Here is a 69697-nt window from a genome sequence, read left to right as displayed (position 1 = left end):
ACGTGCCCCCTAGGCCCCGAGCAGCAGATGCCCAAGCCCCAGCAGGAGCAGCGAGGTGACGAGGGCAGCCGCGAGCCCCAACCTGGTCCTGGATGGCTCATGGCTGGATCTCCACCACGCCCAGCCTGACCACGCCAACGTCCAGGCGCTGCCCCGAGCGGCGGGTGCCCCGTGCCCGTGCAGCACTGCGGGTCTGCGGCAGGGCGTGACGGCGCTTGAGCCCCGCCGTGGAGCATCCTCGACGCGGCAACGCCCCCTGCCCCCGACCGGCCGCAGCAATCGGCACCGCCGCCCCCGCCCCGTCAGTCTCTGCGTCCCCTCGCCCCCGGCCCCGCCGCGCCGCTGCCGCCGCCAGTCTCTGTGCCGCAGCGCTTCCTCGCCCCCGCACTCGTCGCACCGCCGACGCCCCTGCCTCCTGCCGCGCGGGGCGCCTTGATGGATCCACCGCCACCGCTCTTGCTGCAGGCTGCAACGCTCCGGCTTGAAATCGGGTAGTTCGGGGTTACCCGAACCCGAATTTTCGGGTACCCGAAATGTCAGGTTTCTATTTTTTCGGGCAAATTTTTGGTATCAATTCTCAAAAACCTAAATTTCGAAAACCCGAAAAACCCGGCCCGAAATTTTTGGGTTACTCGAATGCCCACCCATAATCTCAATATACTTAACCGCTGAAGTGGAAGTCTATATCTGAGTGACTAAAATTTAGAAGTGGACTTTTAAATGGACATTGCTCACCCAAATTTAGAAGCCACATTGGAGTTGCTCTAATTAACCATGGCGGCCAGTGGCTTCTCCCCGCGGTCGAGCGGCGACGACGACTGGTGGCTGATTCCTCCAAACGGTTGAGCAGCGACCCAATGGGTGGCCCTTCCCCCGTGGTCGAGGGGCGGCGGCTAGTGGCTCCTCCCCGCGGTCGAGTGGCGGTGCCGACTAGCGGCCCCTCCCTCGTGGTCAAGCGGCAGCGGCCGGTGGTCCTCCCTTCGATCGAGCAGCGGCACTGACTGATGGCCCCCTTTCCCGTGGTTGAGAGGCAGCAGCACTCAAGACTCTTCCCCATGGTTGAGCGGCGGCGCTCGATGCCCTCTCCCCGGCCCACTCGAGGCCTCCGCTTCCATGGGCCGAGAGTGGATGAACCTGAGGCCTCCTCCTCCATGGGTTGGTGGTGGCGCTCGAGGTCTCCACATGGTTCACCAAACCGGTGGGTTACCGGTCAAACCGGTTCGGCCCGGTTCTGGTTTGGGCCGGTACCAAACCGGCACAAATTCAAAATTTGAATTTGAATTTAAAAAAATAAAAAATTCTCAAAAAAATTTTAAAAATACTTCAAGGTGCGACGAATCTAACGGTGTCAAATTTTCTCAAAAAATCATTTATTTAGTATAGTTTGCGGGGATTTGAAGTTAAAAAAACGTGCATACAAAAGTATATAAATACAATGTAAAAGTAGTACAAAAGAGAGTTGGAGGGTTCATTTAGGCTAAAATATGTTATATAAATATTTATTTAGTATACTTTACGGGCATTTGAATTTAAACAAAAAAATGAATTTGGCCGGTCACCAATCAAACCGATCAGTAAGCCGGTCGGAACCGATTGAACATGCAATTTTGAATTTGACCGGTTTCCGGTCAAACCGGTCCGGTAAACTGCTACCGGACCGCGCCGATTTGACTGGACCAGTCGGTTTATTTAACCCTGGGTCTCCTCCACATCGGGCCGACAACGGCCATTAAGGCGAGGCTACGACCTCGCCCATGCAAGGGTAGCGAGCCAGGAGAGCCAGGAGCTTCTGCACACCACGACGGTCCATGATAGAGAGAGGTTGGGAGGAGGGGGAGGGGATAAATTTGTGGCAAGTGGGGTCTGATATGCAGGTCATATGGCCACATCAGCAAAACCACCTACAAAACAGCTTTGATCTAGTCAAGGGGGTAGTTTGGCTGATTTTGATTGTTAAGGTATGCAAGATTTCTGATTTTTGATTGTGGGGTTGTTTTCAGATTCGGTGACAAGTTCATCAGGTAAAATAGACTTTTAAAATATTGCATTCTAATGGTATAAATAAATTTAGTTCACATATAAGTCAATGCAAAACTTTATAGTACAAAGATCTAAACACTCTGTCCAGCATAATTTATTCGTATCATAACCATACATTCACCCGTCGGGTATGAAACCCGTAGGTGCCCGTGCCGGCGGGTAAGCCATCCCGACGTATGTGCTCTGGTTGTGGACGTTGTTTAATATTAATTTTTATGATTGTTATATGTGAACATGGTGTTTATGTGTTCCTTCTAGTTTGGTTAGTTTGTTATCCAAGCTCTATCCAACCTAAATTTGAGCTAAGATCACCATTGCCCCACCACACCCACCATCCTGCTATGTGCTAATAATATCTTGTCGTTTGGGATGCTATATTACGAGATGAGTTGTCATCCAAAACACCTGCCGGGAAGCGATGATACAGGGGTCTGTTGTCGTTTGGGCTGAAATACGACGGTGCGAGGATAACTCCAATGAAACTCTTAATTTGAGCCCCTGTTCCTCTAGATGAGGACCTCTCGTCCAGATTTCAACTCCCCTACTTTCTTTCACAGGCCAACCGAATTCTCAGTGGCGAAGTTAGAGCAATTTGGAGAAGAGTGCACTTGTCTTATATACACATAGAGTTGAATCGTAGGGGTGCAAATATGGTGAATATTTAGACATTATTACTATTTTTCCAATTTTAGGGGGTGCATTAGTACCCCTAATCATTATATAGCTTCACCATACGAACTCTCATATACACCTCCCTACGTCTTATCTACCTCTTTCCTTTATTGATATCATGTAACTATAACAATCTAAGCATTCTATATGCATTGCATAATCATTACTAATAATGATTTTTTTGAATGATGATTATATTTTGTACTACTAATTTTTGAACAGAGTTATTTACAAAAATTATTTTTTTAATAATTTGGCTAATGACTATTTGAAAGCTTGCTATATTCCAACGACTATATTTCAAACAGCTCTATGAAATGGCTCGGCGCGCGGGGCGCCGCCAGCCCCCTCGGACGCAGCCTCGGCGCGGGGCACCGCTAGCACCCTTCGGCGCAGTCGTGGGGAGGGTTGCAGCTAGCCCCCATGGCCGCCGCCGCAGAGACCCATGTGGTCTGGCCTCGTCGAGGGGTGCCACCGGCCCCATGGGTGCGGTCGCTGCTGGGGAGGGTCGTCGCAGGCGCATGGCCGCCGCGGGACCATGCGTCGTCAGATCTACAGGTATGATTTCCCCTCCTCCCCCTTAGACTGCATGGCCGCCGGAGATGAGAAATCGGCATACCTAGCACGGGAAACCTTCGCGGATGGCGCGGAGAAATCTCCGTCGAGGCGCGAGAGGGCCAGCCGTTGGTGCCATCGCCGGATGTGGGTTTGGTAGAAGAGCTTCTATGAGTGGGAGTTCGAGGCAGGGAAATGAGGCCACCTCATCTGTTGGGGGGCAGGATGAGAGACCGGTTGAAGAAATTTTTCTATATCTTAACTCTTATAGGTGAGGTAGGGTCTATAAGACCCTCCACAATGTGCGCCTTGAGTGATGCCTAAATGGGTGAGAGAAAGTTTAAGGGTCATTCCATACACTGCAAAGAGTGAAATTAAATCCACTTGATGTCTAAAAAAGATGGAACGGGGCAACTACTTGCACCAGTGCCCAGTTATTAAACAATGATTCTTTGCACTCGAACACAGCTCTGTATCTCGGAGCTCACGGTTGTTGACAATCAAAATTGGCATTAACCGGTCTGACCAAGCGGTCTGACCGGTCTGGTGGTGTAGCTTGCCCGGCAGGGGACCGACCGGTCTGACCGGTCTAGGAGGAGTCCGAGTCAATTAAAGATTTTTGTAGATCTAGATCTGTAATTGGGATTCCTTTGGGGATAAGTCCACCCCACCCTATAAATATAAAGGGTCACGGCCGATTGAGGGTATCCAATCGATCAAAATACATAACAATTACTACTTTTTATCCTCGTTTTCAAACCCTAACTTTTCCAACCCTCATCTGTTGTTCTTCCTTCGTCTCCGCGATGTTTGAAGGTGTTCTAGGTGGCCTGCCGATCCTAGAACAACCCTACGTGCGCTTGCCCTGACGGGGTCCCTCCCGGGCTAGCGTTCGTCGGCCGTCGCCGATTTCACCCTGGCGATCGGTCTGACCGGTCACTTAGACTGGTCTGACCGCTCCACGCAGGAGGAGCTGCATCGATCTCTTCCTCGCGCTGCACGATCTAGTGCGTTCGTGTGTTGATTCGTAAAAGGTGTCAACATACTTTTTGGCGACTCCGCTGGGGAAGAGAGATCTTGGTTAGCAAAACCGATTTAATCTACCCCGAAGAAGATGGGTTCTACCACTGAGATCGACAAGAAGATCATCACCCCTACGACGTACGAGCATCTTCCTGAGGATGTCCGTCTGATGCTGGAGGAGCGCAAGAAGAAGGGTGACGAAGAAGATCTACTAGCGGCGCTTGCAAGCATCAAGGTCGATCGACGCGACAAAGTCACCAAGATCAAGGAGATCGACTTCGCTTCTACCTCCACGGATGCATCTACTAAGGTAACACCTACTGCAAGTGCTCCACCTTCTGGTGTTACTATGGAACAAATTCAGAAATTGCTAGCTGAACTTGATGTTTATTGGGTTAATTGGCTTAGCTCTAAGGAAAGAGAATCAGCTGGTAAGAAACCAGAGACAGCCGATGAATCTCCATCTGTTTCTGCTTCTGAATTTTATGTTCCTCAACCATCAGCAGCATCTCCTACGAGTCTACCTCAATATGGAATGCCAATGAATTATTTCAGTGGTCAAACTGTGACACCAACATACACTAATCCCATTATGAGTATTCCTGGTTCGGCCAAATGAAATTGTTTCATACATACCACCAGAACTCCCCAAGAACTCAGTGCCACACATCGGTCCTATCTCCGACGAGATGTTCAACCGATATGTGCAGCGTTGAAAAAACCGGCAGAGACCGGTCAGACCGGTTTACCAGTCCGGTCAGACCTCCCCCCACCGGCCGACCGGTCGTATTGACCGGTCCGACCAGTCCATCCGGTCAGTTTGTTCCCAACCAGCGTAAAGTATCTAGATCCACGAGGCCAAATTCTTCAAGTAATTTTGGCAAGGCACTTGCTGATTATAAGAATGATTTGGCTAATCTATTTAGAGAAAGTTTTGGAGTGGATGTTAGAAGCAAAACCCGTACATACCAAAAGCCGTATCCTACTTCGTTTGATTCGGTTGCATATCCTGTTGGTTTTCGGTTGTCTGAATTTGTTAAATTCAGTGGGGAAGATACTAGGAGTAATTACTAGTCAACATCTTGCCTAATTAGGAGAAACTGGTTCAACAAACGAGTTGAAAGTGCGTTTATTTTCTTTATCTTTAACTGGAATCACTTTCTCTTAGTTTTCTTCTTTGGCGCCTAATTCCATTGTCTCATGGGAACAATTAGAGCAGAAGTTTCATGAGCACTTTTTCTGTGGGCATGATGAGCTTAAATTGTCTCACTTGACATCGCTTAGACAATCGAGTGATGAATCTGTCAATGATTACATAAGACAATTCTGCGATACAAAAAACCGATGCTTTAGTGTGAATATTGCAGAAAAAGACTTAGCTCATTTGGCTTTTAATGGCTTGCGCTCTCATATCAAAGAAAGATTAGAGGGCTATAATTTCTTTACTATTACTCCGATGCATCAGAGAGCTTTGGCTATAGAAAGCCGAAGCAAAGAATCTCAAGAGTCTCATAGACATCATCGTTCTAGTGTACATGCCTTAGATTGCAATTCAGATTGTTCGGACGATGAGTCTAATGATGTATATGTTGCTGAGTTTGCTCGACCATCTCAAGCCAAATCATTTACTTGTTCTGCTCTTAAGCCGATTCGCAAAAATCGGCAAGACAAAAAATTTACTTTTAATGTATCCAAGTGCGAAAGAATATTTGATGAGTTATATAGACTTGGATACATCAAGATGTGACATACTGTACCGCCGCTTGAAGAGTTGAAGCGGCGAACATATTGCAAGCTCCATAATACTTTTTCACATGCTACTAATGATTGCAATATGTTACGTAGACAGATTCAATCGGCCATTAATAAAGGACGATTGGTTATTCCTAATATGTAGGTTGATCAAAATCCTTTCCCAGTGCATATATTGGAATTGAATAATCCTAAAGTGCTAGTTCGGCCGAGTCAAGGTGAATCAACCAAGAGAAAAAATATAGTCATTGATGATGAAAGAACTGAAAAGAAGTTGACATTGAAGACCCCTCAAACCGTAAAAACACTAGGGGGCAAAACAAGAAGAAGAAGGCCGACATCAAGTCGACCGGTCTGACCGGCCACAGTGGCGGTCTGACCGGTTCGACCGGTCTGACCGGTTTTAGGGCCAGTCTGACCGGTGCGCCCAGTAAATCTGGGGATTCCTCCCACTACTACAAAAACGTTGATTTGTCCCGGTTGGAAAACCCCCTGTTGTCCCGGTTTCCCAACCGGGAACGCCAGTCCGGGACAAAAGGGGGTGCCCTTTTGTCCCGGGTCTGGCAACCGGGACAAAAGAGGATCTTTTGTCCCGGTTAGTAACACCAACCGGGACAAAAGGTGCAGCCAGCGCCCACGTGGCTGGCGCACCCTTTTGTCCCGGTTGGTGTTACCAACCGGGACAAAAGGTCCCCCTTTTTTTTCATGTTTTCCTTTTCTCAATTATTTTTCTATTTCAATTATACTTTTGCATTTCAATTAAACTTATGTATTGGAATTCAGTGTGTATGATCTCCACTAATATATATATATATATATAGTTATTTATATAATATTTGTCCTAGATAGTTTCCATATATAAATTAATTCACTTATATATATATATATATGTATACACATATCTATACATGTGAATTCCTTTACATATGAAAATGTCTAGGACCAATATTATATAAATATATATATATACACATATATATTATTGGAGTGCTTATATATATAATACATACATACTCCATCATATTTGCATAGGTATATTCGTTCTTAATTACATAGGTATATTCGTTCTTAATTACATAGTAGAATTCGCCTTTTGGAAATTTAATACATAGACACACATATATATTTACATAGGTATAATCGTTCTTAATTACATATACACGCGTATATTGTCATATTTGCTGTGATTGTCAATATTAGATATTCCATCATAGCAGAATTCGCTTTTTGGATCGAGGACTTGCTCAACAATAAATCCGGAGAATTGTTCTTGAATCGCCATAAGCTTTTCCTCCGGTATGAGTTTATCGCGCATCTCCCTGACCTATGGAAAAAGGGGATAATTAATTTCGACTAATTAAAATACGAGTTCAAATATTAACAAGTTTTTTACTTACTTCCTCCGCCCAATCTGTCCAGCCCTTTGAGGACCTACCAGACCATGGATGTACTCGCATACATAGTATGCGCAAAATACAGTGCCTTGTTTCTGCCTCATACACTTTAAGAGAGAAGAAATTATCAGGTATTTATATGAATATATAATAAAACTAATGAATCGTGCAACGAATCATCCAAGTGCGTACCGGAAAATCTATCTTGATCTTCAATTCCTTGTCAAATTTGCCTGGATGATTTTTAGCGAATTCTTTCCAAACCCTGTGCATGATTAGAACAATTATAGTCAAGTAACAAAGTGATTCAAATTATCGGTCACCGATGGAGTAGTGGTAGAATTACTTTTTCATCATGTTAAGAAGATTTTCGTATTGTTCTGGAGGTCTCCTCAATGAGTCCATAACCACGAGTAGGCTCTTCTCGGGAATTATGACAATTAGGACCCAGTGTTCACTGCAAGATTATACGGAGGCAGTTCTTGGTAGTTAAGGTTTAAACAATTCGATTACAGAATAGAAAGAGTTAGACGGAAGGAATCACTCACGCAAAGTTGTAAGGAAACAATATCATTTGCTTGTTGTGATGAACGCTTATGTACTTGAACAAGTTTTGGAATATCTCATCGGTATTGTCGCGTAGAAGCCTCCAATTACAAGTAATTGGGTCGATGAAGCTGAGGTGAGAGTATCCCTTTCTTCTGCAAGTATGTATCTCCATTCTACATGATACCGAATAAATCAAGAGATCAGTATGTTGAGATCATGCAAAACAATACGTAAGGAGAGTAAAATACTTACAGAACCCACAAGCCGACCATAGAGATGTCGAGGGCCTCCTGATGGAATAGTTGGTAAATTTCTTCCCAGTTTATCCATATAATGGCCTCCCCCCGTAAGAAATCATCATCTTTAATCTTTGCGCCCTGCATGAAGATGCAATCGGCCATCGCACGCATGTAGTGCTGGTGCAGCTTATACATTTGTGTTGGAAGCACAGACACTACTTCGGGGGGTACAAGAGTTTTGCCGATCTCAAACGTCCATTTGACGACCACATCGGCCTTTGGAATATCTTCTCCCCCTGCAATATGAGCCGCCATCAGGTTTGATTCTTTCAAAAATGTAACAAAGTCTTGTTCTTGCGTCGTCTGTCCCACTACGAGAGGCTCTATTGATTGTTTCTTTTGGGTTCCGAGCTGTGGAACGTCGGACGATGACGACTTTGATTGTCTCTTCTTTTTCTCAGTTTTGATAATTGTGCATTCGTAGTCTGAAGGGGGGTCTCTCGGAATAAATTTTCTCTTATTAGCTTCGCACATTCCCTTAAAAAATTTCAAATCTATCGGATTTATGACTTTCTCGGGCTCCGGCTTCGGCTTCGGCTTCGGCTTGAAGTGCTCTTTAACTATTTCTTGAGTTATCCGATCGCATTCTTCAAGGCTCATGTTCTAGGGTTTAATAGGAGCCTCCTTGATTTTCTTCTCCTTTTTCTTCTTCTTTGGAGGCTCCTTAGCCGGTGCAGCTACCTTCTTTGCCGGCGGCCGTTTCTGCTTCTTTGCCGGCGGCGGAGGGGGTGACCATGGAGGCGACGGTGACGCTTGAGTGTTCATCGGCGCATGAGATGATGGTGATGGAGAATGTGCCGGTGATTCTTGCCGAGACAGTGCTGCCCTTGGGGAGTTTTGCGGAGATGCCGGCCTTGGAGAGGCATGCTGAGATGCCGGTCTTGGTGTTTGATCATCCGACTTTAGGACAATGTAGCGCTTATCCCATAGGATGTAGCCATGAATGGCTTCTGCTAGTGTCCTCTCCCCATCGCCTCCAGGAATATCAAGCTCGAGCATCTCCCAACCCTGGCACACCTGCTCCACACCAACTCGTGTGTATCCAGGCGGAATTTGCTGCCCGTGGTACTCGTCGTCCGGTTCGGTTGGCATGGCGGTACCGTACGCAACAGTGAACATTAGGTTCTTAACGGCAGTCTGCAGGACACAAGGTGTCCGCTGGGTGATCTCATCCACTGGAAATAGCTGCGGGGCCGACGCTTCAACTGTGGCTTGGATCCCTGTTGGCTCGGCGATGGCGACGTCTGTGGAAGCGCAGCTGCTTTTCCGCTGAGACAGGTGATCGGCTGCGACATTAGGCTCTGGAGGCACCGTTTGCGCTTGTTGTTGCTGGCTCATTGCTATGGCCACTTGGCGTTGAACCTATTCCTCCAGTCTTTGATCGTGTGACATGACCCGTTCCTCTAGCCTTCGCATGTGCTCCCGCTGATCATTCTTTCTTCTTTGCCGGCTTCTATATGATTCAATGTAATCCATGAACCCATACTTCCACAGAACCACGCCTTTGCCTCTTGTGCGGCCCGGATGCTCTGGATACCCAAGGGCGTAAGTCAGCTCGTCCCTCTCTCTATCCGGCTGGAATTTTCCCTCGGCCGCTGCTTGCATGGCCTCCTGTAGTCTCTGGGCTGCTCGCTGGATGTTTGGCCCATAGATGCAGTCACCAGTCAATGGGTCCATGCTTCCCCCGTGACCACAAAACCAGGTCCTTGACCTTTCAGGCCAGTTCATGGTCGCAGGTTGGATGCCTCTGTCAAGCAGATCCTGCTCCATCTTCTCCATTTGGGTATTGCAAGCTTGTAGCCTCCTTGGCCTAGAGTGTGATGGTACACTTTCTTCGAGGCGTTGTCTTTGGCCTTCTGCACCTTCTGAAGCCCAAGCTCTGAAGACTTGTATTCCACAAATGCATCCCAGTGACCCCTGAGCTTTTCGAGCTCGCCGGTAAATACGGGTGTGGTCCCGGTCTTGATATATTTCTTCGTCAAAATTTTCTTGAATGATTGCAGCTGTTCGGCCATCTTACTCAGGGTCCAGCGCTTGCATATCTCTTCGGATTCAGCTGGAACCGTGAAGTTTTTCTTAAGCTCCCGCCAGCACCATTCTTTTTCTCTTTCGGGTACCGCATCCCGTTCCTCGCTTGGATTGTAAGCTTTCCAGAGCCTGAAGCTGATCGGGATGTGGTCCCTGACAATACATCCGGATTGTCTTATGAATTTTTTGGCGGCAGCTTCTGGAGCGATCGGTTCACCATCTGGACCAACTTCCGTTATAATGAACCGCCCTTCAAGTTTCTTTGTTGGGCCTCGCTTCGTCTTTTTCTGCTGCGACGATGATCCAGACGGCTATAAAAAAACATTGATAGTATTCATATAAATTCAGATGAAAATATGATTGTCATTACAAATAAGTATAGTTGTGATATGTACATTAGCATTTTGTTCAGCAGCAACGTCATCCTGAATAGATGGTGGCTCAATTCCATCACCGGACATATTCAAATATATGTCGGTATTGCTGCCATCATCAGCTTGTTCAGGGACATCTCCTTGACCTTCGCCAATCATATTTAACAGGAACTGTTCGTCTTCCACGTCTGTGTGTCGCGGGTCCATCGTAACTAAAATATGAATACAAATAAAACCCTTAAAAAATTCTCTAAATAATCCACATATTTGCGAGCATTTGACTAAGTACCGATCGATGGACGAGGTCGAGTAATATTCTCTAAGTAATTCAAGAAATAAACTTGAAATCATCCATATATGAAATATTCTAGACGGTTTTTTCACTAAGTAACGATCGATGGATGAAGTTAAGAAATATTCTCTAAGTAATTCAAGAAATATACATGAAATATTTAAAAGAAATTTAAACTCACTTTACACATACATACATACATACATTCATACATTTCAAGAATTTGTAAATATACCTTTATTTACACAACAAATTATGATTTCACTCTAAATAACATGAACTCTAAATAATATAATTTCAAAAGTAATTAACACCCTATTTGTCATCAAAATTAAACAAATTAACAAATAATGTATATTTTACAACATAATTTCTAAACAAATAATCCATATCTTCAAATTTAAACAAATAATCCATATTTAAACTAATTTCTAAACAAATTTAAACAAATAATTAGGCTCGCACAGGCGAAGGCGGGGTGAGCCGGAGGACGCGGGGCTCTGGGCGGCGGCGTGAGGTCGGCGGCGCTCGGCGACGTTGGGCTCGCGCGGCGGGGTCCCGGCCGGGATGGCGGACGTTAGGAGTTCTCTGCAAATTTTTGAAGGGGTAAAGAGGCCATTTCGCCATCATGGATATTTTTTCTCCATAGATCTTACTCTAACAAATCTAACAAAATTTATTTCATGTTTTTCCCATTTTCCTATGATTTTATACGGATTTTACAAGCTTCAGCCGAAATCAATCAACAAATAAAGAAAAATCCACCCTACTGTGACACCCCGGCCCAGGGCTTAATAGAATTAATAGGATACTCATACCAACAATTTGCAACTTCTTTTCCGGAAGCCGGTCTCCAAAAGAACTCCGAGGTTAAGCGTGCTTGGCCCGGAGAAATTTGGGGATGGGTGACCGACCGGGAAGTTTTTCCCGGGTGCGCACGAGTAAGGACAAAGTGTGCAGAAAAGACTAGTGTTGGTCTGTGAGTACAATCTATGTCCTAGAAAGCAGCCAGATGTAAGTGGGCCCGGCCTCGGGGAGGCGGGACATTACTGAATGGTATCAGAGCTGACTCTCGCAGTTTCACGGGCACGTACGGGCGTAAGTGCGGAGGCATGAGCACGGGCGCGTGGGGGCGCAGATGCCACTGGCATGTGCACGGGCGCGTGGCGGGTCAGTGCGCGGGCATCTGGGATGCGCCGTTGGCACTGGACGCATGGACATGGCACAGGGACCGTTGGCACTGGACGCACGGACGTGGCACATGGGCTGATGGCACTGGACGTACGGAACGTGGCCAAGAGAGGACGTTCCTGGCTTGTGATTGACCGACGAGGACGTCGGTCTCTTAAGGGGGTGAGTATGTGACACCCCGGCCCAGGGCTTAATAGGATTAGTAGGATACTCATACCAACAAGTTGCAACTTCTTTTCCGGAAGCCAGTCTCCAAAAGAACTCCGAGGTTAAGCGTGCTTGGCCCGGAGAAATTTGGGGATGGGTGACCGACCGGGAAGTTCTTCCCGGATGCGCACGAGTGAGGACAAAGTGTGCAGAAAAGACTGGTGTTGGTCTGTGAGGACAGTCTATGTCCTAGAAAGCAACCAGATGTAAGCGGGCCCAGCCTCGGGGAAGCGGGACGTTACACCTACTCCGTCCACTGACCAGCGGGCCCCGCTGGTCAGTGGGAGGGGCGTCCCCGCCCAACCACGCACACCGCAGCGGCGGTGGCGCGCCAGGCGCAGGGGAGAAGGAACCCGCGGCGGCGGCTGGCTGGCGGCGGCCCGGTGGGGCCCGCGCGCGCGCCGAGCCGGCGGGGTGGACGGCGACGGCGTGCCCTAGCGGCGGCGCAAAGCAGGGGAGGCGCGACGCGGCTGTCCCGGCGGCGGCGGCGCGAAGCGGTGCGAGCACCAGTACGGGCGTGCGGCTCCGGTGCTCGCGCTAGCGTGGCGGGGGGAGGCGCGAGCAGGACACGCAGCGTGCGGCGGCGGCGAATAGCTCGGCCGGCGGCGGCTTACCGGTGAGTGGCCTGGCGGGGTCGTCGTCCAAGGCGGCCGGGGCGTGGAGGCGGCGGAGCTCGGGCGGCGTTCGGGGACGGCGGCGGAGCAGGAGGCGCGATGGGCGAGACGACGGCTTCGTGGCGCAGATCAGGAAAATGCGTGTTGGAGGAAGGCGGAGGTTGAGCGAATATATAGAGCCCCACTTTTGTCCCGGGTGGTGGCTTCACCCGGGACAAAATGGGTTTTTGGGTGGGCCGGGAAAATTCCCAGCCCGCGGCCCCCCTTTAGTCCCGGGTGGATCTACCACCCGGGACAAAAGGGGCCCGTTTTCCCTCGTTTCCCGCCTAATCTTATGTTTGTTTTTGTTTCTTTTTACTTCTCTTTTAAAATTGGCTTTCATTTGTTAATTCAATTAATAAAATTATGGAACAAAATCTCTTATCTCTATATAAACTTGATACACGCAACAAAAATAATTAATTTTCATTCAAGTGATTGGGTCAATGAAATATCTAACTTTTTTGAAATCATATTTATTATTTTGACCATGCAAAAATATATTAGGTGAACAAATTTTTTCAAACTGTTACTTTTCGACAGAAAGTGGATTCTGTCACGATATTAACGTTTAAAAAGTGAATTTTAGATAAAATTAAGCAATTTCATGATATTAATGAGTAGTGTGAGTTTGAGAGATAGTTTGTGTTAGTGAGATTGTGTGTGTTAGTGAGAGAGTATAGTATGTTAATGTGAATGTAATTTCATGAAATAAATAAAATTAGTTGAGTAATCCATTATTGAATGAAAATTATAATTGAGTCTGGTAATTAAGTGAAAAATATATAAAATAATATATATAACACATAAAGTATAATTGTATAGTACATATATATAATAAAAGTATTTGAATTGCGATTATGTTTTTATACAATAATATAAAATGATTCAAGTACATGAAGGATTAGCGGTAACAGACTTTCTCTTCACAAATGTCCCTTGATTATGATCACGGCGCAAGTATGGAGCATTATCATTGGCTAGCAGGATGCATGGATCAGCATTTACTTCAAAAGGTGGAATGGCAACAAAATTATTATATTCTTCTGACAAGTCTGTCTTGTCCTCCACTCCAATGATGTTTCTCTTTCCTGATAGAACTAAGTGTCGCTTAGGCTCATTCTTTTGCTTGTTTATCCCTTTCTTTGGCTTGCTGGACATGTCCTTAATGTAGAAAACCTGAGCGACATCGTGGGCTAGGACAAATGGCTCGTCTCTATACCCAAGATTGTTGAGATCAACTATTGTCATCCCATACTCATCTTTTGTTACCCCTCCTCCAGATAGCTTAACCCATTGGCAACGAAATAGAGGCACCTTGAAATTGGGACCGTAATTCAGCTCCCATATCTCTTCAATGTAGCCGTAATATGTGTATTTTTTTCCATTATTGTCCGTGCCATCTATACGAACACCGCTGTTTTGGTTGGTACTCTTTTTATCTTGGGTTATCGTATAAAATGTGTTTCCATTTATCTCGTACTCTTGGTATGTTAAGATATTCCAAGCTGGTCCCTTAGCCAATAAGAACAGTTGTTCACTTATATCCATGTTATACATTAGATGCTTCCGCAACCAGCTGCAGAAAGTGTTCATGTGCTCACGTGTAATCCATGCCTCAGACTTTTCCGGGAAATTGGAGAGCAGAATTTTCTTGTGCTCCTCGATATATGGGTCAACCAAGGATGATTGTTGAAGAACCGTATAATGTGCTTTCTTGAATGAGAAATCATCTGTGCAGACATAAGATTTCTTTCCTAATGTACCCTTTCCAGCTAGTCTCCCCTCATATCGCGATTCAGGGACTCTAATCGGTTTAAGGTCATCAATAAAGTCAACACAAAAGTCAATGATCTCCTCAGTTCCGTAGGCACTGGCGATGCTTCCTTCTGGACGAGCTCTATTACGAACACATTTCTTGAGTACCCCCATGAACCTTTCGAATGGGAACATGTTGTGTATAAATACTGGTCCGAGGATATCAATCTCTTTGACAAGGTGCACTAGAAGATGTGTCATGATGTTGAAGAAAGATGGTGGAAATATCAGCTCAAAACCAACAAGACATTGCACCACATCGTTTTGCAGCTTTATCAAATTCTCCGGGTCAATTATCTTCTGAGAAACTGCGTTGAGGAAGGCACATATCTTCACGATGGTTAACCGAACATTATCAGGCAGAATCCCCCGCAGCACAACCGGAAGAAGTTCGATCATAAGCACATGGCAGTCATGGGACTTGAGATTTGTAAATTTCTTCTCTGCCAAATTTAAGATTCCTTTTATATTGGATGAGTATCCAGATGGAACCTTTATACTGCTCAAGCAGTCAAACATGGTTTCTTTCTCTTCCTTGCTAAGAGTATAGCTGGCAGGACTTAAGTATTGTCGTCCATTATCTCGCTGTTGTGGATGTAAGGCATCTCGTTCTTCCATACGTTGCAATTCTTGACGTGCTTCTACTGTATCTTTTGTCTTTTCGTACACTCCCAAGAATGCTATCAGGTTGACGCAAAAATTCTTCGTGAGGTGCATCACATCAATTGCATGACGAACATCTAAGACTTCCCAATATGGTAGCTCCCAAAATATAGATTTCTTCTTCCACATGGGCGTCATTCCGTTTTCGTTCGGAACAGGTTGGCTACCAGATCCCTTTCCAAAAATAACTTCTAGATCTTTTACCATGTTGAAGACGTCTTTACCACTACGGTGCACCGGTTTTATTCGGTGGTCCGCTTGGCCTTTGAAATGCTTGCTCTTCTTTCGTACCGCATGGCTGATGGGAAGAAATCGACGATGACCCATGTATACAACTTTCTTACAGTGAGTCAACCATATATTATCGGTAGCATCTAAACAATGTGTGCGTGCTTTGTATCCCTTGTTCGAATGTCCTGACAAGTTACTAAGAGCAGGCCAGTCATTGATCGTTACGAACAGCAATGCTCGTAGGTTGAAGTTTTCCTGTTTGTATTCATCCCACATCCGTACACCTTCATCGCCCCAGAGCAATAAGAGTTCTTCGACCAATGGTCTTAGGTACACATCAATGTCATTTCCGGGCTGCTTTGGACCCTGGATAAGCACTGGCATCATGATGAACTTTCGTTTCATGCAGAGCCATGGTGGAAGATTGTACAGACAAAGAGTCACAGGCCAAGTGCTATGACCACTGCTCATCTCACCAAAAGGATTCATGCCATCCGTACTCAAACCGAACCTTATGTTTCTCGCATCCAAATCAAATTCAGGGTACGTTCTATCTATTTTTATCCACTGCGACCCATCAGCGGGGTGTCTCAACATCGAGTCTTTCTTGCGTTCCTCTATGTGCCATCGCATCAACTTAGCATTATCTTTATTTCTAAACAGACGCTTCAAATGTGGTATTATAGGCGAATACCACATGACCTTCGCAGGAACTCTCTTCCGGGGAGGCTCCCCCTCGACATCTCCAGGATCATCTTTTCTAATCTTGTAACGCAATGCACTACATACGGGACATGCATCCAAATTCTCGTATTCGCCTCGGTAGAGGATGCAGTCGTTGGGGCATGCATGTATCTTTTGCACTTCCAGTCCTAAAGGGCAAATAAGTTTTTTGGCTTCATACGTTGTGGCAGGCAATTCATTGTCCTTAGGAAGCATTTTTTTAACAAGTTTAGGTAATTCACCAAATCCCTTGTCGGATACACCATTTGTCGCCTTCCATTGCAGCAACTCCAAGGTGGTGTCAAGTTTCTTCAATCCATTTTGACAATCTGCGTACAACAACTTATGGTGGTCCTCTAACAACTTCTGGAACTTCAACCTCTCCGTTTCATTCTCACAGTCTGCCTGCACATTGTGCAATGCCTGCCCCAGATCGTCGCTGGGATCATTTTCTGCTACATCTACTTCGGGCTCTTCCATGGGAATATCGTCCTCGAATTCACCGATTCCAGTATTCCCGGGAAAGTGGTCGTCAAAATCTTCTTCTTCATTGTCTTCCATGGTAACCCCCTGTTCTCCGTGCTTCGTCCAACAAACATACTTCTCCATGAAACCATTTGAGAAAATGTGGCTGTGTAGGATTCTTGAAGATGAGTAATCCTTGTTATTTTTGCAATGAACACACGGGCAGCACATAAAACCATTCTGCTTGTTTGCCTCAGCCACAGACAAAAAATAATGCAGGCCATCAATGAATTCTTTTGAACGTCGGTCAGCATTGTACATCCATTGCCGGTCCATCTGCATTTTAAATAAATCGATTTGAATTCTTTACACACATCGAATAAATAAAATATATCAAACCTAAATTAAACTAAATGTAACATAACATGAATAATTAAAAATATGCAATATCCATCATACATCTTGATTAATTAAAAGGAGTACTTAATCCATTACAGAACTTAACAAAGGAGTACTATACATGAAACTTAAAAATTCGGTCAACAACACATAGGTTTTCAACCGTCCTTGCGTTGGAACGCAGAATGCTCTAACGGATTTCTTGCTGGCGCAGAAGAAGATGGCGGAGCTGAAACCTCCGAGTTTGGTGGTGACGAACCGTAACGCCGCAATAAATCCTCAAGATCAAACGGAGGTTCCTCGCCCCTTGCCATGCATTCTCTATATTCTTTTTCCAAATAACGGAGCGCTGCCCTATGAAAAGCACTAGGTTTTTTGGACCGACGACCTACTCGAGTTGTGCCCTTCTCTCCAGAAGGACAACGATCACCCCCACCAGCGCCACTCCCTCCAGCTGCTGAAGCCATATTTTACTAAAAATACCTTTATTTTCCACAAAATTATAAATTCTTACCATTACAATGCAAAAATTATTTACTATTACAATTACAATGATCAAATTAATAACTCTTGCAAATAACAATGATGTCACTGTCTTTCGGGGGGATATGATGCGGTACAAGGATGTCACCAATCGGCCAGTCGCAGCACCAACATTTACGATTAATAGGCACAGCACTTGGCACAGGCAGCATTCTCGTTGATATGCTCTCAGTACAACAACGGGCATGCTGACTGCGTCAAATGCTGTCTTCTTATCAATCGGAAGTGCTGGTGATGCGACCAACCGATTTGCGACATCCTTATAGCGCATCGTGTATCCCCGAAAGGTAGTGCCATCACCGTTGGATGGAGATTAACGACGTATACTTGTTTTGAAATAAAGATTTTTTTAGCTTCTAGATGGTTTCAATGTGAGCCTGATTAAATACATCACTAGAGTGTCAAAATAATCCATTCATAATACAAAAAATTCTAATATACTCATTTCATTAATTCATTCATGAATAAAAAATCAACTATCCACAATATGGTCATATATACAAGTATATCACATGAAGTGTCTACACGCATTCTACAAATTTCTACTATCCACATACTCATCTAAATCTAAAAGAAAATCACACCTACATATGCAATCTAGCTAAATGTCCAAGAAATGAGCTAGCTACACATTTTCTCTATTTCTAAAGCATGAAATGAGCTATACAAGCCAAGAAAGAAGAGAAAACAAGCCCCAAACCTTTAGCGCCGATGGATGGACGGGGAATCAAAGATCTTCACAAATGTGGTGAAGAAATGAGCAAGAACTCCTCTATCCCGAGCCAAGAACAGCAAGAAAACAAGTGAGCTGAATGGCTCGGGCGGGGGGAGAGGGAAGGGGATAAGGGGCCCAAGGCCTTTTGTCCCGGTTGGAGGCACCAACCGGGACAAAAGGGGGACTTTTGTCCCGGTTGGTGGTTCCAACAGGGACAAAAGGCCCCACTTTTGTCCCGGTTGGTGTCTCCAACCGGGACAAAAGGCCCCTGTCCCCCTCGCTGGCTCGGCTAGCCGTTGGACCCGGGACAAAAGCCATATATTGTCCCGGGCCCAAAGGCTGCCGGGAAAAATGGCCTGGAACAAAGGCCTGTTTTGTAGTAGTGTCCAGAGGCAAGACAAGGCCGAGTTTCAAGAAACTCTTGGCCAAATATGAGAAGGAGGGGATTGCTCAGAGATAGAAGGGGTGACCAAGCGAAGTCAAGGATACGGGATCATCGTCAAGACATCAAGAGCAATCGAGTCAAGGTAATTATGCGTCGTCTAGTGAACCGATTGCTCCATGGTATTGCTGGTATCCTTACTTCTATACACCTATGGATTATAGTAGGATGCATATGCAATCATATTATATTCAATATTCTCCTATATATCCAAATGATGCATTACTATAAAGACCGATTGTTGCTAGCAATAATCTGGTCAAGCAAGATGTTGATTGCAGCAAGTAGAATGAGAAGAGCAAGAAACAAGACTCAAAGTATTTGCAGCCGAGATGGTGTCCCTCAGGCTTGTCTCATACTCAAAAGTGGAGGCTGCACCGTATGCGCAAGAAGGAGGCAATGGAGCAACAGGTGGAGGCCGTGCCAAAGACGACAGCAACCATGAAGAAGGTGTGGCGGCCGAAACAAGGTGTTCAACATCAACTTGATTAGAGCAAAACATGGCCGATAATTGTTTATCGCCCTTAGCACAAAAAATGGCCGATGTAATGTTAATCATCGCCCTTAGACAATTTTGGCTCAGAAGAACATTTTTTTGGCAAACAAACTTTACCAAAAAACAGGGGGGCATATGTTGACAGCCAAAATTGGCATTAACCGGTCTGACCAAGCGGTCTGACTGGTCTGGTGCTGTAGCCTGCCCGGCAGGGGTCCGACCGGTAGGTCCGACCGATCTGACCTGTCTAGGAGGAGTCCGAGTCAATTAAGGATTTTTGTAGATCTAGATCTGTAATTGGGATTCCTTGCGGGATAAGTCCACCCCACCCTATAAATATAAAGGGTCACAACCGATTGAGGGTATCCAATCGATCAAAATACAAAACAATTACTATTTTTTATCCTCTTTTCCAAACCCTAGCTTTTCCAACCCTCATCTGTTGTTCTTCCTTCGTCTCCGCGATGTTTCAAGGCGTTCTAGGTGGCCTGCCGATCCTAGAACAACCCTACATGCATCTTCCCTGACGGGGTCCTTCCCGGGCTAGCGTTCGTCAGCCGTCGCCGATTTCACCCCGGCGACCGGTCTGACCGCTCCACACAGGAGGAGCTGCATCGAGCTCTTCCTCGCGTCGCACGATCTAGTGTGTTCGTGTGTTGATCCATAAAAGGCCTCAACAATGATAGCAGTAAAGAGGCCATATTTTACTCTATCGTGGGTTCATGTGCCAAGATAGGCCCCGTTTGGTTTGTGTTATGCTAGTGAATAGTGACATTTTTACCGCTAATTACGGTGTCAAACAAAAGAAGTTTACAAAACCAATTTCAGAATCCCGCGCTAGTGACCTTGAAGAAGCTAATAAGGCCTTTGACCGCGCAATTAGAGGATGGTTACTATAGTATCACTGTAGTAAATCATCGATTAATTATCATTATTTGATTCCTCGCAAAAACTTACATCCATCCCTAAAAAAGTTTTGCAAATAGTCTTTATTTAGTACACCATGTATGCGAGATTTTTTTGTAGAATGGAATAGAATAGGGAAACAAACAAGGCCATAGTAGCGATGCGAGGATTTTTTTCACGCTGCAGCCCAAGGTACTCAATGATTGCTTCTGCTGTGTGGGGTTCAATATTTTTTAGCTTCACTAGCATATTGTGGCCGGCATAAGACTGACTCCAACAATAGAGCGCAAAATGGGAAGGCATTTGGAAGTTTGCCTCGCGTGAACAGTAGAGTTTGGAGAGGCAAAAACTTAGTCTCTCCAACAGCGAACGCAAAAACCGCGGGGAAGAGGAGGGGTAGCGCCGCACGCACGCCGGACTCCCTTGCTTTGCCTGCTTCTCGGCCGCACACACGCCGCACACCGCACGCTCTGCTACTCGCGGCCGGCCGCGGCCTCAGCGGCCGCTGTGGTGGCACAGAGGAAGTGGCCCCGGCGTGCATCCGGGCGGCCACAAGCTCGTCGCCGAGCGTGGCGGCGATGTGGCCGCCGTACGGGGCGAGGCAGTGCGCAGCGGCGAGCGCTTCCAGGGCGACGTGGAAGTATGGCGCCGCCGCGGCAAGGCGGTCCTCCGTGCTGCCCTCGCCGCAGGTCGCGCGACTCGCGCGCACGGCGGCGGCGTAGTGGATCGCGCCCAGGAGGCGGTAGGCAACCAACGAGCGCAGGAGCTCCCGTGGGAGGTTGCGGACGGCGCCGGTGCGGGCGTTGACGCGGAACTCGGCCGTGGCCTCGACCTCGGCGTACATCCAGGTGGCCACAGGCGCGTCGCCGAGTGTGGGGGCGACGTCGAAGCAGGGGGCGAGGCAGCGCGCTGCGGCGAGCGCCTCCAGGGAGAAGCGGGAGTGCGTCGCCGCAGCGGCAAGGCGGTCCTCCGGGCTGCTCTCGCCGCGGGCTGTGCGCACTGCGGCGGCGTAGTGGAGCGCCACCGCCCGGATGCACGCCGGGGCCTCGGGCCAAGTGGGATCCGTCGGAGAGGAGGAGAGAGAAGGGGAAGGAAGCTCGCGGTCGCTGGGATCCTCCGGAGAGGAGGAAGACCCAGCCTCCCCTGCTCCTCGGCGTCCTCTGCTCCTGCGCGTCGTGCGGTGGAGCGGAGCTCTCCTGCCCGCGGGGCGGCGCTACTCGCGCGCAGAGCTCGCCCGCCGGGGAGGGAGGGAACTGCGTAGGGAGCGGTGCGGACCGCAGCGTGGCGAGCGGAGCGGCGCGGACGCAGGCGGGGAGCTCCAGGGGTCGATCGCGCGGCAAGGCGTGCAGCGGAGGCCATGGCGGGTACAGCGGGAGGAGCGGCGGGTGCGGGAGGAGATGGCGGCGGAGCCCCGTCCTCCAGCGCTCTCCTCCACCGGAGCTCCCCGAACCCCCTCTCCTCCGCTCCCCTCCCACCGGCGGCGGCGCATCGAGCGACGGCAATTTGCATTTGAGGAGAGAGGGAGTGTATATTTGCACCTTCTCTCTCCAGCGACGACAGTTTGCCTCGCGTGTTGCCTCGCCTGTTGGAGAAGGTGCCGTGTGCGCACAGTGCCGACCGAAGATGTATTTTGCTTTTGCCTTGACTGATGCCTGCCTGTTGGGGTTAATCTAAGGAGCTCGGTTGGAGTTGGCCTGCCTCGGCACGGTCCACACGTCGCCCGGGCAGGCAGGTACGGTGCATGCCGCATGCGGCAGTCCCCCCAACCTGACCGACGCAGCGGGAGATACCGGCATACCGCATGGCACTGTGCGCGCCTGCCAGTCTGCCACCCATCGTCCTGTTTGGCGCCGGAAAGGCCAGCATCCGGGCAGCGGGGGCACGCCACCACCGCCGGCGCCTCCCGGGCCGGCAGCCTCGCGGCGCGCGCCGCTCGTAGGCCTACACGCGCACGTACGCTGGGCCCCGTTGTCCGTCCCCTCCCCGCGCGCTGTACGCTCGGGCGGGCCGGGGCACGGCGCTACGCCTACGCGTAGGCCTCTGCGTCCCCTGCCGGGCGATGTGACAACACGTCGCCTGGGGATCCCGAACGAGGTTCGCCGCTGATGCCAGCGCCAGTGCCGCATGCATGGGAGGATGGAAATGCGTGAGGTTGACATGCACGTAGGAGTTAATCGCCCCCGGGCCCGCATTCATTAGGGTGGGCGCACGCCTCCTGCCTGCCGGCTCCCTCGCAATCAATGCCCGTCGCGGGATTTTCCATCGGTTGCGTCATCCATGAGCATGGGGCAGCGCCGTGCCGCTTGTCAGACGACAAGGCCGGCGCGGCGGAAACAGAGGCGGGGGGCGCCGTGTGCGCAGGCCGCAGCCCACAGGGAAAGATTCAAATCGTCGCTGCTCCGTGGTCACGGATGGCGGATCAGCCAGCCATGTTCGCGAATCCTGCCACTAACCCAACGTAGTAACGTTAAGCATGTTGCTGCTGCTGCTAGGTATGATCTCTCCTGACTTGGCCCTGATCTACGCGTCCTGATCGGGGATCGGGGTGACTATCTTACCTATGATTGGTAGGCCCCGTTGCACAATTTTCTATATAAAAAGATGTTAGGACCGGAGTGTATGGTACGAGGTTCACCGTCGCTGCCGTAATCCCATCAACAGATCTAGAGGCCTTGTTTAGTTGCGTCCGTAAAGTTTTTGAAAGAGAATCTTTACACATTAAAAGTATTAAGCATAGACTAATTACAAAATTAATTACCGAATTCATCTATAAACTACGAGACGAATCTAATGAGACTATTTAATCAATCATTAGAGCATGTGCACTGCAACAATTACTGTAGTAATTTAGTGTCTAATCATAACCTAATTAGACTCATTAGATTCGTCCCTTAATTTACAAACAAACTATACAATTCATTTTTTATTTCATCTAAATTTAATACTCCATGCATGTAAAATTCGTTACTAATTAGACTCATTAGATTTGGAATTTTAAATTTTGCAACTAAATAAGGGCTTAACCCAATTTGAGAGAGCACTGCCAGCCGCGGTAAGCGCCATTCTCGTCGCCGTACACCATCGTCCGGACACCATGGTTCCCCTAACCGTCGGTAACCGGTCCGGTTTGACCGGTTACGGTAACCGGTCCGGACCGATTCCGGTTTGATCCGGTATAAACCGGTCCAAATTCAAAATTTAAATTTGAATTAAAAAAATGAAAAATTCTCAAAAAATTCCTAAAAATACTTCAAGATGCGACAAATTTAATGGTGTCAAATTTTCTCAAAAAATCGTTCATTTAGTATAGTTTGCGGAGATTTAAAGTTAAACAAAAAAAACGTGCATACAAAAGTATACAAATACAATGTAAAAGTAGTAGAAAAGAGGGTTGGAGGGTTCATTTAGACTAAAATATGTTATACAAACATTTATTTAGTATACTTTGCGGGCATTTGAATTTAAACAAAAAAGAAAAAAAATTGAATTTGACTGGTTACCAGTCAAACCGGCCGGTTACCAGTCAAACCGGCCGGTATACCAGTCAAACCGGCCGGTAAACCGGTCTAACCGGCCGGTATACCAGTACGAACCGGTTGAACGGGAAAGTTTGAATTTAAATTTGAATTTATCCGGTTCCAACCGGTAACCGGCCAAACCGGTCCGGTATACCGGAACCGGAGGCCGGCGGTTACCGGTTAGCGGTCGGTAAGTTGAACCCTGCCGGACACAGCCCCACCTGCTGGCTGCTGCACTGCACCAACCCGCCAGCTCCTTCGACATCTTCGTCCACGACTCGGCCGACGCCCTCGCACTCGCCATGGCCAACAAATCTGAGGCCTCCTCATCCGGTCTGTGGATCTAAACCCCTCTAGTAGCAATTTCTGTAGATCAACCTTTTTACACATGTTTAGTCAAGTTCTACTCTACCGACGATCTGTTAGTTTTAACAGCTGCAGCTGCCGAAGTTCTTCTCTGAAGCTCGGTCTACTGCAGGCTGCGGCATTCACAAATTAAAACCACACGATTCAACAAGTAATGGAACAGCAGCAACCTTGATTCATCATCTAATAACCATGTGTTCTCGGCAGTAGAACTACAAGCTCCATCAGTACTCTGAAAAAAAAACTACCAAGGCTACAAGACTACACTCTTCTCTAACTCCCCCCCCCCCCCCCCCCCACACGAAGACTTAGCACCTAGCCATCCCACCAGCATTCCTGAAAAATACGGGTGTCGGATAGGAAATGAGCAAAAGAAGTGTGCCGCTAAGCTTAAGAACACGCAGAAACGAATCAAGGGAAGCACTTGGTGTGCCGCACCCGCAGCTGAAAACGATAACATGACACCACCTGACCAGCACTTCTTATTTATCAGATTCACGGGACTCCACCAGTACGTAGACAGGCTTTCCATTAAGCTTGTATAAGTTCTGCAGGGAAGTTGCTACCACGGTTAACCAGTCTGAATCCGTTTTCTAGATCAATCAGTTTGAAATTTGACGCAATGAAAATTGATACTCTATTATGAATTACTAATGTGAACAGTTACTGAAACAGAAATACAGTAAACTGACAAGCAAAGATGAGTGATTGGTACTGCGACGTTGCAAATGTCAGCTTTTTTTATCCTGAAACCTACAGGGATCTTTATTCTGAAACCATGGTACAAACAAGATGCAGGCAGTAATAGCATCCTGCACCCACAACCTGTACTACAACAGAGGTGTGCCCCCATGCTATAACAAACCCCATGCTATAACAAATGCAAAATGCAAAGTGATCTGTAATTAATTTTGTAATTAGTCTCCATTTAATACTTCAAATATTGAAGATTCCCTTCCAAAAACGCAAAAATACAAAATATAAAGTGATCTAAACACACCCTAAATATGAGCAAATGAAACAGGTGCAATGCAAGTACCTTGTACAGTTTTTTATTTAAACACAGACAATGCGGCTGTGTTTAGTTCCGCAAAAAGTTTCCAAAATTTTTCACTGCCGCACATCACATCGAATCTTACGATACGTGGATGGAGTATTAAATGTAGTTAAAAAATATAACTAATTGCACAGTTTGGTTGTAAATGACGAGACGAATCTTTTGAGACTAATTACTCCATAGTTGGACAATAGTTGTCAAATAAAACCGAAACGTGCTACAACTTTTTTGCGAACTTTTCGCGAACTAAACACACCCTGCATATCCAAATCTCTACTAGTATATATGGATGCCTAGCTGGTACAGATATTGAGTATCTTAGATGTCGGGAACAGGGCAGACATGGTCATGTTGATCGTACTTATATAACAGTTAATAGCAAGGTAAGTTGCTCCTGGCTGCGGACATAACAAAACCATTGGCTACACGATTTATAAAGCTACAATGACACAATCAGGCGTATCCTGCAGACATTATCTAAATAGTAAGCTTGTAATACCGGCTACTACAGCAACATGCCACCGACTGTCATGTTTCATACTTCAGAGCAAAAGCGAAGTACTGAAATAGTAAACGGGTGATTTTGCCTGTCAGCAGTTCAGATAGTCATGAGTCCAACAATAATACCTTAAATTTTGGGAGCCCAATGAGACATGCACACTCGACCACATCAGCTCCAGCACGTTCTGGAAAGAAAATTGTTAATGCAGAGAATTACAAGCTAAAATATAGTTGTTGTTCGTGTTTTTGCATCAAGATGGAAGCCATGCAGAGAATTATAAGCTATAAAGCATTTCTTGAAAAATACAATTTTAAATCTTAAAGGCTAAAAAGGTACCATAAAATTAATAAACGCTCTAACCTTGGTGCTTGTTACTGACAGTACACATTATTAAAAGCCTAGCATTACTAAAGTAGGGAAAGTTCGAAGACAAGCAGTACTGGATAATCTGTTGCTGAGCCGACTGACATGCACTAATGCTGTGGTGCAGAAGAGGTTGCTACGATGTCATAGATGCATGATGCACAATTGAAAAGCTTAACTGTACAACTGGGCCATGAATAGCGTATTTTGAATGAACAAACAGAAACAGAGACTCACACTCCAAAGTTTCAGAGAAAGAAAATGGCATCCATAAGAAAAATGTATCTATTGAAACTTTGAAAGATATAGGAGTAATTTACCATGCATCGGTCAAGAATTTGTTTGAATGCATAAACTTGAGTTAAAACACATACCGAGAAGCCTAATCGCAGCACAAAGGGTACCTCCGGTCGCAACCAAGTCATCGACGATGATGACACGCTCAGCAGGCACGATGGCTCCAACGTGCATCTCTAAACAATCAGTCCCGTACTCAAGAACATATTTCTCGGAGATCACCTCACCTTCCATGTTTGCAAAAGCAAATGTCAGCACACGTCGGTTACTGTTCAAATAACGTTGTTTTTAACTAGCAAGCCATTCAGGAATCAGAACCACACTTTGGGCAAGTAGTGGCGCTGCCACAGCATCTCTTGGAGTAATAGAACACGTGAAAAGAGCAGAAAGATCTTGCAGAAAAGCCCCATGCATTTGTTAACAATACTCCATCCACGGGGTTGCATGCAGAAAAGGTGAAGGCTAGACTGCTCGAGCAACTATTTTGTGTCAGAGATTATGGGCAATGGCGCGTACTTTTACTGCCTGCTAGCCAAATCTGCTCGCTAAACTTAAAACTAGGGTGTCGCAGCCACAGCCCACAGGGTAGCCATTATAAAAACAATTGGCTATAAAGTAACCGAGGACACAGGACAGGACACATCATCCACAAGAAAATCTCACCTGGGAGCTTCCTAGGCTTGCGCAGCGGTATGAACTTGGCGCCAATGGCCAATGCGATTGCCGGGCCAAATATGAAGCCCCTGGCCTCAATCCCTGGGTAAACATGGTACGCACAACGCCATGTCAGAAACGGTGCAAAACCTGAATGCGAGCATGAAGGCCCTGACAGTGCCAAGTAATTGACTGACCGAGGCAAATAGTAGTAATGCAAAAGGTGGTGTGCGACATAAGCAGCAGCAGCATGGATTAGGTATGATGTTTTTTCAGTCTGGTTGTTTGGGAGGGAGGGTTTATTGCGGCTTCGGCTTCACCTGTTTAGCCTGTTTTGCGCAAAATGAGAACGTGAAGTTGTCTTTTTAAACCATGAGTTAGAGGCTGAATGAAACCACTTTTTTTACTTCACCGAATCACCGACGAAGCTGTTTCGTGATAACCCCCTCCCAAGCAGCCCTTTAATAGCGTATAAACGAAAAAAAAAGGTTGAGAAGGAAAAGAACAAAATGACATTCCGGAAACAATGGCCGCAGAAGCGGACAGAGTATCCAACAAGCAACAGAGCGAAATCCCAGAGGCAGTCCTTTGCAGCGAAAACGACAGCACATGCCCGCGCGAGTGACATCAGGGTGCGCCCCCACCAGAGCCCGACGACGCGTTCGTACTCGTACCGCCCGCTACGCCCCCACAACCGCCCGATCTCGTGCGCCACGCGGCCCGCGGCCGTCCGATCCCCGCGGTCCCGCGCCGGCCGGACGCTGCCCGCCCTGCTTGGCCCCCCTGCTGCCTGCCCCTGCCGCGAGACGGGGTGTGTTTTGATAGAAAAAATATGTCCGATACTATAGCACACACTTAACACTGTACATGAATTATTTGTTATATTTAACGTTTCGATGCGACGGAAAGTTTGGAGTTTTTCGGGAAAAAACACACCCACGGGATCTTCCCGGCCGTGCCAGGCAGCAGGGGGCCGGCCTCCTACGCGCGCCGTGCGCCACCACCACCCCGATAAGCCATTGAATGCGGCGGATCCCGGCCGCGGCCGCGCGGCGGAAAAGCCTGGAAAGCCGCGCCCGCGCCTGTCATGTGCCCGCCGCGTAGTCGAGTGCAGAGCACGCCGCGGCCGCGGCCGCGCCAGTCGCCAGACATCCCGCCACGCACGCAACGCACGCCGCGTGGACCGCTCGCCGGCCCATGCATGCTGACCTGGCAGCATGGCTTCCGCCACGCACGCACAGCAGCGGAGGGGGAGAACAGGGGGGAGGCACATTTCCTACGGGTTTCCTCCCGGCTTTCGGAGCTAGCGGCGCGGCGGGGCGCGCCGGACCCCGACGAACGGACACGGCAGGCCAAGCTGGTCGCGACGCGAGTCCAGCGAACAGTAGCGTCAATAGCGCGGGGGGAGCAAAAGGACCAGAGGAGATCTGGTCCAGAGATTTTACGGAATCTCAGAACTCTGCCCACAGCCCAGCCTCAGGCCTCAGCACTCAGCAGCAGCAACCCACGGCTGCACGCGCGCGGGACAGCGACGTGCCGCGCCGCCCTGGCGACGCCGACGGGGAGGAGGAGAAGGGCGGGTGTCGTCGGGCGGTCGGGGTTTTCTTTGGTGATTACCGGCGACGGCGTCGATGCCCATGCCGCGGTAGCGCTCGTCGAAGAGGTCGACGGCGTCCTTGAACACCCCGGGGCGCAGCAGCAGCGTGGTGATGTCGTTGAACATGATGCCTGCACCGTCCAAGCCCCCGCCCCACGGCGCGTGCATGCGCACGGCGCGCAAAACGGGGAGCCGAGAGATCAGCGAGCGGCGGCGGGGCGGGGGCGGAGGCAGAGGAGCGCGCGCGCACCTTCTTTGGGGAAGTGGGGGACGACGCGGATGGAGTCGGAGATGCCCTGCAGGCGGGGGTCGGCCGCGGCCGCGGCCTCCCCGGCAGCGGCGAGGCCGTTCTCCTTGGGCGGCGGCTGCTGCTGCTTGGCGGCCTCCATCACGCTGACGGCGTTGCAGCTGGCCTCCTCGCCCATTAATTCCTCTCTCCCTCTCGCTCGGCCGGCCCTTCCTCAGTTCCTCTCTCGCTCGCTCGGTCCAAGCTTCCCCTTCCTCTTCGACCCAGCCTTTATTGTTGCTTGCTGGGCCAGTGCGCCAGCGTATATATAGAGCCGAGCAGGGGGAGGCGATGGCGCGCGGAGTGAGAGACTGGGTGGGCAGCGTTTATTGTCCCTCGGAAACAAGCGCCGGGGCGGGGCTCCCAGGCAGCTCGCTCTCCTCCCTCGCCTACTACCCTAGCGGGAGGGCAGGCCAGACCGCCAGAGACCAGCGCTGCCACGCACGCCAGGGGTAGCCCCTGCAGGACTCTACCGTGCGTAGGCCTCCTCCGGTCCTCCCCCTCCCTCTCTGTGCGTCCTTCCCTACTTGCACAGTTGTTGTACGTGACAAGAGGCTAGCCGTTTCTCTTTTGGAGAAAAGCTCCCCGTCCCTAGCCCCCGCCTTCGGCTTTCTCCAACCATTCCCTCCATCCAACTCCCCCCAAACATACTATTTACTATATTTTACTACCTCCCTTCAAAAAATTCCTCCCCCTATAACTCCTTCTCTCCAACCATTCCCCTCAGGCTTTCTCCAACCATTCCCCCCATCCAACTCCCCCCAAACGTACTATTTACTATCTCCCTCCAAAAGATTCCTCCCCCCATAACTCCTTATCTCCAACCATTCCCCCAATATCTATTCCCCCTATATACTATCACTCATTAACTAACTATTTATTTAACGTTTTTGAATTTTAAAAAAATCATACAGTATTTATACTGTCATAATACACATTATCATCATGTTACGGGGCTCAAACGGGATTAATATCGTGAAGAAACGGTGTGATTAGAGATATGGGGGGAGTTGGAACTCACCCTATATGTGGGGGGAGTTTCAACTCCCCCCATATATAGGGGGAGCTATAGGGGGAACCGTTGGATCGGATTTCCCCCTATAGCTCCCCGGATATGGGGTGGGGGGAGGGATGGGGGGCACCGTTGGAGCTGGCCTCATATCTATTCCCCCTATATACTATCACTCATTAACTAACTATTTATTTAACATTTTTGAATTTAAAAAAATCATACAATATTTGTACTGTCATAATACGCATTATCATTGTGTTACGGGACTCAAACGAGATTAATATCGCGAAGAAATGGTGTGATTAGAGATATAGGGGGAGCTATGGGGGAGCCGTTGGAGGGCTCGCTCCCCCCAAAGCCCCCCTACGTAGGGTGGGGGGAGGGATACGGGGTGCTGTTGGAGAACGCCTTCGGCTCCTGTTGGCGAGCAGCGCCTGGCCGTTTCGAGCGAGCAAAGGAAAGAAAACGGGCGCGCATCTATAGCCTCCGACCCCCCTAGCCAAGTGGCGTTGGCGCCGCTCCACTTGGCGGGCATGCCGGCCACCGCGCGGCCTGCTTGCGGCCTTGCGGGTACAGGCAGTGGGTGGAACAGAACGGCCATCCTTTTTTTTTTCTTTACTTCTGGCTCTCTCTGTCTCTCATCGCCCACGCCTCCGCCGTCCGTTTCCTACCGGGTACGGCCAGAGCCAGCCGGCCGGTCAGCCACCGCGCGCCCCTCTCGTCGGAACTCGTGGCGGCACAAGCCGGGTGGGGGATCCGATGCCTCCGCCTCCCTCCCTGCCGCAGCCACCACCGCCGGCCTGGTACGACGGGGTCGCTACGCTGGTGGCTGGTGCCACCCGGCCACCCCCGCGTTACTCCGTCCAGGTTTCCGGGCCGGCATCGCCGCGCCGTACCGGGCGTCACCTCACGCCCGACCGGCCGGCGAGCGCGGCGCCAAGCCAGGTTACGTCAAGGCCCGGAGGTCGATTGATCTCGACCGCGCCGGGCAGGGCCGTTCGCCGCTCGTTGGCCGGCCCGAGCGGTAACGTCTCGGCCTCGGCCTCTCTCCCGTCCCATCCGAGCGGGCTCCGGAAAATATTTGCGATGTGGACGGAGCAAACGCGCCGGGAAAGATGATCCATCGTAGCCAAACCCAAACTTGTCGCGATCTTTGGACCAGCGTGAGTGAGCTCGGTCGGATCCAGGCTTCGTTTCGAACACAATCAGCAGATGGGAGGAGTCATCAAGAGAAGAAACACTTGGCTGACCCGTCGTCCATCCGATCGAGCATGAGCGACGAGCAAGAGTGGCGAGTGATTTCCACCGGTCACCGCCCGGGGCCGCCGCAGTAACGTCCACCGGATCCATCCCGTAGTCTCGCACCTCCTAGTACTAGTACTACTGCTGCGGCGCAACTGGTGCAAGCAAGGCAATGCGATGCCGATGCGGCCGGAGCGCTGGCATCGTGGCCGGCCGCCCGGCCGCGGCGTTACTGTTGCGACGCGCGTGCCAGATCGAGCCAGGACCAAGCGGCGGCTACAGTATCAATGGAGGTAGCCAGCCACCACTAGCCGGGGGCCGGCGGGAGGGGGGAGCCCACTGCGTGGTCGTAGCTAGCATTAGCCCTTGGTAATTTTGCTTCTGGACACTCTACAATATCGATTTTTGTACAAAACATTACTTAATTTTGTCTTTGCTGCTGGACACTCTTTAAGTGTGTATCTTTGATACTAGACACCATAGTCATTATAATATTCATTTCCTGGTGGAGAGGATAGAGAAAATAAGTAATCTGACCAAAATACCCTTGCAATGGTAGGCTGCTCACAAGCGAAGGTAATTTTGCTCCTAGACACTCTACAATGTTGGCTTTTTCCACATGACACTCTTTCAAGTATGCATCTTTCCTACAAGACATAATAAAATAATGATTAAACATGCCTAAAATGCTCACATTCATATTTCACAAAAGAAACAAATCTTAGACATTGATAGTCGTTCATAGTTTCATAATTCATACATGTTCAGAGCCATTACAGGGCTAATATTGATACATTTAGGAGACATTGCAAGGCTAAAAGTCCATACATGCTAGCCGCCATAATAAAGTTCAAAAGCCATACATGATAAGCCATACAAGTTGTCAAGTTGAGCCATACAAGTTCAGTGATAATCAAAAGGAAAAAGTAAACAGCACATGCACTTCAATTTTGTTTGCCCAATAGCAGTGCCTTCTTCGCCCTAGTTAGAGGAGATCCAGGGCTAGTTGTCAAGCCCATTTTTTGATGGTTTGTGGCTAGTAGGAGTGCCTTCCTCGCCCTTGTTAGAGGACTTCCAGGGCTAGTTGTCAAGCCCATTTTTTGATGGTCCAGTGAAAGTACTTGACGTTGGGGTGTTGTTCTGAAAAAAATTGCACGTGTTATAATTTCATAAAACAGCACCAATAATTTCATGAAACAAAAGAACAATAATTCCATTAAAGAACAACACTCACATAGATGCTTCAGGAGCATTAGATGCAGCAGGGACAGCTTTAGATGTTTCAGATGCAGCAAGCACTTTTTTAGTTTTTTTTTTCTTGACTTGGTAGGTGCAGGGGCATCTTTAGATGCTTCAGTGGCAACATGCACTTTTTTAATTTTCTTCCTTAACTTGGTAGGTGCAGCTGGAGCATCTTTAGATGCTTCAGGTGCTGTAGGTGCAGTAGGGGCATCTTTAGATGCTTCAGGGGCTGTAGTGACATGGACCTTCTTTGGCTTCTTCCTTGCACGCTTTGCCTTGGGTGGTGCAGGAGGAGGAGCATCTGGGTCAGGTACATGCTCAGTGCAAGTTTTTTGCAAGTGTCCAAACCCTTGACATCTTTTGCACTTAGCCCTGCTTTTGGTTGAACCACCTTCTTCGACACATTTATACCTCCTAGTCCTTGGCCTACCAGCAGCTCTCTTTAGTATGGGAGGCAGCAATTTGAATCCCATGTTCACCTTCTTCCAAAGGCTTTTGTCAGGTAATCCTGGCACCCAAGTAGCATAAGCTGCCTTAAACATCTGAACTGAATAATATGGGCTTACAAAATCCTCTAGGTCTAACTTTCTCCGAGAACCAGTGTAGCTGATAGCATGTGAGCAAGGTATGCCTCTCATCTGCCATTTCCTACAGGAGCATTCATGAGCTTTCAGATCGACAATGTGCCTCCAAACTTTTAGATCTTTGTCAACTCCACTCACTTCACCAATAAATGGATGACTTTTGTGTAGCTTGTAATTCAAATTCCTACTCTTGTCATTCATTTCTTTGACAACACTCTTAAGGATCTTTCTTGTTAACTTTTCAGCAATTCTTGCCCTTGTGAAATATCTCTCCATTATCATCTGCCTAATTCTATCCATAAGATCAATGACAGGAAGTGATTTCTCATCTCTAATCCAATTGTTGAATGCCTCTGCAATGTTGTTTGTAACATAGTCGACATTGCTATAGGTAGAGAACATACTCCTTGCCCAAAAGTGCTTGTGATTTTCCTCAATCCATTTCATTGACTCTGGACATGCTTCCTTCATGGTGTTGTAGTGTGCTTCAAAAAGCTCAGCTCTGTACACCCTTGATGCAGGCCACAAATGCCTTTGAAACACTTCTCCAGAATATCTCTTTTGAAAATTCTTAACTAAATGCCCCATACACTCCCTATGTTCAACACCATTTTCAAACACATTTGTGACTGCTTTGTCTATCCCCTTCCCAGCATCTGTAGACAAGACAAGTCCTATGGGTGAACCAATGGCTTTGTGCAGCATTTTCATGAACCACTCCCAATTTTCAAGTGTCTCACTTCCAAATACACCATAAGCTACAGGGAACATCCAATTGTGTCCATCTATCCCAATTGCAGCTGCTAATTGACCCTTCCATTTACCTGTAAGAGCTGTAGAGTCAACGCCTAGGTATGGTCTGCAACCATTTAGAAATCCATCTATGCAAGGCTTCAAAGCAACAAACATCCTGGTAAATCTATGATTCCCATTAATTTCCTCATACTCCACCTCCACAACACTACTAGGACACTTGCTCTCTAATTCTGCCTTAAAGGAAAAAGCATGGTCAAAACTATCCTCCTAGCTGCCCAGTACGTCATCCAGCGCCTTCTCCTTGCCATCCCACACAACATAATAAGACAACTTAATGCAGTACTTCTCTTCCAACCACCTTTTCAAGGCTGCAGCCCCAATCGTAGAGTCTTTCTTCAATTTTTCAGTCACCCTGTCCCTTACCCATGCACTGGTTGCCATGCAATTCTGCTCCAATTTGCTAGTGCTTGGACAAGTGTGCTTGTGGGGCATCTTCTTAATCTGTACAACAAGAAAAAAAAGAGAAAGTTAGTACAATACTAAAACTGGTTAAAAAAATGGGACAGCAAGAAAGATGACTTCAAATGACATACCATCCATGTCTTCCCATCATGCAACCTAGAAGCATGAATTCTCCACTTGCATTTCTTTGATTTGCAATAGGCTTTGTACCTATCAGCCTCACTATATGGTACTGCAAGTTCAACTTCATTAAGGACTGCATATTGTATAATGCATTTCTTAAAACATAACCCATCTTCAAATGTAACCCCAACTTCTATCTTAGGATTTTCTACATCAGTGACATGCACATGCATTTCACATCCCTTGTCATCATCAACACTCAACTCATCATCGCTATCTTCCCCATCAAAATTAGCAATATAATTTGGGTCTATCATAACATCATCGTCTAATTTAAAATCCTTATACTTCTCCTTCTCATCATCCACCCCAACATACTCAATTTCATCTTCCTCTCCCCAAGATGCTGGCTTGTTTAGGTCTAGTTCTTTATGAGTAGGAGCGGAAGATGGCACGACACATGCAACAACTAGAGCAGTCTCTAGGTTAGTAGAAGGAAGAACCTCTTCAAGAGGTTTGACGTCGTGAACTATCACTTGTAATAGTAGCCTCCTTATGTCCCAGTACTGAGAAAATGCCTCAAGCAGTGCAGCATCAGAAGCAATCCGCACATATTCATTGCAAGTTTTATCCAAGAATGATACATGCAACTCCTGCTGCTCACCATGCTTGACCATTGCATCTAGCTCAGCCGAGAAATCAATCCAATTTGTAGTGTCCTTGTCTACAATAATGCTGTTTTTGCTAGTGACATGGTACTCTTCAACAGGTTGCTCCACATACGCAGGAACCTGAATCACAACTCGACAAGCCGAGCTACGATCCATCCTACGCATTCGTAAATGCAAATTAAACAAACAATTAAATTAACCCATAACCATTCATCCCTAAACCTAAATCATAAAATGCAAATGACTGGTCGATTGAAGACATACCCTGCAGGAATCCATGAAAGGTCGAGTTTCTTGGGTAAATCCATGACGATTTGCTCAGTTCATGGTGGGAGAACGAAGGTGGCCGGGTCCTGATGGTGCAGATCGAGCGCCGGGCGGACGGATCCTGTTGGTGCAGATCGAGCGCCGGGCGGCCGGGTCCTGTTGGTGCAGATCGAGCGCCGGGCGGCCGGGTCCTGTTGGTGCAGATCGAGCGCCGGGAGGCTTCTGGGAGGACCTCCTGTTGGTGTGGATGGGGCTGGGGCCGAGCGCGCGCGAGGCCGGGTCCTGCTGTCGCCGAGGGCGCGCGGGAGGGCGGTGGGGACCGGTGGCGGCTTGGGTCGCGGCGCCACCGAGCGCGCGCCTGCTGGCCGCGTCGCCTAGCGCGCGCGGGGGGGGGGGGGGTGGAGGGGTCGGTGGCGGCTCGGGTCGCCGCGCCACCGAGGGCGCGCCTGCTGGCCGCGTCGCCGAGAGCGCGCCTGCCTGGCCGCGTCGCCGAGCGCCGGGGGGGGGAGATCGGTGGCGGCGCTCCTGGGGATCGGGTGGCGGCGCCCTTGAGGTCCCGCGGGTGGAAAGCGCCGGGGGGCACACAGGTTTCTACATGTTAGGGTTATGAACAAGGGGTAATTTGGGTATTTAGAAACTTTCTCCCTCCATTCTTCTCAAAATGAATATTATAATCGCTACGGTGTCCACTGACAAAGATGCACGCTTAAAACGTGTCCAGCAGCAAAAGCAAAATTGAGTAATGTCCTGTGGCAAAAATCGACATAGTAGAGTCTCCAGGAGCAAAATTACCCTTAGCCCTTAGCAAGCGTCGCTGCCGCGGGGATCGCGCAAGGACGGGATCGCGTCAGTGATTCAGGGGAGGCGTTCGGCTGGTACGCATCGCCGATTCCACATGGGGTGTGTTTAGATACCACAAAATTTCCACATTTTCCAAACTTTCCATCACATCTCCTTTCACATCGAAACATTAAATATAGCAAATGACTTATACATAGAGTACTAAATGCAGTTAAATAAAAAAACTAATTGCATAGTTTTGATGTACGTTGCGAGATGAATCTTTTGAGCCTAGTTAGGTCATGGTAGGACAATATTTACCACAAACAAACGAAAAGTGCTACATTGTGCTACGGTGACCGATGCGACTTTTTCTCCCACCTTTTCCCCATCTAAACATAGCCATGGTTTCATCAGCGTCCTTCGATGAAAAGACGTGTCGTGTGTTCGTACTGCTCCGGACTCTGGTGCGAGCAAAGTAAATTTGAGATGATCTTAAAAAGAAGAGGTAAAAATTTAAAATGCTCTCTTCAAAAGAACACCATGGAACAAAGCCCCTGTTCGCTGTGCTGGTGCTGGAGACTGCTGCTGGAGTGGTGTGAGAGAAAAACACTGCTGGCTGGTGGCTGGAGGCTGCTGTTGGAGTGGTGTGAGAGGAAAACACTGTTGGCTGGTGTTGGCTGGTGCTGAAGCAAAACAGAAAACAGGGTGAGCTGCAGCAGGTTTGGCTGGCTGCTCTCGTTGGAGCGACCATTGCTATGCGTTCGTGCAGTTGTTATTGCACGGGCAGCGAACATCTTCAGAGATCTGAAGATCTGAAGCGAGCCGTTCATGATGGAACAAAGGAGCACACGTCCTATCGCAATCCCTGCCCGCAGACGTCTCCCACGAACCCGCGCACCCACCTTTTCCCCACGGACGCGCGTGCACGGCGCCGGATCACGCGCCGTGCAAATCTTTCGCGGCAGGTGGCGTGTGTGCAACGTGCCCATCGGCTAGCTCGCTCGAACAGGCAGAAAGCTAGCGCCGGCGTCACTTTTCCAGGGAGGTGCGGGGCCGTAGAATGGACATGGAAAAAAGGCTGCTGCCAGGCCCCGTCTCCGCTACGGGTCCCTGCTGATCGCCCCCTCTCGAGGATATGTATTGCTCGTCGTCGTCGGAAGCAGCGAGCGTGCTGTCTTGTACGCCGCGGCCGGGACGTAACGTAAGCGGCATGTGGAATGTGTGAGGCTTGGCGTCTCCCCGTCGTGACTCGAGGAGGACCGGTGCATCGCATGACCGGACGACCGTTCGTTCGATCCCTTTCATCATCTGCGCGCTGTGCTGCGAGTTTGCGACTGGACGCTGCTGGTCTTGCATTGTTGGAAACTTGGAATAAAATGGAAAAAGGATTCCAGTTTTTTTTTTAAAAAAAATTGGTGAGCTAGGCATATCTGTCTGGATAAGAGAGGGGTTTGATATCCAAACGAGCTTAGAATCTACTACTGATTAGATTTTAGGTTCTCGTGAGAAGTTTAAGCTCCATGCTAATCCCTTTGGTTAAACAAGACGTGTGTTCATATGCATGTGGCCATTTTTTGAAAATTCGACTTTATTAAATATTTATACCTCTATGAGCATTTATGTCGTCAGAGATTCGGAATTGACGTGAGGAATGATTATTATTCCGGAATGATTCAATGGCATCATGATATGAATATTCCATAACATATTTTACATGAAACCTTACATTCTCTTTTTTCTTTTTTTTTCTTTTGCGAAAGATGAAACCTTACATTCCGAGAATGTGGCGGCTAGCCCAAACTTGATGTAAATTGCGACACGTTACGTGCACGGCAGCCGCTGCCAGTGCCAAGCCATGCGAGCACACGCCTGCCGGTCTGCGAGTGAGAACGAATCTTGCGCCGATCCCGGTTGGGTGGGTCGACTACTCTCGTCATCTAGATATGAGTGTGCCTTTAGACACCTCCCACCCCCAACCTAATCGCCTAAATTCTACGTGGAGGAGAGATATGATAGGAGAGAGAAGAAAACAGGCGCATACCGTGTTTGGTTAAATTCCATGAAAATATTGTAGCACTGTTTGACCACTAATTTAAAGTATTAAATAAAGTCTAATTACAAAAACCACTTTCACAACCCGTGTAAATCGCGAGACGAATCTAATGAGGCTTTTGACCGCGTGTTTAGAGGGTAATTACTGTAGCGTTATTGTAGTAAATCAACTCCTAATTACCGTCATTAGATTCGTCTCAGAAAATTACAACCATCCCTAAAAAAAAGTTTTACAAATAAACTACATTTAGTACTCCATGCGGACGTTGTCTTTTTGTGTAAACTTGACGTGACCGTTTACCAAAGACGGCCGACTGAAACCAGCGCTCGAACCTCTGCTTGTGGGGTGGGGTCTGAGCGAGTCAGACGCCTGCCAGCAGCCCGCTGCAGGCGAAAAGCGGGCGTCCGGGCGGCGCACGCAGCCAGCCGGCGGGCTATGGTGCCGACATGGTGCGCGAGGCCAAAGGCCTAGCCCGCCTAGATACAGCTCTAGCCTCTAGAACGTCACGCTCATCACCGGATCGGCGACCGGCTTTCAACGCCGCGATCGAGCGCGCCGGCCGGGACTTGAACAGCAGCGAGCCGACGGCGGCGGCGGCGGCGGCGACGACGCCCGCATCTCATGACCCGTTCCGTCCCGTGCAGATGCTCCAGGCGCGTGCCCGTGCGCACGAGGAGCACGAGCACGGCGCCGGCCGGCCGGAGATCCGCCGCAATCGCGCGGCCCCGCTCGGATCGCCGTGCTCGGGGGCCGACCGGGAAAGGAATGGCGCCGGGTCCTCTGGCAGGTCGCGGCGCGGCATCTCGCCAGTCGCCACGCGACAACCTGACGCTGCGCGAAACGCGAAGGGGAGAGGGCGTCTCGGGCATCGGCGGTGGGTGGGAGGACTGCTGCTGGCGCCTGTAGAATGGGCCACCGGAACAAGGGCGACGGCGGGGCGGGGGAAAGGCTGCCTCTTTTCTTCCCCTGGAGTATCTTCCGCGATCCTGGATCGCCTCTGTCCGGGAGGAGGGCCTGCTTGCTGCTGGTAACTTGCTGCTAGCTCCGATCCGAAGTGGGCATCATTGCCAACTTTTTGTAGTATCATGGATGCAGCTTTTGACCGGGCCGCGCTGGGTTTTGCGTCGTCGTCGTAGAGTATCAATGATACACGTGGCAAAAGTGCAAGCCTCGCTACTATGCTCCAGCTTTCAGTTAGCCAGCAGTGTTTTCCTCTCACACCACTTCAACAGCAGTCTCCAGCACCAGCCAACCAACAGTGTTTTTCTCTCACACCACTCCAATAGCAGTCTCCAATACCAGCCAAGCGAACAGGGCCGGAGGAGGCGAATGATGGCCGCCCCTGAGTTTCTCCACATGATCGTGTCTGCAAGATTATCCCCGTTTCGTGGTGGAGCCAAAGAATTTCTCGTTCACAAATCAGCAATGTGCTACCAGTTCTAGCAAAAGCTCCTCTGGAGATAGGACTGGGAGGTGCTCGAGAATCTACCAGTCTAGTTGGGCAGCCTTTCAACACGAAAAAGGGAGGAGCTTTTCGTCGTTAGGCCTCTCTCTCTCTCTCTGCAACTGCTTAACAGCACTTAAGGAAAATAAAAGTGAGAACTGCTGAACAGTGTACACCTGACTTTTCTCAAGGACCTGCCCTTTCAGTTCCTCTGATCACAAAGTGAATCCCCATATCTTTTTTTCTTTATACAAAAATAAATCCTCATACCACTGACCCTGTTAACACTGCGAACAGGCGTACGCAGGTACGCTCGCAGCAATGCCAGGCTTTCCGGCGGGATCTTTCCTCAGATCCGGGCCATGTTCATGGCTGGTTTCATGTGCTTTGTAGCATTGTTTCGCTGCTCGCTACCGTTCAAAGTGTACCCGTCACCGCGTCACGCCGGCGCTTCCTTTCCCCAGCTGCTGCCGATCGAGAAAATTACCGCGCTGGACCTGGACGTGCGAGTGCTCTTCACCCAGCGGACAAGCTTTTCACCAGGACGTTACGTCACCGCCCCGGCCCGCATCGTCAAAGGAGGACGATCTCGTCGGCGTCAATCTTCCCGCGATCTTACCAGCCCGTCGGACTCCAGCTTCCGTCCGCAAAGAGCCGCCGCTCGCCGTCGCCGTCGCCGTCGTGGACGTGGAGTTCAGCTCCCACCGCTGGGGTCTACTCCCGAGATCCGGAGGACGGCCGGATAGCCCGCGATGCCGCTGTCAGGGCGCGCGGTGGGAGGAGGAGGAGATGGTGTTCCACACTTCCACCGGCCACGGCCACCTCGACGACGAGCGGTCTTTTCCGGCGATCCTGGGTTGGAAACCGCTAAGATCTTGCTGCGACAACGTGCCATCGCCCGCCCCCTATCTTGACGCCCGCCCGTCAAAAGCCGGCATCATTTGCTCGATGGGCAAGGGACAAAACGAGGTGTCGCCCTCGGGCTTCAGCTGGCGTCAGCCGGTGGTGGCAAGTAGCATCCGTGAAAATCCGGCGGCAGCCCCTTTCGGAGAGCTCCTGTTCGGGCTCTTTCATGCCAACGTCAGTGGAGACTGAGGCTGGGCCCTTGTTGTTGGAGGAGCATGTGGATTTCGTTGCAATTCAGTGTCCTTTTCTCCTCCTCCCACCATCCCAACCCCCAAAAAAAACAAAGGCACATACCATTCTAGATAGAAATGAACCCAAGACGAAGCAAATCGTATGCTAAAATATAAGATAATGCTACTATAAAAGGATGATATGGAACCGATCCTTGGATCTTCTTTCTTTATTCCATGCATCTCCGTCCTGAAAAAAGAAATCCATCCGTACTGAGTTACATCACCAATTGACATTCCGAAATCATATCTTTCGTTCAAAAGATACCAAGCGCCGCAACTTGCAAACCCGGCCTTGTATGAAATCCATCCACTTTGAGAAAGAAGAAGTAAATTTAAAATAAACTTGACCCGCCAATCCGTCTCGAGGTCGAGGGTCGTTGTGCTGCTAAATCCCCTGACGTGACCCGCCAACCCAGCCCTCCCTCCCGCTCCCGTCGCCGAGGTAGTGCCCGTACTTATCGCAGAGGATAACGATCCGGCAACAGTGGCGAGATCCACCCGCACAAAAAAGCCACCACCCCGCAACATGCCATGCTTCAGCTTCGCCGCCCCGAACTACGATTGGATTCTGACAATCTGATGGACTGGATCCCTCCTCTTTTCCGTGACGCCATGTTCTCGTCACCCGTCACCGAATCTTCCACGGTCCGCTTTGCATTGCATCCGCGCCTCTCCCCAATCCTGAACTGCTACCCTGCCACGGCCGTGCCGCTGATCTCACCCGGTCACCCCCCGGCATCGCGAAGGGGGCCGGCCGGTGATCTCGTCACATCATCTGATCTCAAAGGCGAGCGAGTGCGGTGGATGAGATGAGCCTGAACTCAACTTTTTTCTTCTCATGCTCGTGGATGAGATGAGCCTGAACTCAACTTTTTGGCTGCTCCCAGGTTTTCTCTTCCGGATCGGGAACGGCGGTGGCCACTGGCCCGTGTGGTGGCGACGTGGGAGTGACCGGGTGAGCGGACTAGCTAGTGGCTGCTCCTGACGTGCCTGCGAGCGTGATGTGTTGCCGCGCCTCAAATTCCCAGCGAAATCTCGCCGGGGATCCGCTGCCGATCTGATAAGCTCGCCGGCCGGGGTGCCCGCGGATTCAGCGAGATCGGCCGCGCCCAGGACAGCGCGGCCGAGTGCATTACTGCCGCCGCCGCGGCGCACCTGTCGATGGCTGATGGGCTCGGCGAGTACGGCCGGCACTGTGGCCGGGTTTGGGAGAGCAGTTCAATCGCTGCTGCAACAGCAAATCTGCTAGTGCATTCGTAGCATAAATACAAATTTTGATTAATAATTAGAGGTACTAAATAAAAATAATTTATAAAACTAACCACAACCTCATGTTACTTCGCGAGACGAATCTAATGAGGCTTTTGACTGCACGATTAGACATTGGTACTGTAGCATTACTGTAGCCAACCGTCGAACAATTACAGTCATTAGATTCGTCGTGAAAAATTACACTCATTCATAAAAAAATTTTGCTAATAAAAATTATTTAATACTCCATACAGGTAAGATTTTTTTAGCGCAAATAGCGAAACAAACGAGACCATGAACGGGCTCCACTCACATCCTTGCAGTAGTAACCGAGAGCATGAAATCGGCAGGCGTTGGGCGTCGCTGCAGAGACCGTAAAAGCTGCGCAGGTGAGTAATGGAGCTTTGAATTAGAGGTGATCTTATCTGCCGTGCGGAAATTATTCTGCTGGCAACGCTGGAAATTATTCACACTTCACAGGGCTCTGGGAGGGTCCCAGCGAAACAAGGTTTCAGACTGAAATAGTGAAATCTGCAGAAGCTTTAGACATTTCTGCAGATTTGCTGTGTACGATGCTCTGTAACTGTAAGGACAGATCACAGAAACAAAGCCCTGGTGGGGGCAACATTGTTTTGGTATAATGCATCTTAGGATATATCAGTCCTTGACTGACGAGAACAGCTTAAGATTTGTTGTGTACAACGTTCTACATCACATGTATCGGGGAGAGAAAAAAAAGTGGTTTGAGCAGCATTGTTTTGGTATAGCAGAACAGAGACTTTCAGTATATATCAGTTACTGACTAACAAGATTAGGCATGGGGGGAAAGAAAAGGGTGCTGCCAAACAGGATCTTCCACAGGAGTGTGTATGCTACAGGTATTTCCTTGCAAGAGCCCTGACCTTGGTATCAAAATGGGAGGATGTTATCCGAGAACCGGGCAAGTAGAGTGGATTGAGGAATATCTGCACGGCAGAACGTTCAAAAGACAACTCTATCACAAGAAGGAAGAAATGAAGAATCACGAATACTGAATTGCAAGGAAAATTTATCAAATGATGCAGCTGGAAAAAAAATTGTGATTTCTATAATCAGCGTATTCATAAAAAAATTGCTTCTGAAAAGGCTGCCAATATGACAGGATATATAATTGAAGCTGAGGTAAACATAGTGGGGGGGGGGGTGATAAAAAATATGAATATAAGTAACTGATTCTTTACCTTGATGTAGAGGTCATGAACCTCCTGAAAGAAACTTTTTATTCCATCATCACTCCGCGAGTCATGAAGCAACATAAATCTAGTATGTACCACATTGTTCGTCAAGGAAGCCAAAAAAAAGAGACTAGGACAAATAGAACATCAGAGGGAAAATAGAAACAGAAGTCATGGTGATCACATACTGATTATGAAAAAAATATGACAGCAAATATTCCATGTTCTGCCACAGTTCACTAATTTGGAACAAGGGATAAGAGCAACTCCAACAGCTTGATTTTCCCCTTTCCCTTTCCACCTTTTCTCAATATAGGGGATCGATGGTGAAAAAACCCATTCCAACATATTGATTTTCCATCTCCCTTTCCCCATTATTTTTTTTCAATCCCCAATATTATCTCTCCAATCCCCAATAGAAAGGGGAGAAAACGAGTCTCCCTTTCCTGTCCTGCTACTGGTTGCTGCTGGCGTCAAGGCCGCACGCCCCCTGCTGTGCTGCGATGGATGAGCTTGCTCTGTGCGTTCCTGCCGACGTGCTTGCCAGCTGCTCTGCCTGCTTGCTGCGCGAGAGCGCCACCACTTGCCGCCGGCTGCTGCGTGGACAGAACCTGGCCTGGTTCTTGACTCACGTGCACGTGCCCCTGTTTGACTTTTCTGCCTGGACAGACGAGGGCGGCGGCGGCGGCTCACCCTGCTCGCCGACGGACGGGGAAAGGAACACGAGGGGAGGGGAGGGGAAAGGAAGTGAAGAAGATGTGAATGACAAGTTGACCCCACGTGACAAGAGGGGGAAAGGGGAAAGGGAAAAATCTAGCTGCTGGAGCACTTCTCCCCTATAAGTTGAAAGTTGGAAAGGGGATTCCCCTATATGGTGAGAAAGGGAAAAGGGGAAAATCAAGCTGTTGGAGTTGCTCTAATGTTTATTTAGATCACAACTGTTCAAATAGAATAATTGCTATGCAACTTACATTGGTTGCAACTTTATTCTTTCAAAAATCTTTAATTGATAGTATAAGGTTTCTATAAAAGTAAAACAGATCAATATCATGGTACTGGAAGGATATGACCAGCAGTTACATAAACAGACACAACAAGGTCATTGAATCTATCAACCGACCTCAGAAACCTGAAAAAGTGCACGGACTGAATATTAGGTGAAGACAAACAAAGAAGAACTGTAAAAGTAACTGGATGGCAGACAAAGACCATCCGACATCTGCCACTCACATTGCATTGGTAGTCCATGCAAGGTCCTGAACAACATCCAATGCAGCATGCAAAATGAACTGATGCTGATAAGCTAAATCTTCTTTCTGCAAGAGGATGTGCACTAAGCAGCAAGCAAATACCACAAATAATATTTACAATTACTATGATAACATGACAAGAATAACTAAATGGAAAAGTGAATGGGATCAAAGCACGTTTCTCACCTCTTACACAGCACTCACAGTAGATACTTTTTATCTCATAAGAAAAACAATGATTCAAAATAGATTCCAACGTATGGTAGTGTATGAACTAGAGATAAACAATAACAACATAGAAAGGAAACTCAGAAGATATGAAACAAACAGAAGAGGGAATGAATTGAAATAACCATACTTTTGGAGCAGATCCAACTTCAGCCTCATAGATTGGGATGTCATTCTTACTCACGATCACAAAGCATGCCGTGCTTGCCATTTCAACGAATTCTCTGAAAGTGGTTTTAAATACTTGTGAATAATAAAATCGCAACCATACAAAGACAAAATAACTGTACACAATTTCAAATTACTTAAACACGAGACACAGGGGACAGAACCTAACAAGATAGCATTATATATTACCATGCAATACTTAAATGTACCATTCACACAAGGAATGTTGTGAGTTGCCATCCATCTTAAAGATACTGAAGAGTAATAATCAATCCATTTGGTTACAAAGATGATTATAGTCTTAATCTTGTTCAGTTACAAATAAAAACAATACAATGGTGGTCGTATACATTTTCTCCAACCCCAAAACAGCAGCGCCAAATAGCTCACCGCTGCAAACATATCTCACACCACACAAAAAGGAATAAGGGGCAGATGAGGTCATCCACTACAGGCTGACAAGCTTAACTGGCAGGACTATGAAAACACTCTCTAAGGTCCATGGTCTAAGATTGACATCAATCATGGACACACTTGTGAAGAGCATTCACTGCAACTGAATGTTTCGCCAGAAATCTTGAAATGATTTAACCACACAGGAAACCCAACACTAGTGTAGTAAGCTACAGACATTGCCAAATAGGACTATTTGCTGGACCGCATACTGGCTTTCCGACCAGATGGTGGATTTCCTTGCAGTGTGATATCTCCAGCCAACTCACTCCACAGAGGTCCTCAGTATCTTTCACACCTATTATGCCATCAATAAACGACTGATGCTACAACTTTTTATCCAAATGCTGATACAAAAAGTCATCAAGCATGGTCCTTAATTGGCTTGGAATCAAAAGCTCCGAAGCAGATGACTACATATTTTTTTTTCACCATATTTGATGGACGTCCTTAGCACAGAACAGGGCTTGGCCAAAAAAAAAAAAAGAGGCTACATCATCAACCTTATGTGCAGGTGCAGAATCAGAAGTCAAGGGTTTTCCAGTTTCCGGAACCAGAGCATCAACCTGCTCACCCAACAAACAACGATAAAAAGAGAAGCAATAACTGAAGAGCCCATAAACCTACAACAATTATTACAGCAAGGTAGCTTATTAGTTGCAAAAATTGTAAACATACAAAACCTGTTTCTCTCTCTTTATCAATACAACAAGCAAAGCCAAAAATTATCGCTACTTCAAGCACTATGAATGAAGTTACACGATCCAAACAGACTGAAGTTTAATCTATTCACTATTCTTTTCCATTTTCTTGGCTGTACGAATTCTCAGTTTACGGCCTAGGTACAAAAGGAGGAAACTCTAGCTTTGGAATGATCTAGAACGATCAGGAACTCTTGTGCCATCTAAGATGGCAGTATGGCACCAATTTTCCGCCTAAGGGTCCGTTCTCGTTTAGCTAGGAATGGATGCGTGGAATGATTCCAGCTGGAAGAGCAGGTTTATTTCCACACCCTCAATCAGCTGGATTAGTTCCAGCCCTCGTTCCACGTCCGGAACGAGCTAACCGAAGGGGCCCTAAAGACGACAGGAAATTCTTGGTGACTAACAAGTAATAACACGGGTGATTCAGAACTACTTGGCATAGGTAGGTAGAACGACCATAGAACATTCTCGAGGGCGGACTTTAACGTGGGGCATGGCTGAAGAAGAACCCAGTCGAACCAGGGGCGGACCCAGCATAGGACATGGTAAGATCCGAATACAAATAGATTTGTTAGGGTTTGGGGTGCTCCGTTTCGCACAGCAGAAGGGAAGAGAAGGGGCGGGCACACCTGGTGGATGCTCCTCGCCGGCAAAGGGCCGGGCGAATACGTAACGAATGGCGCTGCCGCTGGCCCGGTGGTCGCCGCCGGGAAAGGAACACCAAGGGAGGAGGAAAGTGGGGAGATGAGCCTGAGCGGGAGGGCTATCAACGAGCCGATCTCAGCGAGCCTACGACCTCAAGCTCGAGTTCGATGGCATCTTGAGCCGAGATCGATCCGAGCCTGAGATCCCGTCGAGCCTACAGACAAGCACGACCTCGGCGGTGTCTTGGCGAGCTCGAGTTCGATATTTTGAAGAGAGAAAAAAACCATTCTTATATCTTTTTAGAGCTCACAATAAAGCGGCTTAACCACTGAGGTTCTGTTTAGTTCGCACCCTGTAAACGCAAAAACACAAATTTTTGTGAATGAATCTTGCTAATTTGAAGTATTAAATGAAGTATATTTACAAAACTTTTTGCATGGATGGGCTGTAAATTGCGAGACGAATCTAATGAGCTTACTTAATCCATGTTTTTTGTAACAGTGATGCTACAGTAACCATCCCCTAATTATTAATTAGCATCATTAGATTCGTCTCGCGATTTACAACCTATCTGTGCAAAAAAAATTGTAAATAGACTTCATTTAGTACTTCAAATTGGCAAGATTCCGTCGCAATTTTTTTTTGCGTTTACATGTAAAGGAAACTAAACAGAGCCTGACATAGATTATATATACGCAGCATCGATGATGGGATGAGTTTGAATCGGGAGCGAAGTAGAGCCGAGAGTGTGTGCTTTTTATGTTCTGCTGCTAGCTCTCTAATTTATAAAATGAAAATTTAATAATTAGTATTGAATTTTTATTGAAGTGGGTATAGGTATCCGGTTATCCCCGGAGCCATGTAGCTCCACCCCTGGTTTGACCCAAGCCATTTATATTGGTATCATTTTCGCCAAATGTGATTCATCCTTTTCTTTTCTTCATCGTACCAGTTGAGTTGTTCAAACTTTGTGGGGGTGACAAATGAAATACTATCCTAATTAAGATAAACACTTTAAGAAATTCATCATCAATTTCCATGCAACCTTTAATTTAGCACTAGGTGTCCCTAACCTATGAAAACAATCATGAATATGTGACAGAACTTTAACGTATTTCTCAAACATAAAGTTAGTTGTTAGTCTAAACAAACAGGTCCTTAGTTCAAGAAAACGCAGCTAGATTATTCTAAGTTACTTGCTACATATTTCTGTTTTTAATCATTTTTCTATAGCAAACAATACTTATCCTTACCATCTCTTCACGTACCTTTAAAAATTTGGAGATACGTGTCACGCTGTTGATACTGCACCACATGGACGTTGGTTTTAGTATAAAACACGGCACGTGTTATAAGCTTCAATTCGATCAATGAACTTCACATTAATTATTTATCAATGTTTTTGAGGTGTTTTCGCTTGAACCCGTTATTGAATTAAATTGAAATCGCATCCATATTGTGTAAAAGTCTGCAATATATTGACGTATCATTCTAAAAATAAAGAACCATCATCTTGGTAAGTCATAAATATGAACGATTAACGTGTATTTCTGACCCATGCTACCCTTGGCCGGACTTAATTGGCGACACCAAAGTTTTAATTTATATCTATAAAATAGAGCAAAACGATCGCCCAATTCTGTCCAAACATTTGAACTTACAGCCAAAGCCTTGTTATTAATATTCAAGTAGTAGAAGATACGGAGAGAAGAAAAATGTGAAAAGTGAATTCCAGTTAACAAGGTGGCATTATTGATTATAGTAACAAAAATAAAGAAGGGAAGGGGATGGAAATGAAAGAAAAAATAAATGAAAACCCGCACGCCAACCCTCTTCGCCTCCCCCAACCAAAGCCTTGCTCCTGCCTGCCCAAGACCAAGGAAAAAAAGCGAGAGAAAACACACCCCTGAAAACAAACCAAAAATCCCCAATCCATGAAGCCCACCACTTCCGCCGCCGCCGCCGCGGCGGTCACCGCCGATGACCCTTCCCCTTCGCCGTCCGACTCCACGTCGGCGACTTTCACCGTCAACCGCCGCGGGGACGCCTCCGCCTCCTGCCGGTGGACCCTCCCGGACTTTCCCCGCACCCGCGCCCGTACCTTCTACAGCCGCTACTTCGAGGTCGGCGGCTTCGACTGCCGCCTCCTCCTCTACCCGCGCGGCGACTCGCAGGCGCTGCCGGGGTACTTCTCCCTCTACCTCCAGGTCCTCGACCCCAAAACCCCGGTGTCGTCGTCGTCCTCCACCACGACCACCACCTCCTCAAAATGGGACTGTTTCCTCAGCTATCGCCTCTCCGTCGTCCATCCGACCGATCCCGCCAAGTCGTTGGGGCGCGATTCATGGCACCGATTCTCCTCCAAGAAGCGCTCCCACGGCTGGTGCGACTTTGCGCCCTCCTCGGCCGCCGCCTTCCTCTTCCAGCCCCACGACGCGCTCGTCATTGCCGCCGACATATCGGTCCTCTCCGAGACGGCCTCCTTTGCCGATTCTGACGGCCGCTTCACCTGGAAGGTACTCAATTTCGGCATCTTCCGGGATATGATCCGCACGCAGAAGATCATGAGCCCAGCATTCTTCCCTGCTGCTGCCTCTGCCAGCGGGAGTGACTGCGGGCTCCGGATTAGTATCTACCAGAGCAATGTCTCTGGTGCAGACCATTTGTCAGTTTGTCTGGAAAGCAAGGAGCCTGCTGTTCAGGTTGCATCTGGGTCATCGGCATCGGCTTTGCCACCAAGCGGTGCAGGGAGTGGTGTGCCAGATGGTGATCGTGGCTGCTGGTGTCTTTTCCGCATTTCGATCCTTAATCAGAGGTCTGGTGGGAGCCATATCCACAAGGACTCGTATGGTCGGTTTGGGGCGGACAATGCCAGCCTTGGGTGGTGCGATTACATCAAAATGGATGAGTTTCTGGCTGCTGATAGCGGATACCTTGTTGATGGAGCTGTGGTGTTCAGTGCCTCAGTGCATGTGATAAAGGAGTCAAACTCATTCACTCGTAGCTTGCCCATGGTTCTGGGAATAGGTGGCGCTGGTGGTGGGCGTGCTGGAGCAAGGAAGTCAGATGGACACTTTGGGAAGTTTGTGTGGAGAATTGAGAACTTCACAAGACTCAAGGAGCTTCTCAAGAAGCGCAAGATCACAGGTCTATGTATCAAAAGCAGACGGTTCCAAGTCGGGAATCGAGATTGCCGTCTTATTGTTTATCCACGGGGTAAGCACTAGGCCCATGTATTCCTCCAGATTCATATGGTAGCTTTGAAATCGACTTTATGGATTTTATTCTGACATACACTAAACTGCTTATAGAGTGAAACTTGGTAAAATGCCATAGGCAAATAGGGACGTGACAGACACACTTTTCTATATTAGTAGCTGTTGCCCCTTCCAAAGCAATTTATCATGTTTATTTCTCATTTTGTCCATCCTCAATCCCTGGTAATAAAGTTTTATGTGGCATAAAACTAATGGATGTCACCGATTAGTGTCATTCACATTTTCCCGCATGTAGCAGCAACCATAGTCCATAAAGCACCATAGTGAATGTTAATTTTCCTTTTGTTTTGCTAAATCCCCAATTTTTGCGTGATATGATAGAACAGTGCCTATTTATGTTCAGAGTTGATCCAAGAGGTGACTCATGATTACACTATACTGAACTAAATTAATCTTAAATTCCTCTTTTCAAGTAGAATATGCAGTCTGCAAATGCAGCCACAACTTGGATTTCCCGGGGCTCCTTACCTCATTATTGAAATCACTGTTGTAGACCTAGTATGTAATTGTCGGGGTTGGTAACTGCTGCTCCTGAGTACATAATTCTATGGCACCCCCAGTTTTTTAGTCCATTTGGAGTTTGAACTTGGTTTCACTACAAGCAAATTGTGGCCATTCATTTTAGTAGCCTTTGAGTATGATTACTTGTTCACTTTTCATATGTGAGCATTCTTAGAATTTGAATACTGATTCTTTCAGTTGGTTTTGTTTATGTTTCTGCAACCAGGGCAGTCTCAACCACCATGCCACCTATCAGTATTTCTGGAAGTGACCGATCCCCAAAATACAACTAGTGAGTGGAGCTGCTTTGTGAGCCATCGTCTCTCTGTCATCAACCAGAAAGTGGAGGAGAAGTCGATCATGAAAGAGTCTCAGAATCGTTACTCTAAGTCAGCGAAGGATTGGGGCTGGTGTGAATTTGTGACATTAACAAGCCTCTTTGATCAGGATGCAGGTTTTCTTGTACAGGATACCGTTGTGTTTTCAGCAGAGGTTCTCATTCTGAAGGAGACAGCAACTATGCAAGAGCTAATCGATGAAGATTCTGAAATATGCTGTTCAACTTCTGGATGTCAGATTGAAGCTTCACCAAAGCGTCCATCATTTACATGGAAAGTGGAAAATTTCTTGTCCTTTAAGGAGATTATGGAGTCCAGAAAGATATTTAGTAATTTTTTTCAGGCTGGGGGTTGTGAGCTGCGGATAGGTAAAGCAAATTTATTTTTCTTTCATGACTCGTACAGTTGTACCAAACCCATATTTGGTGCTTACCTCATCGCAACTTGCAGGTGTATATGAGTCGTTTGATACGATATGCATATACTTGGAGAGTGATCAGTCGTCTGTGTATGATCCTGATAAGAACTTCTGGGTGCACTATAAGATGGCTATAGTTAATCAGAAGGATTCTGCAAAAACTGTGTGCAAGGAATCTTCAATCTGCACGAAAACATGGAACAATTCAGTTCTCCAGTTTATGAAGATTTCAGACATGCTTGATACTGATGCTGGTTTTCTTGTTCGGGACACTGTTATCTTTACTTGTGAAATCATAGACTGCTGCCCATGGTTTGATTTCTCTGATCTTGAGGTGAGATTTCATTTGCTTTTCTTTTTGTCTTGTCTATTTGCTCTCGTTAATGCATGAATGGCGGGAAGTTTAATGAAACTTTAAGTAGAATTTTGTTGGTTTGCTACATCATGTGATAATGAAAATAGTTGTAAACATTGTGAACGGGTACATTGGTCAGATTGCAGTTTAAGATATCATGATTGTTGCTACGAACCCATCAATTTTTTTAAGCATGTGAATGAACAGATTGCATTGTTTACTGATATTCCTGGAGACAGCAGCCATCTATGTTGAAACACGCATCCCTTGGTCCTTTTGTTTTGTGTTTTTATGATATAGTAGATGTATTGGCAACGTAGAGATAAGAACTCGCCCTCCCTTGGAGGCTCTGAGCTGTTAAGATCTCATCTATTGCTTAACCAAAAGAGTCCTGCCGAGCTCCTTAAGTAGCCGGCCATAACAAACTACCTCCTAATAATAAGAATGTTTATCCTTTCTATAACAAACTCTGGAAAAAGACTAACAAAAAGAGACTAATCTAGCCACTAGAAGACGTCGGAGAGTCCTTGCGCCGGGTACGCCTGTACGTGATGCCCACGAATGCGTCGGCAACACTTCCTCCCTCCTTTCGAAACAGCTCGTCCTCGAGCTGAAACTCCGGATATGCCTCCTTGAAGTCGTCCAGCTTCTCCCACGTACAGTCCGACGCGTCCCGGCCGACCCAATGCACAGAGAGTTCCCACTCCCCGATTGAGCCGAGCGCGCTTGATGGCCGCTGGTGTAGGAACGGTGCGGCCGTGCACCACCAGAGATAATGGAACTGGAGCAGTAGGTGTCGCGCCCTGATGCTTCTTGAGAAACACCACATGAAACACATCATGAATCTTGGCCTGGGCCGACAGCTACAGGCGATAAGCCACAGGACCGATACGTTCCAGTACTTGGTAAGGGCCGTAGAAGCGGGGCGCCAATTTCCCAGCGCTCTTGTCGATGATGCCGGACGGAGAACGAAGATGTAGACAAAGCCATGCCCAGTCGCCGACCTCCAGCTTCCTGTCGCGATGGCCTTGATCGTAGTACTGCTTCATGTGGTCTTGTGCGTGCAAGAGACGTTCCCTGATCTCCTGCAGGAACACGTCCCTGTCTTGGAGCTGCTTGTCCAGCGCCGTGACCCTGGCCACACCCGGCTGATAGGAGGCCATGGTCGGAGGAGGGCGGCCGTAGACCACCTCAAATGGTGTCGCGCGAAGAGCCGTCTGGAAGGAGGAGTTGTAGATGAACTCCGCCCAAGGAAGCCAACGCAGCCAGCTGCGAGGACGATCACCTGCCAAGCAACGAAGGTAGACGCCCAAAATGCGGTTAGTCACCTCGGACTGGCCGTCCGTCTGTGGATGGAATGCCGAGCTGATGCAGAGCTTGACGCCGGCCAACTGGAAGAGCTCCTTCCAGAAGGAGCTTGTGAACACCAGATCCCGATTGTCGTGGTGTGCAAACCCACAGCCGGGTGTCGTAATGCACCCGCCTAAGCCCAGAGGGTGAGTACTCGGGGGTTATCTAGGATTAGCCCAATCTCGGTGGTGGAACGCGATGAACACAGCAGGTTTAGAGTGGTTCGAGCCGCCGGAGCATAATACTCTACGTCCACTGTGTGTTGTATTGCTTGCGCTCTCGAGAGAGTCTGAGAACCTTGGCGTGACTAGTGCTGAGTCCAGAGTGAGTCTTGGAGTATCTGTGTTCTAGCGGGTGTGCTCTCCGTTTTATATGTCCAAGGGGAGCACGTACACTGAGCGAGGCCCCGACATGTGGACCCGGCGATGTATTATAAACTACACTTTGGCCTTCAATGTCTCAGATCCGGAGATCTTGTCGTCGGCTTCCGTGCGTAGCTTCTGACCAGGGATGGTCTTGAGCTGTCCTGTCAGAGTAGAGTCTAGCCTCTGCAGCCGCGTGTCGAGGTCATGATGAAGCGCCAAACTACTGACTCAGTCCACTGTAGCAGCGTGCACTGTTGCTCCAGTCAGTAGCTGGTCATCATGACTCGTCGCCCATGCGCGCGACGCTGAGTCTTTAATGCTTGCCTTGGTAACTGACGAGCCGCCTCGGTAACTGGCGATCCATAGTGTGGACTGACAAAAGCTGCCCCGTGCCCAGAGGCAGCAGAGCCCGCCTCAACCACTCGCACTTAATGCGGGTGGGTGAGGGAGATTCCAGCGGAAGGCTTGCGCCCGCGCCCGCGTTTGTGTGACACGTGGCGGCTCCGGACCCCTCCCGAGCAGCTAGCTGAGCCGAGAGCTCACGGGGGTCCGGATAGGCACGTGGAGGTCCCGGACCCAACTGCGGGAGTCCGGATGGCACGTGGAGGTCCCGGACCCACCTGCGGGGGTCCGGGTCCGCGGCCACAGGTGCTGAGCATTTCCACCTCTGGGACACATGGTGACACCGGACCCGTCCCCGAGCGGGAAGCGGGTTCGGGACCGTTGGTCTAGTGAGATGGAGTCGGACCCCAGTGGTCCGGCTGCTCAGCTCTTTAGGGCGTAGTTACGGATAACTACGCGAGTCTTGGCACAGTAGGAGTGGGTACCCCAGCTGCAGGGTACCGACAGAGGCCCCCGGGCCCGCCTCGGGAGAGGCAACGAACCCGCAGGTGGGGCCACTACTGTGAGCAACTTGGCTGCTTCTGGCGCCCAGCGGTGCGCGCCGCAAGGGTCTTGTCCTGCGTCGTCCATCCTTTGGGTCACCTGCTGCATCATCACGTTTGGACCTGCACATGACTCAAGGTATATGCTTAGTAGCGTGCCCACGGGTCCCAAATCTTGTTGGCTGTAATCCTTTGAGATGGACAGCTAGGTTCAGTGAACGGAGCTCAAGGGACCGGCCTTTAGGTTAAGAGAAAGTCCGGACCTTCAGGTTCCCAGTCCTAGGTACTACGACACTTATTCACAGGAGGTGGTGCGTGCAAGCTTAGGGTACGGAACCAGGCTAAGCGGCTACACAGCTCCTGACGTCCCCGGAGAATGAGTGCGCTTCCCTGAACCTGCAGGTTCCAGGGGTCCGAACCCCTCTCTTCCATGAGGGGTCTCGAGCTAACTCACTAACTAGCCAACTCAATTCGGACCACAATCACCGCACAAGAGTAAGAAGCCACGTGGGGGTTAGCGCAAACAGAATGCGTAGATTGAAATTGGAATGTAACATCCTTAGAGGCGAACTGAGAATAAACTTTTCCTTTATAACTAGATGTACATGAGATGTGCGATGTAAGCCAGAACACGAGTTTATGAGGCCGGAGCTGTCCGGACCTCCGGGCCCCCAGTCTTAGGTACTACGGTACTCGCCCTAGAGAGGTAGAGCATGTAGGCTTAGGGTACGGAACCAGGCTAAGCGGCTACACTGCTCCGGACCTCCCCGGAGGGTGAGTACGCTTCCCTGAACCTGGTTCGCAGAGGTTCGGACCCCTCCACGGGGGAGGTTCACCGGACTGGACCACACAGAAGTACTACCTAGTTACAAAGGAAAATGTTTTATTCCCTGCTGGGCCTCTAAGGGTAGGACTTATAGAGATGTAGAGTCGGGGGTGCGACCGGAGTCGGCTTTCCGCCGGAGAGAGCCACCAGAGTCGGCTTAGTGCGACCGGAGTGGGCTTTCCGCCGAAGCGGGCTTGGTGCGACCGGAGTCGGCTTTCCGCCGGAGCGGGCATGGTGTGACCGGATTCGGCTTTCCGCCGGATTGGGCTTGGTGCGACCGGAGTCGGCTTTCCGCCGGAGCGGGCTTCCTCACATGAGCGAGGTATGCTGCGAGCTGGGATTTGTCGCTCCGCCGCTCGCAGCTTGTGAGGGGGCCCTTGACGGGCGCCCTGACTCTTGCCGACGTGCAGTGCGCGCCGCTGCCGACGGTGGCTGCTCCACGGGCACGGTTGCCCCTGGCGCAGGAAGGCGAGAGGCGTGTGGCACAGATGACGCCACACCCTCCATCATCTCCACGTCGTCGTCGTGGTGGGAGTGCTCAACCACCCGAGCCATGGAGATGGGCAAGAGATGAGTTAAAACTTGCTAAAGCTTCCCCTACCCGGCGCGCCAAATGTCGTGGTGTGCAAACCCACAACCAGGTGGCGTAATGCACCCGCCTAAGTCCAGAGGGTGAGTACTCGGGGGTTAGCTAGGATTAGCGCAATCTCGGTGGCGGAACGCGATGAACACAGCAGGTTTAGAGTGGTTCGGGCCGCCGGAGCGTAATACCCTACGTCCACTGTGTGTTGTATTGCTTGCGCTCTCGAGAGTCTGAGAACCTTGGCGTGACTAGTGCTGAGTCCAGAGTGAGTCTTGGAGTATCTGTGTTCTAGCGGGCGTGCTCTCCATTTTATATGTCCAAAGGGAGCACGTACACTGAGCGGGGCCCCGACATGTGGACCCGGCGATGTATTATAAACTACACTTTGGCCTTCAATGCCTCAGATCCGGAGATCTTGTCGTTGGCTTCCGTGCGTAGCTTCTGACCAGGGATGGTCTTGAGCTGTCCTGTCAGAGTAGAGTCTAGCCTCTGCAGCCGCGCGTCGAGGTCATGATGAAGCGCCGAACTACTGACTCAGTCCACTGTAGCAGCGTGCACTGTTGCTCCAGTCAGTAGCTGGTCATCATGACTCGTCGCCCATGCGCGCGGCGCTGAGTCTTTAATGCTTGCCTTGGTAACTGACGAGCCGTCTCGGTAACTGGCGATGCACAGTGTGGACTGACAAAAGCTGCCCAGTGCCCAGAGGCAGCAGAGCCCGCCTCAACCACTCGCACTTAATGCGGGTGGGTGAGGGAGCTTCCAGCGGAAAGCTTGCGCCCGCGCCCGCGTCTGTGTGACACGTGGCGGCTCCGAACCCCTCCCGAGCAGCTAGCTGAGCCGAGAGCTCACGAGGGTCCGGATAGGCACGTGGAGGTCCCGGACCCATCTGCGGGAGTCCGGATGGCACGTGGAGGTCCCGGACCCACCTGCGGGGGTTCGGGTCCGCGGCCACAGGTGCTGAGCATTTCCACCTTTGGGACACGTGGTGACACCGGACCCGTCCCCGAGCGGGAAGCGGGTCCGGGACCGTTGGTCCGGTGAGATAGAGTCGGACCCTAGGGGTCCAGCTGCTCAGCTACTTAGGGCGTAGTTACGGATAACTACGCGAGTCTTGACACAGTAGGAGTGGGTACCCCAGCTGCAGGGTACCGACACTGGTCACTCACGATGGAGCACGGAATGCCATGACGACGGACGATCTGATCGAAGAAAGCCCGTGCAACAGATGTCGCTGTGTACGGATGCCCCAGCGCTATGAAGTGCGCATATTTGGAGAACCGATCGACGACCGTGAGGACCACTGATTTGCCGCCAACCTTGGGAAAACCTTCCACAAAATCAAGCGCGATGTCTTGTCAGGCTGCTGTGGGTACTGGAAGCGGCTGTAGGAGTCCCGCCGGATGGAGGTGCTCTGTCTTGTTGCGTTGGCATACTGAACAGCTCTTGACATGTTCCCGAACCAGGCGATTGGCATGGGGATTGTAGAAGGACGCCCGGAGTCGATGCAGGGTCTTCTCCACGCCTTCGTGGCCGGCACCGTGCGCGACGTCCAGGATCTGCGGCCAGATCGCCGAGGACGTGGGCACGAAGATGCGCCCTCGGTGCATGACGAAGCCGTCCACCAAGGACCATGATGCCCCGGCGGTGCCGCTCTCGATCTCTGCACGCTTGGCCAGGATGTCTGGCAAGGACGCGCATTCCCTGCGGAACGCAGCGAACAGCTCGATGTCGAGGCTGGACAGGGCCCGGACTTGGAGCTCCATGGCGTCTTCCTCCTGGCGAGACAGGGCGTCGGCGACCATGTTTTGGCTGCCCGGCTTGAATTCCACCGTGAAGTCGTAGCCGAACAGTTTGCTCACCCACTTGTGATGTGGGATTGTCGAGAGTCTCTGGTCCAACAGATACTTGAGGGCGAAGTGGTCGGTGCGCACGGTGAAGGAGCGTGCCCACAGGTACGGACGCCAGTGTTTGACCGCCTTGACGAGGCCGATCAATTCACGCTCGTAGGCGGCCAGCTTGGCGTGCTGGGGCACCAATGCCCGGCTGAAGAAGGCGATGGGGCCCTGGCCTTGATGCAGCACGGCGCCGAAGCCGGAACCGGATGCGTCGCAGTCAACGACGAAGCCTTTGGAGAAGTCCGGCATGTGTAGCACCGTCCCGGAGGTGAGCGCCGCCTTGAGCGCCTGGAACGCGGTCGTGGCTTCAGGTGACCACAGGAAAGCCTCCTGCTTGAGCAGCGCCGTGAGTGGAGCCGCGAGCGCGCCGTAGCCGTTGATGAAGCGGCGGTAGTACCCGGTGAGGCCGAGGAAGCCGCGGCGCCTTGACCGTGCGTGGTTGGGGCCATGCCTGCACCGCCTCGATCTTTGCGGGATCCATGGCGACGCCGGCGTCAGCGATGATGTGCCCCAAGTATGCGACGCTGCGTTCGGCGAAGGAGCACTTCGACTGCTTGAGGAAGAGGTTGTGTACGCGCAGCACGGCGAACACAGCGCGGATGTGGCGGAGGTGCTCGGACCATGTCTTGCTGTATATCAGAATATCGTCAAAAAAGACGAGAACGAACTTGCGAAGAAAAGGGCCAAGAACCTCGTTCATCAGAGCTTGAAATGTAGAGGGTGCGTTGGTGAGGCCGAACGCCATGACCACGAACTCGAAGTGGCCGTGGTGCGTGCGGAACGCCATCTTGTGGATGTCCTTCGGATGCATGCGCACCTGATGGTAGCCGCTGCGGAGGTCCAACTTGGTGAAGAACGTCGCGCCCTTGAGTTCGTCGAGCAACTCGTCCACAATCGGGATTGGGAACAAGTCGTGGACGGTCTTGGCGTTCAGTGCGCGGTAGTCGATGCAGAACCGCCATGAGCCGTCCTTCTTGCGGACGAGGAGGACCGGCGATGAGAACGCCGAGGTACTTGGGCGGATGATGCCTTGCCGGAGCATGTCAGCGCACTGGCGCTCAATTTCGTCTTTGAGCAGCTGCGGGTAACGGTAAGGTCGTACCGCAATGGGCGCCGTGTTGGGGAGCAGGTGAATGCGGTGGTCGAAGCAGCGTAGAGGAGGCAGATCCGTCGGCTCGGCGAAGATGTCCGCGAACTCCGCGAGCAGCAAGGGAAGCAGGTCCTGGTGCAGTAGCGCGCGGAGCTGGGGCGACGAGGTGTCCTCCGCGCCAACCCAGCGGACCTGGTGACCGTCCCTCCAGAACGCCATGGAACGGAGGTCGAAGTCCCACAGGATGGGCCCGAGAGTCTTGAGCCACTGGCAACCGAGCACCAGTTCGGAGTCGCCTAGGGGAAGCACGTACAGGTCGATGACGAAGCGCTCCATGCCGATGGTGACCGGGGTCGCTGGGCAGAGGCCGCTGCAGGAGATGCGGCCACCGTTTGCGACCGCCACGGACAGCCCCGGGCGTGGCGTGATGGCGGCGCCGATGCGATGTGCCGACGCCTCGGAGATGAACGAGTGGGTGGATCCAGAGTCCACCAGTGCCCTCAAGGTGACGCCCGCGACAGGCGCCGCCAGGTGCATGGTGTCGCCGGTTTTGATGCCGGTGATGGCATTGAGCGAGATCTCCATCTCGTCGTCAGATGCGGTGGCGTCGACGGGGGTATTGTCGTCGAGTTCCAGCAGGTAGATGCCCTTCATGGAGCAGTGGTCGATGTGGCCGGGGGTAAACTTCTCCGGGCAGTTGAAGCAGAGGCCGTCGCTGCGCCATCTCTTGGGGAGTCAGGCGTGTGAAGCGAACGCCTGGTTTGGGTGCGGGACGCCCCGGAGCGCCCGGCGTCTGTTGCATGACGCGGTTGGGCGGGTCCTTTGGTGTGCACGGCGAGGCAGAGGGCGTTGAACGCGGAGGCACGCGTGAGGAAGCACGGACGTCGTCGTCATCGTCGATCTGGAGCCGGCGCTCAAAGGCATGCGCCAAGGACATGGCGTCCTCCAGGGAAGTAGGACGCTGCATCTCCACGTCGATGCGAAGGGGGTTGCGGAGGCCTGCGGTGAAGATGTCCACCTGCTGGCATTCGGTGACGTCGTCGCAGCGGGCGAGGAGTTGGAGGAAGGCGTCCTGGTAGGCGGCGACCGTGCCCGTGCGGCGCAGATGGGTGAGCTCCCCCAGCGGGTTGCTGCGCACGGGTGGCCCGAAGCGGCGATTGACGCCGGCGACGAACTGTTGCCAGATTGGAAGGTTGGAACGCCCTGGTTGCGCTCCAAGCGATAGTACCATTGCTGAGCCGGGCCTTCCATGTAGAAGGAGGCAGTCCAGACCTTCTCATCCTCCGGCGTGCGTTGGGAGCGGAAGAATTGCTCACACTTATGGAGCCAGCCGATGGGGTCGTCGCTGCCGTCGTATTTGGGGAAACGCAGCTTGTGGGTGGTGTGGGGCGGAGGGGGCGGGGGAGGGTTCGGCGCACGGTGGTCATCGTCGCCGCCGGAACTCTCCGGCTTGTGGTTGTCCGTCTGGAGGCAGTTGACGGCGACTGTCAACTGACTTTGGTCGCCTTTGGGGGTCGTGAGCTCGTCCCGCACCAAGGTGATCTCGGCGAGGATCTTGTCCATGGAGGTCTTGAAGTCGGTGGCTGAGAGGTGGTCTCCCATCGTCGAGATGGTGATGAAAGATTGGAGGTTGGTGTATGGTGGTGGGAGAGGATCGGAAGGGGGTGGCAGGATCACCAGGTTGATACCAGATGATATAGTAGATGTATTGGCAACGTAGAGATAAGAACTCGCCCTCCCTTGGAGGCTCTGAGCTGTTAAGATCTCATCTATTGCTTAACCAAAAGAGTCCTGATGATATAGTAGATGTATTGGCAACGTAGAGATAAGAACTCGCCCTCCCTTGGAGGCTCTGAGCTGTTAAGATCTCATCTATTGCAGTTTAAGATATCATGATTGTTGCTACGAACCCATCAATTTTTTTAAGCATGTGAATGAACAGATTGCATTGTTTACTGATATTCCTGGAGACAGCAGCCATCTATGTTGAAACACGCATCCCTTGGTCCTTTTGTTTTGTGTTTTTATGATATAGTAGATGTATTGGCAACGTAGAGATAAGAACTCGCCCTCCCTTGGAGGCTCTGAGCTGTTAAGATCTCATCTATTGCTTAACCAAAAGAGTCCTGCCGAGCTCCTTAAGTAGCCGGCTATAACAAACTACCTCCTAATAATAAGAATGTTTATCGTTTCTATAACAAACTCTGGAAAAAGACTAACAAAAAGAGACTAATCTAGCCACTAGAAGATGTCGGAGAGTCCTTGCGCCGGGTACGCCTGTACGTGATGCCCACGAATGCGTCGGCAACATTTTATTACGCCTTTTGTGCTTGTTGCTACTGAGGATTACGCTGGCCTAGGTATGGCCGATAGGTAACATGTCTGGTTGATTATTGCAATGATGCCTGCATTTATCTGCTAGTTCACTCAAAGCAATGAGATGTAACACTTGTTTTCAAACGGTTGGCCTATGACTTTGATGGGGTTTTCTTCAGAAGATAACGATGTCTGAAGGATTAATTAATTATTTTTGAGTAAGTAGACTTTAGTCTTCTGACCTTTGAAGGATTTTATGGGTCATAGCATGATATTCATATGCAAGTTGTAGTTGTGCCCGAGTTATAGTCCTTATTATGTGGCACTCTGACAGCGAAGTCGTTTTTGTTCATGGCACATTTTTGTAACTGATAACCGGATGTGCTCATTTGGTACACAGTGCTCTTTCCTTATTGGGCTCATAATTAACTTGTCGACCAGGTTTGGGCTTCAGATGATGACCAGGATGAACTGACGACAGATCCTGATGAACTTGTTGATTCTGAAGATAGCGAAGATATGAGTGGCGATGAGGAAGATATGTTCCGGAACCTCCTCTCAAGAGCTGGATTTTCTCTTACATATGGAGATAATTATACTCAACCACAAGTTACTTTAAGAGAGAAAATTCTAACAGATGCTAGTGCGATTGCTGGGTTCCTAACTGGCCTGCGTGTTTATCTGGATAACCCAGCAAAAGTTAAGCGTATGCTTCTTCCGACCAAAGTATCCACCAAGAGTGGTGGAAAGAAAGATGCTTCAAAGTGTGATTCAAGCTCCACAAGTCTCATTAGTCTGCTGATGGGGGTTAGTGCCTTGAAGCAGGCTATCATAGATTTGCTTCTAGATATAATGGTTGAGTGTTGCCAGCCTTCAGAAGAAAGTGGTTCCTCAGCAAGCACAAAACCTTCTCCTGATTCAAATGGGGCCAGCTCTCCACCAGAGCTTAATGTTGAAGGTGAACTAACAATATGTGCATGCAGTAATGTTTATGCGATCACGGAACCTAATAGTGATGGTATTCGAGATAGTCCTTCAATGCAAGATGCAGCTTTGGCCACAAAGGAGGTTGCTGCAAATAATCTAGAACATTTCTGTTTTCCTCCGGAAACATCCGCTACTGATTTGCCAGCAGATGAAGGCCCTGAACAGGCTTCCAGGGTATGATTTGAGGTTTCATATTTTATAACCTTATCACCACATTTCCTTTAATTAATGTATTGTCCTACCAAAAAATTTTCTCAGTCAAAATGGCCAGAGCAATCAGAGGAACTGTTAGGGTTGATTGTTAATTCATTGAGGGCATTGGACAGCGAGGTTCCACATGGATGCCCTGAACCACGGAGGCGCCCTCAAGCTGTCCAGAAGATTGCACTTGTCCTAGAGAAAGCTCCAAAACAGCTCCAGCAAGATTTGATTACCCTTGTACCAAAGTTAGTGGATGGTTCAGAACACTCGCTTGCAGCTTGTGCACTGTTGGATCATCTTCAAAAGTCGGACGCAGAGCCTTCATTGAGATTACCAGTAAGTTTGCCTCCTAAGACTTGGTGTGAGTGGTGTATGTAAGAGATTCCTACCCTTTTCTTCTTTTTTAATATAATGATACCCAACTCTCTTGTGTCTTCACTAAAAAAAAAGACATGCTATAATGCTACTACCTCCTTATCAAAATATAGGTGTTTGACCCAGGGTGGTCTCTAAGCCTACACTTGACCATTAATATATCTTATTATACTTTTAGTGACCATGAAGTTGGCATCATTTGAAAGTCCTTTCGAATATAAATCCAATTATACTAACTTATATGGTATAATTTACAATTTTACAGAACACTAGAGTAATCCACCAAAACATATTGTTTCCACTATTTTTGGATGACTAGCTGATGTGCATGCATTTGTTCTACCGTATTGAGAGTTTTTGACTTAATATGGTTGTATTGGTGGATAGCTATCATGCCTGATTAGCTTATATGAAATACATATGGACAACTCATACCTGATATGCTGCTGCTTTTATTTTAATTATGGCAGGTTTTTGGTGCCCTTTCGGAGTTAGAATTTGAAAGTGATATCTGGAAACAAGCATCGGTTCATGCACTTGAATTGTTGTCTGACTCAAATGATGAGCCTCTTGTAACTGCCATTACTTATGTTCTTAAGGCGGCATCAAATTGTCAGCATCTTTCTCTGGCAGTATGTTTACCATGCTTCCTGAGTTTCTATTTGTTCAGCATCTTCTTACTTTTTATATTAGTAACTTATTGTTTTTATTTTCCAAAGGTTAGAGCCATTCGATGGAGATTGAACGATCTAGGAACTGAAGTTCCACATTGTGTGCTTGACTATTTGTCTAAAACAATTAAAAGCCAGCCAGATGTAGCTGAAGCTATATTGAAGGATATTGATTCGGATTCTGAGCCTGAAAACAATTGTCTGTCATCAACATCATCTTGTAGTACTTGTTCTACAGATGGGCTCTCAGCTGAAGGAATGTATTCTTGGCAAGAGCAAGCTGTGCATGGAAGAAATCATCTATCAGATGTTTTTGCGCTGATAGAAATGTTATCAATACCTGGATTATTTGTTGAAGTTGCACAGGTTTTTGAGAGGGCGTTATTGCGAGGGGCCTTTGGTCTACAATTAGTTGCCATGGTGCTGGAAAGAAGACACTCTTACACATCAAGTTCAAAGTCTGGGTCTGTTGTGAATGATTCAAAGAACAAACAAGTTCTGTTAGATGGGCAGTTTGAACCATTGTCTGTCCAAGAAAATGATTTCACTTCAGTCCTTGCACTTGGTGAGGTATTATCTCTATCTACAGAAACGAAGGTTCAAGACTTTGTGCGGATGCTTTATGCTATCATATTTAAGATCTATTCTGAGGATCATTATAGATATAGAATTCTGAAGGGCCTAGTTGAACGAGCAACAAATACATCAGATAACTGCCGCGCAGTTGACATCGATATGGATGTCTTGGTATTTCTTGTAAAGGAGTATGGGATTGCAAGACCTGTTTTGAACATGTTGCGTGAGGTCGCTGAAGTTGCTCAGGCTGACCGTTCAAATCTTTGGCACCAAATATGTGCTACTGAAGATGAAAATATTCGTCTTCGAGAGGACATGGAAATGGAACAAATGAATTTCACCAACGAAAAGGTTGCACTAAACCAACAGCTAACTGAATCAGAGGCAACTATCAGCCATCTAAAGGTAGTTATTTGTTGTGACCTGACTGTTAAACCTGTTGTTCATGTTCTGTAGGTTAGCCTAACAATTATTGATTTTTTCATTCACTGTAGTCTGAGCTAAAAGCTGAGAGGGATCGTTTTACTCGTGAGAAGAAGGCACTGTCTGATCAGATGCGGGAGATTGAGAATCAGTTAGAATGGGTGCGATCAGAGAAAGATGAGCAAATCGCAAAGCTCTCTGCTGAAAAGAAGAATCTCCAAGTTCGTCTTAGTGATGCAGAGTCACAACTGTCCATGGTGAAAGCACAGAAACGCGAAGAATTGAAGGTAGAAGTTGTAGTAGCCATAAGCAATATTTGTGTGCAAAGATATGTTTATGCTGATCAAAACAAACTGTTCGTCTGTGGTGTTTATTCCCATCAATTGATAGATTGATTATAGTACCAATTCTCGAAATAAATGCTTTTTTAATCACCTCATTGTCATAAGTTCATCTTACATCTTTGCTCAATACCTTTTTCCTTGTAGTTTGATACTGTAGATATGTGTTGTTTAGTTATTCTTAATATGTCTACACCTGGACCTTGACTCTCTATATCTAATATTCCAAGCTTATTCCATAAGAGGTCAAGGTGTAGGATAAAAGTGCACTTGCTGCTTTAAGATACTGTAGTTTTCAAATCTGTACCTTTAATTGGTTACTTATCATCTGCTTTCTGAGTTGCCAGAAGCAGTGTTAGAAAATCACCCTTGGCGGGTTGATATGCAGCCATCCTGGGTAGGAACAGGTGCCCTTTAGCTGTTCATTTTCAGTTATATAGAGCTTTTCAATGGAAATTCATTGCCATGCATTGTGGGAATTTGATAAAAAAAATGCTTGTGTGTTGGTTTTGGGTGGGGTAGTGCATGTCTGGGGAAAGGTAGTTTTGCAATTTATTCTCCTACACTAAAATTGTTGTATGTGTCTGATATCATAAAGATGTGTATCTTGATAATGATTCATCATTGCCTTGAGTAGCTCCTTTAAGGCACATTGGTCATTTATTACACAAAGATAGTTGAGGTAATTGTGCTATATAACTATAAATAAAATTGTGAATAATGCATGATTTGTTGTAGCAAACGATATGGTGAAGCCATTTGGTAGTATTTCTACCTTTCATATTTGAGCTCCTCTACGATATTGGTTCATGTCGAGAGGGCCAATGACAATTTGTTTAAATATCCACGTATCCTGTTTCATGTGCTAACACTGAGGCATCATTTGTTGGAGTCATTTGTTTTCGACTTGCTTTTAAGTATCCGAAAATGTGTGCAATGGAAATCAGACTTGCATTGTGATCTTCTAGACCTGTGATGGTTAGTGGTTTTATATTGCTTGACTGTGGATTTTGTCTTTCTTAAAGAATTATTACAATTTTGTGCTGAGTCAACTTCCATGCATTCTTTTTTCTTTTTTTCCGAAAGACAACTTCCATGCATTGGTGCCTGTACATAATGTGGTAGAAGCCATTTTACCAATTTACAATTCTTGTAGAGGTTTATTGTTGATATATGATAACTGTAGATATTTTATGGATTTATCATATATGTGAAGCATGCTTTTACTTCCTTTCCTATTAGATATTAGTTACCATTACCTTCATGTAACTGTTTATATTTGAAATGATATCAATAACATTTGCCCCACATTTTCAAACAACTAATGCATTATATGCTGTATGCAGAAAGTGACAAAGGAGAAAAATACATTAGCAGAACGGTTGAAGAATGCTGAAGCTTCAAGGATAAGGTTCGATGATGAATTAAAATGTTATGCAGCTGAAACACAGACTCGTGAAGAGATTCGAAAATCACTTGAGAATGAAGTGAGAAAGCTGACACAGACGGTTGGGCAAACCGAGGGAGAAAAAAAGGAAAAAGAAGAGCAAATTAGTCGTTGTGAAGCTTACATTGATGGGATGCAGTCGAAACTGCAAGTTTGCCAGGTTTTCCACCTTGCTATTTTTTTTTTCACAATTGTCTGTTCTATACTTATATCCACACTGACTATTATCTCAAATGCCTTGTTAAAAATATGGCAATTATTTCCATAAGTATTCTACTGTCACAAAAATGTCTTGGTATGCATCGATTTTTAGATATGTACTCCAAATAGTATGCCGAGTTCTTTTTGAAAATGAATCATGCATTGTTTTTAATTGATCCAATTAAATACTCAGAACTCTATGGACATAACTGATCACAACACTGTTAACCTGCAATCTTCTGTGTTTCTAAATTTGTGACTTGTTTTGTTATCTTCTATGTCATGAACACACGTCCCTTTTGCCACGATGTGCTGCTTACAAAGGTTGGCAACTTTGTAAAGGCCCATGCTATGCATTGCGATGAGCACATTCGCCATATTGTTGTACCATGTTTAATGATCTGTCATTCTTTTTTTTTCAGCAATACATTCGGACTCTTGAAAGTTCACTCCAAGAAGAGATGGCTCGGCATGCTCCACTCTATGGTGTCGGTGTCGAATCATTGTCATTTGACGAGCTTGAGGCGCTTGCAAACATCCACGAGCAGAGTTTAAGACAGATCAAAGCGATCCAGCAAAGGAAAGGTAGCAACCATCTCTTGGGTGGCCCCTCCCTCTCGCACATCCCCGGCTTGTTCTCCTCGCCACCGTCTCCTTCAATGGCAGTTGGCCCACCGTCCTCGCGCAATCCCACATCCCCGTTCGCACACAACAGTGCAGGAATCCACGGGAATGGGCACGTGAACGGCCGCGGGGGCCGCTGGTTCAATCCGACCTGAGGAGCAGACTCGGTCGGAAGTGGGCGAAAAAATGTGTCCATTTTTTGCATTTGATTCAACGGGCCACATTTACCTGGGCGTGGCAAGCCAACGCGATAGCCTTTTTGTTACTGGCCTTCCGTCAGGCTTTCTCCTTGCACTTACTTGGTAGTGCCGTCGGCTTGATGTCGCATGAGCACAAAGGGCGTCAGCATCAAATAATGTATGTAACCGATGGAAATATCATGTGCGAGTGGAGAGCTAAGGGAATGGTTGTGCTTGTTAAGGGAAGGTGCCATTCGAGGTTTATTTCGTCATTTTACTTCGCCTGCCTACTAAGGTCCTCAACTGTTTCTGGTTTTTTGCCTAACGGGTTACAGTAGCCCTTGGTTTTTCGGTACGAGAGCATCTGCAACCGATTATTCATTTCTCATACTAAAAACTCTCCATAACCAATAATTATTTTTGTTTTTATTAATAGTTGCTGCAGCAAACTATCCCAATAACCAAGGATAGGGTATTCCGGTAGTGGGATAATCATTTAGGTGAAAGGGAAAGGAAAGTGTATTTTGGTGATTATCATAAAAACTTTTTAGTAATATGGATTGAGAATTGGTAATCTGCTAGAGTGGTTGCAGCTATATGTCACCGTTGGTGATAATAACAGTCATCTGAAGAGTGTTTTTTCATGGGCACCGTATCCTATGGAAACCAGATCTCCTATGTAAACTTTGGAAACTCCAATCAACACCATAGGATCTTCATCCAAGAGCTATGGGTAGAGGTGGAAACATTTTGCAAATAAACGCCTGCCACTCCCACACGCGATTTGCACAGGACCCCCTCCATCGGCTTCCGTCAGCCCCATCAGACCTCCTCTGTTCGTTCCGCTCCTGCCCAGGATGTGTCGCTCAGCTCCATGCCGGCCTCCATCTCCATCTGCGTTGTCGGCCTCCAACTGCAGCGCCGCCGGCCTCCATCTCCATCAGAGGTGCATCTCGGGGCCGCCCGCAAGGCCATGGATATGGCGCCGCCGGCCTTCGTTCTGCCTGCCTCGAACAGAGCCGCCGCCCTAGAGGTGCATCGAGCGCCGCTGCCATGGACCTGCCCCCCGGCGTCCATCTCGGGGCCATCTCGAACAGAGCCGCCGCCCTAGAGGTGCATCGAGCGCCGCCGCCATGGACCTGCCCCCCCGGCGTCCATCTCGGGGCCATCTCGAACAGAGCCGCCGCCCTAGAGGTGCATCGAGCGCCGCCGCCATGGACCTGCCCCCCGGCGTCCATCTCGGGGCCGCCCGTGAGGCCATGGATATGGCGCCGCCCGGCCTTGATTTGGCGCTGCCCCCTCTGGCCGCCTGGGCTGCCGTGCACCGAAGAACTTGCCGTGCCCCTGAATGTCTGCTGTGTTGATTGCTCGGTGTTCTTCAGTGTGTGTTCTTAGAAATAGGATATTGCAGATAATGTTGTATGAATCTAGTTATTTTCTTGCCAATCTAGCCTAACAACCACAAAACATGATGCGGTTCTTGTTGGCCTCGAGGATGGACACGACGTTCAGCTAGAGCCCCGCGTCCTCGGAGTAGAGCAGGAGCGGCACGGCCCCGGCCTCCTTGACGAACGCGCGGCAGTCGTAGCCGAACTTGGACAGCAGCCTGATCCAGCCTGATCTCGTGCACGACGCAGGGGGAGAGGTTCTTGACCAGGATCATGCCGTCCTGCGCGCAGCCTCCCGCGAGGCCTTGTTCGTCGCGGACGCGAAGGGCGGCGGCGCAGATGAAGATGGAGGCCGGCGGCTCCACGAAGAACGAAGGGCGGCGGCGCAGATTGAGATGGAGGCCGGCGGAGCTGCCAGAGGCCGGAGCTGCTGTAGGCCGGCGGAGTCCTAGGGCCGGCGTGACCTCCTGGGCGGAACCGAACAGGACCTCACGCGCTGATGGAAGCGGATGGAGGGGTTTCATGCAAATCGCGTGTGGGAGTGGCGGGCGTTTATTTGCAAAATATTCTCACCTATGTCTATAGCCCTTGGATGAAGATCATGTGGTGTTGATTAGAATTTCCAAAAATTGCATAGGAGGTCTGGTTTCACGGTGTCTTTTTCATGTATTATTTAATGGACCAGTTGGAAACCAACGCCCGCGGCGCAGAAGGATGGCAGTTCCCGCCTTTTTCGCGCAGTACCCTGAAGCGCGAGGCCTGGGCCAAGTCCAAGAATAAACGGGCCAACGCCTATGGCTTAGTGGTTGTGCGCTCTCGAGTCGAGAGCCGCGAAACGCTGGCTTCTGGGCCGCCAGTGCTGGGTTCCATGTTAAATTCAGTCCAGCCAACCACCTATATGCGGCTCGCGTGCCACGCTCAGGGAACCTTCGTCTTCCTTTCCTTGGGCATGCCGTGCAACGCGAACACGCTGCAGGTCGGACAAAGCTATCCTGGCTGGTTTTGAACTGAGGGTGTGTTTAGTTGGTGAAAAAAGTTTGGATTTGTCTATTGTAACACATTTCGTTGTTATTTGATAATTAATATCTAATTATAGATTAATTAGCATCATTAGATTCATCTCGTAGAAATCAGTTAGACTATGTAATTTGTTATTTTTTTCAACTGCATTTAATATCCATGCATGTGTCCGAAAATTTAATGTGACGGATACTGCACAAATTTTTTTTGGAAACTAAACGCAGCCTCAGATTCTTTGCGGTAGCTGCAAAGGTGATTTCAGTCACTAACATGTGGGGCTGAACTCTTCTGCTCCTGGCGCGGC

The 69697-nt window shown here is 48.7% G+C and overlaps 4 protein-coding genes across 8 annotated transcripts; 1 reads left to right on the top strand and 3 right to left on the bottom strand.

The window, feature by feature from the left end:
* Positions 1-24611: 24611 nt before the first annotated feature.
* Positions 24612-29316, bottom strand: LOC120656439 (adenine phosphoribosyltransferase 1-like). Of its 2 annotated transcripts, XM_039934522.1 has the most exons (7): positions 29035-29316; positions 28805-28915; positions 27197-27289; positions 26611-26760; positions 25999-26057; positions 24783-24862; positions 24612-24650 (listed from the first exon to the last, which is right to left on the bottom strand). In XM_039934522.1, the coding sequence occupies exons 1-6, from the start codon at positions 29207-29209 to the stop codon at positions 24797-24799; spliced, it is 654 nt and encodes a 217-aa protein (XP_039790456.1). In that variant the 5' UTR covers positions 29210-29316; the 3' UTR covers positions 24612-24650; positions 24783-24796. The 2 variants fall into 2 exon arrangements, with proteins under 2 accessions (XP_039790456.1, XP_039790455.1); XM_039934521.1 differs by lacking the exon at positions 24612-24650 and having other exon boundaries at positions 24657-24862; positions 29035-29315.
* A 5274-nt stretch (positions 29317-34590) lies between these two features.
* On the bottom strand, positions 34591-35633 carry LOC120653622. The gene is made up of 3 exons (XM_039931325.1): positions 35427-35633; positions 34660-35319; positions 34591-34600 (listed from the first exon to the last, which is right to left on the bottom strand). The coding sequence occupies exons 1-3, from the start codon at positions 35468-35470 to the stop codon at positions 34591-34593; spliced, it is 714 nt and encodes a 237-aa protein (XP_039787259.1). The 5' UTR covers positions 35471-35633.
* Positions 35634-42700: 7067 nt separating this feature from the next.
* On the bottom strand, positions 42701-47023 carry LOC120656437 (trafficking protein particle complex subunit 2-like). 2 transcript variants are annotated; one of them, XM_039934520.1, is made up of 7 exons: positions 46746-47023; positions 45916-45978; positions 44922-45015; positions 44544-44629; positions 44381-44442; positions 43320-43405; positions 42701-43064 (listed from the first exon to the last, which is right to left on the bottom strand). In XM_039934520.1, the coding sequence occupies exons 3-7, from the start codon at positions 45000-45002 to the stop codon at positions 42972-42974; spliced, it is 408 nt and encodes a 135-aa protein (XP_039790454.1). In that variant the 5' UTR covers positions 45003-45015; positions 45916-45978; positions 46746-47023; the 3' UTR covers positions 42701-42971. The 2 variants fall into 2 exon arrangements, with proteins under 2 accessions (XP_039790454.1, XP_039790453.1); XM_039934519.1 differs by lacking the exon at positions 45916-45978 and having other exon boundaries at positions 46746-47021.
* Positions 47024-48606: 1583 nt separating this feature from the next.
* On the top strand, positions 48607-67310 carry LOC120656435. 3 transcript variants are annotated; one of them, XM_039934517.1, is made up of 10 exons: positions 48607-49977; positions 50767-51246; positions 51329-51630; positions 61402-62121; positions 62206-62484; positions 62994-63155; positions 63243-64175; positions 64265-64480; positions 65881-66141; positions 66605-67310. In XM_039934517.1, the coding sequence occupies exons 1-10, from the start codon at positions 48696-48698 to the stop codon at positions 66959-66961; spliced, it is 4992 nt and encodes a 1663-aa protein (XP_039790451.1). In that variant the 5' UTR covers positions 48607-48695; the 3' UTR covers positions 66962-67310. The 3 variants fall into 3 exon arrangements, with proteins under 3 accessions (XP_039790451.1, XP_039790450.1, XP_039790452.1); XM_039934516.1 differs by having other exon boundaries at positions 62994-64175; XM_039934518.1 differs by lacking the exons at positions 64265-64480; positions 65881-66141; positions 66605-67310 and having other exon boundaries at positions 62994-63135; positions 63243-63384.
* The last annotated feature ends 2387 nt before the right edge of the window (positions 67311-69697 follow it).

Source organism: Panicum virgatum, chromosome 1N (genome assembly GCF_016808335.1).
Source record: "Panicum virgatum strain AP13 chromosome 1N, P.virgatum_v5, whole genome shotgun sequence".
Lineage (NCBI taxonomy): Eukaryota > Viridiplantae > Streptophyta > Magnoliopsida > Poales > Poaceae > Panicum > Panicum virgatum.
Note: the sequence above shows the minus strand (reverse complement) of the source record. Positions and strands in the feature narration are given on the sequence as shown.

Excerpts from the sequence above, each read along its gene's own strand:
- LOC120656439 (XM_039934522.1), bottom strand. The coding sequence starts at position 29,209 with ATGGGCGAGGAGGCCAGCTGCAACGCCGTCAGCGTGATGGAGGCCGCC. Across the intron at positions 28,916-29,034 it reads CCCCCACTTCCCCAAAGAAG|GCATCATGTTCAACGACATC; the intron begins GTGCGCGCGCGC and ends TGGACGGTGCAG. Across the intron at positions 24,863-25,998 it reads TTGGGCTCCCAAAATTTAAG|AACTTATACAAGCTTAATGG; the intron begins GTATTATTGTTG and ends ACTTCCCTGCAG.
- LOC120653622 (XM_039931325.1), bottom strand. The coding sequence starts at position 35,470 with ATGGATTTACCCAAGAAACTCGACCTTTCATGGATTCCTGCAGG. Across the intron at positions 35,320-35,426 it reads CTTTCATGGATTCCTGCAGG|GATGGATCGTAGCTCGGCTT; the intron begins GTATGTCTTCAA and ends ACGAATGCGTAG.
- LOC120656437 (XM_039934520.1), bottom strand. The coding sequence starts at position 45,002 with ATGGCAAGCACGGCATGCTTTGTGATCGTGAGTAAGAATGACATCCCA. Across the intron at positions 44,630-44,921 it reads AAGTTGGATCTGCTCCAAAA|AAAGAAGATTTAGCTTATCA; the intron begins GTATGGTTATTT and ends ATCCTCTTGCAG. Across the intron at positions 44,443-44,543 it reads GCATGGACTACCAATGCAAT|GTTTCTGAGGTCGGTTGATA; the intron begins GTGAGTGGCAGA and ends GCACTTTTTCAG.
- LOC120656435 (XM_039934516.1), top strand. The coding sequence starts at position 48,696 with ATGAAGCCCACCACTTCCGCCGCCGCCGCCGCGGCGGTCACCGCCGAT. Across the intron at positions 51,247-51,328 it reads GGGTTGTGAGCTGCGGATAG|GTGTATATGAGTCGTTTGAT; the intron begins GTAAAGCAAATT and ends CGCAACTTGCAG. Across the intron at positions 62,122-62,205 it reads GCCCTGAACAGGCTTCCAGG|TCAAAATGGCCAGAGCAATC; the intron begins GTATGATTTGAG and ends AAATTTTCTCAG.